Source organism: Chenopodium album, chromosome 20 (genome assembly GCF_948465745.1).
Source record: "Chenopodium album chromosome 20, dcCheAlbu1.1, whole genome shotgun sequence".
Lineage (NCBI taxonomy): Eukaryota > Viridiplantae > Streptophyta > Magnoliopsida > Caryophyllales > Amaranthaceae > Chenopodium > Chenopodium album.
The window spans coordinates 39,051,551-39,115,563 of NC_137853.1; the positions used below are offsets into that span (position 1 = coordinate 39,051,551).

Genomic DNA, 64,013 nt, shown 5'->3' on the forward strand with positions numbered 1-64,013 from the left:
CTAAAACTATATTAAGTCAAACGAGAAATAAACCAAACTATGGCAAGTCTGTTAGTCACTCTATATACTCTATATACCAAACATGTCTCTCTTCAATAGAATGTACTTATAATTTAGGTGGTAGATCGTTTTGCATAGAGCACCTCTTCCCCTTGTACCACTTCAACATTGGTGAGCTAGTGAACTTATCATATAACCAAAATGATCTTGTATGTTTAAATTTATTAGCCATGAACTTATTTTATCAACACTTATTAGTTATTACACATGAATACAATAAGTAGACATAATAGTATAAGGTACATAACATGGATTTCTGAGCATATTATTATATATTCTCTTCGCATTATCATTATAATTCATAAATCTTATTATTAAAAAAAAGGATTAGACCAGTCTAATTTTTCTTATTTACATTTGTTTATTATTTAAATTTGTATTTAATTTGTGATAATTAAGAAAAACATGCATTTAGATGAATCTAATGAGATCTCAATTGATAATGTTGTATATATTTCCCACTAAAGTTTAAGAAAATTACTTGAATATCACAATCACACTAGCTTATAGACTTATTACACATTAGAAAATTTATATCACAACACTTTATTTTAGGTGAAGACACCATCACACTAACTTATGAACTAATTAGACCTAAACAAAGTTTAGTTTGATTAGTTAAGTTGGATTTGCCCAAATAAATCAATTGAAATTACCATTTGAAGATACCATGAAAAATAGCCCATCAACCCATGTGATTTGGATTCGATATGGATATGAAATCTCCATGTAAAGTGCACTAAGCTACCATTGCATCTATAAAATCACATGGTTATCGGATGCATTTATGACAAATTCTAAATTTGGATGCATGACTAATAACGTAAATATTATCCAAGTTGATATCTTAATCATAATATGTTGCACATGATTGACTTTTTGTGCCTAATATTTATGGTCATTTTGGATTACTCGCTTGTTTAATCTGAGTAGATAGCTAAGTAAAATTAATGGTTAGCATGCTAGGTTTGTATAAGTTATTTGCTTGTTTCACTTGTTTATCATTACTAATTGTTGTGTATTAAGTATGTGTCTTGTTGTTTTCAAAAAAAAAAAAAAAAAGTATGTGTCTTGTTAACTTTGTTACATGTAGACTTTATGTCTCCTACATACTTCGATACAACTTTTTAACTATAAATGTATGAAACTCGTTATAAGTACAAAAACATTTTAATGTGTGCATCATATGGATTTGAAATATGATATAGTAAGTAAGGAAAAAAAAATCTAGGAAGTAAAATGTTGTGTTAGTGCATGTTTGACAAATCCAAGAAAAATTACATTGCATAAGAAGTTTTACTTTCCATAATATAGAGGAAATTACTTGCTTGAGTTCCTTAAATATCCGGCCAAACAATATTTTTCACCTTTCAAAGAATTTATATTCATGGAAAAACTTCTTTGTAAAAATTTCAATTCACACATAGAACCAAACCTATATATTTTGATCAAATATTTTAATTAGTAAGATCCAATCAATTCTAGTTATAAGTTTTTAGCCACATTTCTAATAAGTTAACTATCTCAAATATACTATATTGACCCAATCAAACCTATATATTTTGATCCAATAATTTCCAACAGTTTGTTATTCAACAAAGAGGTCTAATAAAGTCTATTAAGCTCCCATCACGTACAATAGCTCAAATTAGTTAACCTGCAGTATAATTTTTTTGAGAGGAATCCGGAGTACAATTAAGTTAATTATCCACGCATCGTAACACGATTAAACACTAATCCAAAGGGTAGATGAGTACATTACATTTGTCCCTAACTCTTTAATTAAAAGGGGCATCAGAATCTAAATAACTCCCGAATATCCACTATCTCATCTCAAACGTACCACCAACTGCACAACAACACATGGAATCAAATCAAATCAAATAATGGACACCTTCCTATAAAAACAACCAACATCAACCTTCTTCCTTCATTTGCGTGCTAGAGTTACCAACAACACCATTTCCTTCATCTTCATCGTCAACGAGCAATGGCTTCCTCTTCGTCCGCCATTGTTGTTCTCTCTCTTCTTCTCTTCATCGCATTCGTAGCTGCTTCTTCCGCAAGCTTCGTCGATGTCGATACCAGCCTCCTAAGCAATCAGAGAGAGTTCGATTACTTCAAGCTAGCTCTTCAATGGCCGGGTACCTACTGCCGTAACACTCATAAGTGTTGCCAAAAGAATGGATGTTGCCGAAAGTAATTATCCTTTTTTTTCCTATTATTTCATTTTTGTACATTTTTTGTTATTGATTATTTGTTGATTGTGTTGGTATTTTGGTGAAATTATTGAATTAATTACGAGTATTGGATTGACTAGAAGTATTGTTAATCTTATATACGCAACCTCAAGGCTAATTGTAAAAATTAATTATGTTTCACACAAATACTAGTGCTATTAATTTAGGAATTTATTTCTTCAATTTTTTATTTTAATTTTTTATTTAGGAATTTATTACCAAATTACGCTTAATTGTAGGCTATCTCCTAATGAGTGCAATAAGTTTTATTTAGGTTCAATAAGTGCGGATGAGTTTAGCAAATTTCAGGTTAGTTTGCAATTTAGATGAATTGTCCACTCAAGACAATGAATTTTATGGATGGTTAAACTGCATTCTATTTAATCATGTAATAATTGTTGATAGAGCTTGTGATTGTAGTTGATATACAACGAGAAATGTACTAAGAGTTATCTTTATTTTGGAGAATAATCTATAATACGACTACGAGCTACAAGCATAGATTAGAGTATAGTTTATATTTTGTTTGCAAATTGAAGGAATTAGGGCTAGTATAGGATTAGCTTGAATCTTGAAGATGACGGTAATCTCCCTTGGCACGTATATTAATGTAGCACTTTACAATGCAATAGGTTATTTGTTGTAGACTTGTAGCCTTAAGTGATGGATGAAGTGGGTGTATCAAGTTTAATACATGAAACAATGCCTGGGATTTTTAGGTTTTTATGAGCTGTTAAATTGGTTTCAAAATGTTTAATGATTCCATTTTGTGAAGTTTATAAACTGACACATTGTTTTTGTATTTCTTTTCTTTCAGTTCCGGTGCTCCCAAGCACTTCACAATCCGTAAGTTTACTGCAATACCATAAAATCTTCATTAATTCTAATTATATACCCTGTATATTATACTCAAATCTGTGCAACCTGCAGACGGCCTTTGGCCTGACTACAATGATGGAAGCTGGCCTTCTTGCTGCACCAAGTCTGAGTTTGACGAGAATGAGGTATATCATCTTCAGATGTGATCATTATAGTTGTTCTTCTTATGAGTTTCGAAAACCTTATGACAACATGTATTTGAAGTGCATCTTGTTCTAGACTCTTTATGTTACTTACCGAATTGATTGTTGTCATGAAGTGTCTTTCTTCCTCTATGTATCTACTTCTCACCTAAGTTGTATGCGAAGGAAGTAGCCAAGTTACAGGTGACAATGTGACATGTGGTATTGCAATTCACAGTTGTTTCTAACATAGCTGGAATCTACTTTCAATTGAATTATAGGAAAAACCCTTCAGAAAAGAAAGTAACAGATATAACTCATATAAGTTGCAACTTACTCATGTGTACTCAAGTATGTATACATTGTGCTGTGGTGGTATTGCTGTAGGTATTTTTACCATCATAATTTCTAAGATGGATGCATGCACAGCTTAGATTGCCGCCTTCTTTTTTGGTGCATGATTCTGGCAAGCCTGGCATGCATTATTTACATGGTGTTAAAAATTATTAATATGCGTTCTATGTTTCTAACATGAAATGGACAAAGATATTTTCTTACATGACTCTTTCCTATCTTTTCTGGGTTTTAGATATCAACATTGCGCAAAGCATTGGACGAGTATTGGCCAACTCTAAGCTGTGGCTCACCATCAGCATGTTATGGACATAAAGGCTCCTTTTGGGGACATGAGGTGGTTATTACGAATTAATTACTAAAATCATGAACTTGCTTGTATTTATATATTTTCTACTATGTTTTTAACTGTGTCTCTCTTTTGTATCCTTGTGGTGCCTATTTGGAATGATCAACGTGTCAGTGGGGTAAGCATCTCTGCCTTCTCATTATTTCTTACTCCAATTTGTGTAAGAGATTTTACATTTTTTGGACTAATAACTAGTAAGTTGGAGTTATGCTGAATAGAGAGAGATTTATTAGTTTTGCCTTGTGAAGAGTCCAAAAAGTTTCTTGGGTTCAAGGTAGACATGTAAGTTATCCGTCTTTCTTGTGTATTAGAAGTAATGCAATCATCAAATGTGGTGAATTTGACAACTACTTGATGCTCATCCTTAAAATCTCTGATTTTGCTGCAATTACCTCAACAAGCAAGAGTCTTAATAGAGAGAATCGATTTTAATGCTGACATGGGTTTAGTCAGAATATCCACTTGGGTTCTAAATGTGTACTGGATCAAGTATAGAAAAAAAAAACCTAACAAAATCATGTTCTGCTCTTTGGACTACAATGGATTATAGCAATTATTTTGTGAAAAGGTTTTTTACTTGTTATCATGAAGATCCAGTAATCCCTTTCCACCCAAGGTTTTATTAAAAAAACTCACTTTGTAAATAGGCATAGTTTTATATAATTCCCCTTAATCCATAGGCAAGCCTTGTCGGAGGCTGGAGAAGCACATGGGTAATGGTCTAGTATGGTTAAAACTATGACCAGGTAGTGAGGTAACTTTGTGTCAAGTCTGGCAACAGATTTAAATCATGAGGACATGTAATTAATGTCTTAGTTTGTAATCTTGAAATTTAAATTCACTTGTTAACCTAACATTTTTCTCCTTTATTTGTTGTGGTATGTATCTCAGAAAAGCATGGGACTTGCTCTTCTCCAGTTGTACGAGATGAGTATAATTATTTCCTGACAGGACTCAACGTCTACTTCAAATATAATGTCACGGTGAGTGCTTTGGAATATAAATTTTAAGTATTGAGAGATTTCTGACTTTTTTTATTGCGTATGCTGACATGCTGTACTGAAAATCCATTCAAAATTTCCTTATTCTAAATGGTATTTCTTTTTTTTTTTTTTTTTTTTTTTTTTTGACAAGATAAATGGTACTTCGTATATCTTTTCAGCTAATTCAAGTTTTTAGCCTATTAATTTACTCACTAATAGATTTTGATGCACAATTGCAGCAAGTTCTGTTTGAAGCTGGATATGTGCCTTCAAATACCGAAAAATATCCGCTTGGCGGCATAATTTCTGCTATTGAAAATGCTTTCCACTTATCACCTTCAGTAGCTTGCTCAGGTGATGCTATAAAGGAACTTTATTTGTGTTTCTATAAGGATTTCAAGGTTAGTTTTGATTATTGTATTCCTACTTTTAACCTCTTTAGCTGTCTCATATCAATCTGCTTCATGTGAAAAGTTGTGTTCATGCACAATTCCTGGACTTTTGATTCTAAAATTTTATTTTCCCTTTTATACTGTGGTGAAGGAAACAATATCGCTATAGTTCTTAGAAGATTGGTAGAGAAATTTTACTAGAGTGCCTATGTAATTGAAGTTTCCAATAATTTTCTGCCTTCTCAAGTTATTGTCTGAAAATCTCTCAAGGCCCTTTGGGAACCCATGGAAGGCTATAAATACACGAAATCGTAGCAATGTAGGAGGTGTCGGGACCAGAACACTATGGGATGCATCCCGGGGTGATATTATATTGTTTCGACCCATATATGACCATTATTTGGCTATATAAACTATAAAGGCTCCGTGAAAGCTTATAGCCAATACAAGAGGCGTGTACGAAAACGGGTAAATTGGATGCTTAAAGGCAAATTGGATGGTTCCACCCACCCAATTGGACTCCCGGATGGTATTAGGGTCCATGATAAACATCTCGGCAATTTTTATTTCCGGGCAAAAAAAAGTCAAAAAATCCCAAAATTGAAAGCTATTATCCACAATCCACACTTTTTGAGCAATTTTGGAGGTTTCGGGACCTAGTGTAGGAAAGTCTTGAGATACTAAGGGATACATCTCGGAGTCATATAATGTCGTTTGGAACCATATATAATCATTATATGTTGTCATAAATGTCCGTGGTAGGCTTGACTTTATGAAATTGGTGCAAGTTGTAAACCGGTAAATTGACTGTTTAAAGGCATATTGGATGGTGTTACCTACCCAAATAGACTCTCGGGGTGTATTAGGGGTCCATGGTAAGCATCTCGGCAATTTTTGTTTCCGGGTCAAAAAAAGTAAAAAATTGTCCAAAATTGAAGGCTAATACACGATTTTCTGGTCAATTTTTGACAATTTTTTCAAAAAATGAACTGAATGCGTGAAGTTACTCTTGGGGTCATAAAAGGTGGTTTGAAACTATAAGACACCTATAAAGATGTTTATAAAGTACCAAGAATGAGTTTTGACTCTATTTTTAAAATGATGTCTTATAAGTATATTGATGTGATGTGACTTGACTATAATGATGTTATAAAGAATGAGTTTTGACTCTATTTTAAAAATGATGTCATATAAGTATAATGATGTGATGTGACTTGACTATAATGATGTTATAAAAGTATAATGAAGTGATGTGGCTCACGCGACAAATATTAATATAATTATGTTATCTAACTACAAGGTTTTGAACTTTTGATGACATACAGCCTCGAGATTGTGCAACTGACATTAGAATTAAACAAAAGGTGGATTATTCAAAACACTCATGTCCAAAGTATGTCAGCTTGCCAACTTATGATTCTTCAGGTAAGCTCTTCATATGTATTGTTGTATATTATGTGGCATGTGGACTAACTGAACTCTCTCATTAAACTACAATTGCTTGTTAAGTAGCTTAGTTTGATGCCTTTTAATATAAGATTACGTAGAAATTGCCTCTACTGGGGGTAACATAGCACAATATGGCTCATGAACTTACCTCAATCTTGGCGGGGGCCACTTACAAATAAGACGTGGTAGGTTTTAGTACGACTTTGTGTTTTGCATTTTACTCCTCCTCTTTCCTACCCATATAAGCTGTAAATGCTTATCATCTGTCATTGTTAATCAATATTGAACTTAAAAATGTAGTACTCTGACCTTTGACTCCTGTGGATTGATTATTTTCCCTTCATGGTAATTCACTTTTAAATAGATCTCCCTCTATTCCATTATTAATCTTTTGAATGATATTCTTTAGATTACAGACTTTAAGCAAATCAGTCCATATTTCTGGAACATTGGCCTATCATTGATTCATTGGTGGTCTGAATCTCACTCTAAAATATAAATCAGCTATCTAATGAACAAGGCTCCTATAGTCCTCTGTAACTGGTGGAGGAATAAAACTATTGAATATTTTATTGGATAGAATTGTTGAATTAATTAGAAAGAAAGGACAGATGAAAGATAAGAAGATGGAAAGGGGTGAGGGTAGGATGGCCCATATACTCAATCTTCTGGGTTTTTTCATCTGATTCTTATGGAAAATACAGTACCTCTTTGATTATATTCCCTTGAATGTTGTATGGACCAACAATGAATCTATTTCTGTGTTCAAATTTTTTCCCTAAAAAATGTTCTCGTTTAAGTGAAGGGCTTCTATTTACTTGTATTTGAGAGTGCTTTTACTTTGATCTTTTGCTCATTTATTTTATGCAGATGCATGATATATCGCATGCTGAATTGAATAATCCAATATTGTTTAAGTTAAGCAAGCAGCTCTATTTCTGTAGCTGTGTCGCTGAAACTATAATCATTATTGCTGAGCTTATTTTGTGTACATGTACTGGGATAATCTAATGTGACAGGTTTATCTCCTCCCCCCTCCCCACCAGTTGTAAGTTGAATCTGTGTACCAATCAAATATTAACATAATTTAGACAAGTGTATATTTTGACAAGAGTTGAATCTTCTTGCCTACTAGTAAACTGATGGAGTATAGCTGTGAGCCTGTGAAGTGGATGTGAAGGAACAAAACATAGTCATGACTCATGAGCTCGTAACCAATCATTAACAGTTCTACAATTTAATGCTAGATTAGCATCTTAGATTGACAGACAATGTTAAGGATTCCTCATTATGAATTTCTGTTAGTTGATTCATTCATATGTTTTTGCATTTGCCAACTCACTTCCTCAAACAAAGTTTTATATCAATAAACTCGCTTGTATCATGCATGTGCAGTTGTTCCAAGCTCCATGCTAACATCAGAGTGTTTTGAATATCAAAAATCTTCTTCTAGACTTCATTACTGACAACTTAGTCCGTGATGTTTGCATATACTGCAGGCCAAGTAATTACGATGGAAAGCAGATGTTGGATCCTTGTTTTGATATTCATCATAATCAGCTTATAGTAGATATGTATCTCCATGATTTCTATAGTCGTCTGCTATGTCAGATCACTGAAGTAGCATCTCATTTTTTGTCTAGACAGATATAGGGCATTTGAAATTTTGAACAGAAGTTTTTGAAATTGGAAGATCTGGCTGTTGATGACTATTATATCAATCAATTTTATGGTTTTAACTTATGGTGTTGTTCCGTGTTGGGTTCTATGTACAACATGACATTGATACCTTTACTTAGTTTTTAGTTGATTGCGATTTGACTTTGGATTTCTGCTAAAAAGCTTCTTCTGTCATTGAACAGGGCTAGGAAATGTTGGAGCTTATAAGTCAATTGCAATTTGATACGGAAAGGCTCTGCCAGATGCAGTTGGGTAATCACTGAAGTGCTGGGACTGACCCCTCTAGCATCCAAATTTATCAACCGAGTCCTGCAATTTATCATCCATCAGATATCATACTACTCCGCATAACAGAAGTTCTCACACGGGACGAGATTTATCCTTATTGTCCTTTGCCAGTTATCAGAGTCATGCTGCAGACTGCTAACACATTCAGTACTTTGCATACGATAGCTAGTCTTCCATACAGATATGTTGTCTGTGTGACCTGAAATGATGTTACTGGCTCTTGTTGTAACACATTTATTTAGTCTATTTTTACTCGTAAAAGAAAACGCTGTACAAAAATAATGACGCAAAGCTCTTTTCCTCTTACTCCTCACTTCTCTGTTTTCTCTCCTCTATTCTTCCCTTTCCTTTTACAAGTACTTTCAATTTTCTGTTTCTCTAATATTTTTCCTATAATCAAACAAGAGAAAATTCAAGAAAACCCTTTTCACAATCATTTTTCCATTGAATATTGTTATCTTTTGAAAAATGATTACAACGGAAAATGCTTACAATCAAAACAAACGAAGCCTTAGATTACTTTAATTACATTCAACTACTAATTAACGATTTTGTATCTAAAATTCCGAATGAAACTTATTTATCTAAACTACTATTATCGAGTAGCATATTTACCTAGTAAAGTCGGTACCTTGAATATAAGTAACAATTTTACGTCATATTTGATTATTCGTATCAAACATCGTAAACTCATAACAGCGCGATAAAAGATCGTTATAAATTGACGGCCCAAATCTTGATTTAAAAATGGTATGTGCCAATAAGCCAGCAACACAGCCAGGACTCAAAATCACACTCATATCTCCCCTCCACTGACCACTGCGCCCTGTGCTCCTGTCTTCCAAAACCTTCCATTCATTCCCAAAATTAATTACTTAAACCCTTAAACCCTAACTCAAAAATAAAAATAAATTGAAAACAAGATTTGGTGGCATAATCAAACTTTCCCAGAAATTGAACTCAATTATTCGCAGGTAATTAATCGTTTTCGATTTATTTTTGGTTGATTTTTACATTAGCAAGCAAGCTCAATTAAACTTTCGAATTTAGGGCTTTAATTCTAGTTGTTGATTTAATTGTTTCATGTGATATTTGCGCTAATTTTGTATTGAATTGTATTTGGTACATGTGCAGGAGCCATCAATTTCTTTAATTGGGGTTTTCTTCAATTGAGTTCACATGAAAATGTACATTTTCTCACTCTTAATTAGTCATTCATTTATTCTAAATCTTAAATTTGGTTTATTATATGCTTATGAAATGTCAAATCGTTGCAAATAATTTGAAACCGCGGTAGTGATTATCATTAGTACTTGGTATGGAATTGTTGCAGCTTAAAGATCAATGCTGGTATTCTTACTAATTTCGAAGTGCTCGATTTATTACGTACGAGAGGGGCTGCCAAGGATCCTACCCGGGCCATGTCTTCGTTAAATTTGTCTGAATCCAAGGTTGATACTTTAGCTATGATCGTTTCCAATATTTATAAGCTGAGTGCCGTGTTTTCGATTGCATTATATGGAGACAATTATACCTACAATTGCTGTTTTTTACAATTTGTGATTTAGGTTTATAATTATTTGGTTGAGAGTGCTGCTTGTGATCAGACTAGAGAAAGTATCAATGATTTTATAGAGAAATTCAAAGAGTATCAGCTAGCTAAAGCTGAGTTGATCAACATCATTAACAATCGCCCCTCTTCTGCGGTCGAATTGGCTCCGGTACTATTCTGTTGAACATCCTTTTCTCAATTTTGTCTTTTAAATTTTCTACATTCTAAGATTGTGATTGTTTTTGCATAATTCTTCCATGTCCTTTGCTCGGCTAGTACTCTGTAAATGAGTGTTTGCAATTGGTATTGTTGGTGATTTTTAGTTGATGTTTTCTACTTGATAAAGTTGCATGTGCTCATAACGTTTTTTATACTGCAATGGCCTCTTCATGTTAGGTTTTGTTTGATCAATAGTATAATCTAATAAATGCTTAGAGTTAGGATAAAATCATTAGCAAGTATTAGCTGCCTGAGCAGCCGTCCCTGGAACCACAGGGCGTCTCGCTGGAAGAAATTCTTCTGGTAGTATAAGCATTCCCTAAATTTCACTTTCTGAGATATTGAAAAGTAAGCTCAAGTGCTCAACCTAGGTGGAACTTCTTAGTCATCTTATGATAGACCTCAAACAAAGTGATGTTTTGTTTTCCTATAGTTTACTGCTAAATATTCACGTATACTGCAAACCCTGACTCGTTGCCAGTCAAATGAACTGTTGATGAATTGAAGGAAGAGGTAAAATGGTCACTAATGGAAGATATTTATATTTCACTGAATGTGCTCAGAACAATAATTTCTCTTTTCAAATTTAACTTTGAAAAATTACTGAATGTGTCCGGAACAGTAATATTTCATTTGTATTTCCTTTGTGGCCTGGTCCCGATTCTCTCTAGAGTCTATGATGTATGCTTCACAGAGACCCCTTTAGCTGTAATTTTGACGAGGTAAAGAATTACAGATAAGTTAGCTCTCAATTCAAGTTTTGACATATCTTTTTTTCGCTGGGATAAACACCTCATCAAATCAAATCTAAATTTTTATTTCTTTATTCTCTCCGACCACCAACTGCAGTTGAAATTACTTCCATTTTCCATTAGTTCAGTTGTGGAGCCTATAGTTTCTTTGAGGCTCCATATGAGCTGGATTTCAATTTTTCATGTTTATCATGGCGAGGGTGAACTGTATGAAGACTGATTTTTAATTATTTTTTTCAGTCCTCCACATTCCTTCCCACTGAGCTTGTTCAACAAATTCTCATCTTCATCCCAGAATCCCACACCTCACAAGATAATGATCTTGGACTTGAGCTCGTGAAATTTATTCTGGCACCCCTCAATACAACATTAGGCAAATTATGGCTTGTCTTAATTCAGAAATCTTAATGTAATTGGCTTGGTTTTGAGGTACCTCCTGGTTAATATGATATTCTCATTGACATAATCATAGCGAGCCTTTGCTCTAACTGCAAAACTTTTTTTAGTATTTATTTTTGGTAGATAAATCATAAATGGTGGACAATTTAGTGGTGACGCCAGTCACAGGTTTAGAAGTTGGTTTAGTCTATGCTTATGGCCCTAGGACATGTGGGTGGAGCGGGGGAGGAGAAAACCTTGCATATATGTTTCTGGTGAGATTTGAGTTTAAGGTGGTTTTGAAGTCTACTCCTCCAACCAGATTCCCTTGCTAGCTGTGCTGGCAGAGCTTATGAACAAAACAATTAAAGTGGAAATTTCATTTCCCTTTTGAATTGGTAGAATCTGACTTATCTGAGCAAGATAGTTATCAAGAAACTGGAATAGAATCTTTAATATCCTTTTTATTTATTAATGATCAATTTTGTGATGTTTAATGCATATGCCTCTAGTTTGTTGTACTTCGTATTATGTAACTATGGCTTTACCCTGAAAGCCTTTTTTCAAAATTTTCTTCTTTTATTTGTTGTCCTTTTGATCCAGGCAGTGCTTGTGTTGTTTCTTTGATGCATTTCTGAGTTGCATTCTTATTATAGTTTCCCTCCCTCTATCTACAGATTATTGAGGCATTGGAACAGCGCAATTGGAATGATGATACGTTGGATGAGATGGCAGAGCTGATAGTTCAAGTGTTGCCACCTCGTCCGGACCAGAAAAATTTGGACGAGGGAACTGCTGAGGATAATGGTGCACAAGCAACTGATGAGAATAATACTGCACAGGTGGTTGCCGAGGATAAAAAACAGGTGTCTGATGGTGATAACAGAGAAGAGATGGACGACAGCTGACCTTTCCTAGATGCTTGGAAGAATTTGTGCAGATATTTTTGAATTGTTAGTTAGCCACTTTCTAGGATAAGATTGGATCAGAATGCTATATAAAGATTTTGCTTATATCTCATTGACACAACAGTCTTTAAGCCAATTTCCTGTGTCATTACTGAAGTGCCAATGTCTTTTCTTGTTTGCCCTTTGGTTACAAACTTACCAGTGCTTCTGTCCTTGTCTACTACAGTTTCAATGAATGTATTAATGCCATTGGCTATGTTCATAGAGTCACACATAGATTTCATCAAGTAAAGGGAATAGAATGGCATCTAAACATCCCTTTTTGTGGTCAATCCCGAGTATTATTTTGAGTAGCCATTTATCTCAAAATTTGATCTTTAACACTAAATAATACTTAGATCTAACAATGAAAATGTTGAGAAAAAAAATGTGAGCTCAAATGGCCTACTTTCAGCCTAACAAGTTTTCATTACATAACCTCTTTTACCACTCTCTTGGCAAAAATATTCACTGGTTAAATGGCATATATATAGCTTTTACAACTTCAAACAGCCATACTTTTACAATGCCGCAGTCCACAGCGGTCAAAAACACAAAATCTATATATATGTTTTGTGTTTGGCATCATTTTTGGTTTTCAGTTTTGTGTTTTTTTGAAAACCAAAAACAGGAAACAAGAAAAAGGTGTTTCCACTTTTCTGTTGTCAGTTTTCAAAATTATCATGATTTTAATAAGTCTATATATTTTTTGATTCATTATGTGACATATATAATACACTTTTAAAAAACAAAAAACCAAAAAACTTAAAACCACAGTGATGCCAAACGAGCCCTTAAGCTACACAATTTTGAACATCGGTATAACCATCCCTAGCCCGTGCTATCAACATCACAGATTAAATGATCAAACTTCTTTTGAGCAACATGAGTACAGATCACGGAAAGTTAACTCGGCCAAAACTTCATTCACAAGGACAACACAGCATCGTAGTATCTCACCAGTTGTTAGAATTCAGTAGGATCTTGGTGAATGATACCTGAGAAAGTGAGAAGAAACCACAACAAAAGAGTGAGCAGCATTCAACAATAAAAAAAGACTAGATAAACGAGGAGAGAAATGATGAAGAAAGGGGAGAAAGAGAAAAAAAGAGTTCTCTGAGAATATTACAGAAGTAGCTAGATCTAAAAAGATGTGAACTCACATTAAAGATCATCCACTAATTAATGCATTCAGGTGTCTGCTTATTGAACTGTTCTTCCTGCATCCCGCGTACAAATTTCAGCAACACACAAGTACGATGACACTTAGATGGTGATGGACCCTGTAGAGCCACACCATCATTATCCAAACCCATAATTTTTTTTTGTGAATTTCACAAATTTGTAAGGAACAAAGATTTGCAGAAACAAATTAGGTGGTATCACTCCAATCATCAAAAGTCTGCTTCATCCATTCTCTCAAACAATGCATTGACAAATGTTCTGGTATATCAGCCTGAAAAACCACCAGATCGATAAAGTTATCATGCTTGATAAATCAAAATTACCATAAATCAATAATAGACCAACAAAAAAGAATATAAATCATACCAAGCTCCAAGAAGTTGAATAGCCATCAGTAGAAAGCAACCAGCTTCTAGAACTAGACTGGATACTGAATTTATCATTTGAATCGTCAAGGTCAAGCAAATCCTCATCACTTAATATATCAAAATCTCGGTTCCTTCTCCTTTTCTTTCTTTTCTTTTGCCTCCTCCTACGTTTAGCATTAGATGTTGATTCATCACCAATGTCCAGTTCATTCTCGTCTGAAATTCCATCACGTTCCATGCCATATATACCAGATTTGCGAAAGCCAATGCTATTACTGACAAACAGTGCTTTCCAGGATTCAGAAGTATAACCTTCCTTAGACAACCTGTAAAGAAGGCTCCATGAAAGAAGGCCAAGCCATTTCATCACTTCTATAGTCTTTGAGTTTAATTGCCCCTTGGAAATCAGGGCCAAACTCTTGGCTTCACTTGTATTTGTACATATCTTTAAAGCTAGATCACCAATTCTATCCATCTCCTCCTCAGTCCCTTCATTATGCACCAACCGTAAAAGTAGCTTTCCTTTATTAAACAATGCATTCAACAGAAATAACTGGTCGATAGATACTTGGTCACCACACTTACAAATCACAATCTCCAGCCAATAAGATGTGTTATCAAAATTCAGTGGTCTCTTTCTTCTAGTAAGAAGATCATGAAGCATCAGCAATAATGAAGATAGGTCCCGCTCATCAAGAATGATTAAAAGATGTTTACAAAGATAAGAAAAAGATTCATCCATAAAAAACTGACCAACAACTTCCCAAACTTCTTTCAGATTATCTTCATACATTAAATCAAGGAAGTAATCTATAAAGAACTTAGTATCAACTGATAATATTTCACCATCTTTTAAAGACTCTGAAAATTCCTCTGATGACCAGAACTCAGGTACGTTCTCTATGAAATTTTCCACTGTGCGTTGAACATCCAAATCAAGAAAATAGTGAGGTTTTGTTGCAACAACTGCTGGTGACTGACCATGTTTTCCTTTCCATTCAAGCTCTTCCCAACATATGTCCCTGTTCACAAAGGCAAACTGTGCCAGTGACTTTGCACCCTTACCATGTGCTGAATCACCCACAATAGAAAAAGTCGAAAACCATTGCAAGATTCGTTTTGGATGTCCTGCATTGATCAAATATCATGCCAGAATCAGATACTTCTGTAGAGTTAAATAGGAAAGACTTCCGGAAACAGCTCAATTTGCCTCATTTATAATTTTTTTTTTTAAAAAAATAGCATTGATAAAAACAATAAATTGTGACATTAGTCCTATGGAAATCAGATGACTGAGCTATAATAAGTAGGTAACTACAACACAGTAACAGTAGAATCATATCACAGAAATAACTGAAATCAAGTACTGTAAGGTAAGCAATAACATAAAGTATAAGCAACAAAACTAACTTGCCTTCAAAGAACTTTTCAAGCCTGTGACATTTCTTCGCCAAAATTATCCCAGCTTTCTGTGGTCTCCTGTCAAAGAGCATTTGAAAGACTTGAGAAGCAATATCCCACTTACGAGGCTTGGATTTCAACAACCTCATAAATAGGTCACGCTGTTCGGGTGGGGTGATTGAACTTAAGTTAGAAATAGCCTCACAAAGCCACAATCTAGCCTCTGACCGGCCTTCAGAGGTAATTAGTCCCCATATGATCTTTTCCAACTCATTGTAAAGGGGCATTCTAATGTCAGCGGAATCAGAATTTTTGTCATCACCCCAAATAGGTTTCGATAAAAAGAGTTCAATCATCATGCACAATACAGCTGCCAATAACTTTTTGTGAATGCAACTCTTTTATCATCTGCAACAAGAATGCACACAATCACTCATATGGCGTAGGAATCTCGGCAATGACAACTATCAAATTGTACCCAGACGCATTAAGTTATTAGCTTGATTATGGGATAAACTAAATTTTAAAGCAATTTTCTTCCAAATATTACCGGTGGGAAGTTTCTTGACAGAAATAATATACTGAAACATCATACACAAATTTAAGTCACACTTTAAAGGCTTCTAAATTCTTCCCTCAAATATTAAAACAAACATACACATAATTTGCACGTAAAAGACATTAAATCAACATAGAATTAATACAACAATGGTAGCAAATTAGCAATGCTTTAAGTTGTCAGCTTGGACTAAGGATTTAATTCTGCAATGTGGATGGATCAATAACATCTGGTCTGTTCTTCGGAGGAAATGACCTAAACTATAATGGTGAAGAAAATATTCGTTTCGCACGGAATTAATAGCCGCATATACTATTTTGGATTGTTCGGAAATTTGTTACATTTTCCAAAACCTGTGACAGAGTAAAATTGAAAGTTCCAAGAAGCCCAGACTTAAAACAACAATGGAGGACAGTGTATATCAACCTAACTATAAGATACTAAGTATAAATGTATAATCTATTGCATACCAAATGATTCAAATCCAAAAATCGAATATTTAAAGTTGAACAAAATCAACAAATACAAAAATTTCGTATTATAGAAGGAGAATATAAAGACAGTATAATCATGAGTATGAATAGAATCCAATATCTATTAAAATTCAAACAAAAACTCAAAAATAAATCAGAAATTTGATTTGAGCAATGTAAGCTAGTGTAAAAATTGACCAAAAATAAAATTCGAAGGAAATACTAAGATAAAGATTAATACCTAGCGAGTAATTGATTACGATTTCTGGAACAGTTTGAATATGCCCTAAATCATTTCCTCTCAATTTGGTCTTCAATTTCTAAATTTGGGGAAAATAGTGGGAAAAGAAGAAGGATGCTCTTTCGCTCTTTCTTGTTTAGTTGTTTGGCTTGTGTTCTAATGGTTAACACTTCTTTTCTTTTCTTTTCTTGTTTTGGTGAAATAACTGAGTACTGTAATTATTTTTGAGGGCCAGGTTTAATCAAAATTAGCCCGGCCGCTCCTTCATGAAGTATCATACATTCATACCCGAACTTATAAAAATGTGTCGGGTTTGTTGGATCAAAACGGTTTTTTCTTTCAGGTCGAATTCAAATTTTTAATCAAAATATGTTTTTAGGTTTATCTAAATACTAGTTTAAATCCGTGCATGCACGAATATTACTAAGATCTTTTTTTACAATTAATTCAAAAAAAAAAAAAAAACACAAAAACAATTGACGTATGATAAAGTTTACATTTTGTGCATGAACAAAAAATAAGATTAATTGAAATTGAATAAGTTATTTTATACCCATAATAAAATTTATTTACCAAAATGATACTTGAAACTTGATTAGGTTGTACGTAATTTTGATTCGATGATTAACACTTTTTATAAATTTTTATTTGTTGGAAATTATTTTACCATAACTGTAGATTTGTATTAGTATAATTGAGTTCCTTATTATTATTGATAAATTAGACATGGACATGTTTTCTTTTATTTACCAAAATAAAAGATATTATTAGGTTCATCAACAAAAATGGTAATTTAGATATGTTTAGATTTAATAACAATTAAAATAAAAAGATAAAATTGGAGGGAAAAGTTTTTACCATAGAATGACACGTGTCATTTAAGGTTTTGCTAGTATAGGTTTATAGATGCACTTAGGCCTTGTTTAGTTCATCTTATTTTTACTTTTTTCAGCAAAAATAAGTTCAGATCAGATCATCGTTTTATGTGCAATTTTTTTATCGCTAAATACATTTAATTTCGTAATGAAAAAAATTATGAAAATTACATAATAATGAAATACACGTTATTACATATCTAACAAGACGATATATTTTTTCCGTATAGATTACCGTATAGATCAGACCAGATAAGTTCAGATGAGGTGAACCAAACAAGGCTTTAGTTGCTCAGATCAGATTAAGTTAGCAGAATGGGTCATTGATGATCACCTCTAGGACCATGGTTGCCAAATGACCCAATTCATAGCTAAGTTTCCAATTGAGAGGAGGGGTCAACATTTTTTAGGGTTTTTTTTTTTTTTTTTTTTTTTTTACAATCTTTTTAGTTTTGTTAATTATCAAAGTACTCATATTTGTTGTGTAATAGAAAATCTAAGTCAATGTCCGTAGTAAATTAGTGATATTGGAATATGTTAAACACTTAAACCACATGTTTATCCTTTCAAAATTGATTACAAGACTAGGCTACCAATGCAATAAGGATTGAATTTCTTGGTACAGGTAGTAGGCCAATAGCAGGTTTTTGTAAACATCTCGTTCAAAAACTTATGACCATTCAATTTTGAAGCTTGTGTATTAGTTCAAGAGCATATAATCATTTACTCCAGAATAGCTAATTTAGCGCAAACAGACGAAGAAAATAGAAGGCTTAGAACTATAGTTGTAGCACTTAAAATTGATCCAGCTACAGTTGAACGTTTGGCATATCAAAACCATACATCAAAACACAATTGTAAGAAAAATATTTCACAACCTGTAAAAGCATGTCACTAACAAAATTGAATTTCTTCAAGATGTAACAAAATCTAGATGTCTATGACCAAGTTGTCCTCACTCGTCATCTGAATCCTCGTCATCATCAGCTCCAGCTGCCGAGTTCAAAGCATTCAACCTCTGTATCAAACTAGCCTTCCTCTGCTCGTAAGTCAATTTCTTCAGGTTGTACCTGTTCAAGACAACACAATTAAACAAAATTAGCTCCAGTAGAACATCATATTTTGCAATTATCTGAAACTTACCAACGTAAAAGAACTACAAACGTTCAAGTTCTTACCTCTTGTGTGATTTAGGAGCCTCCTTCTGAGACTTCTTTGCTGAAGGGTCAGCTCTAATAGCAGAATGAACCTTCTTGTACAATGCCTCAAGACCATCTGCGTCAATTCCTGTCTTGACATATTCACTGAAGTGTGTCTGGTACTTCTCAGGCTCATCTTCCATCAATGTCTGCGAAAAGATATGGTGCAAAAAGTTACCAACTTGAATAAGAAAATTTTGAAGCACTCATGATATCTACTTCACATAGTACAGAGTAATAATGTCTATCATACTACTCTAAATTTACAATACCACTTTGTTTTGAGTTTTCAACACTCTCCCCAAGAGGAAAGCCATGCTGACCATTAGAGTAATCAAAAATTGCCCTCAAAAACTTCTTTTTTTATTTAAAATTTTTTGGGCACAATTATTCATCAAGGGACAAGAGTTGGAACAAAACAACAAAAGTTTTAAGAGGAATCATGAAAAACATTAATGAGTGGTCCGTGGTATAACAAACAAGCTACAAACTGCAGACTTACCTTCATGTAACCAGCAACGTGCCCACCGTAGATATACTTGCGGTGAACGTCAGCATCAAGTTGCTTGCCATCCTTGCTGAATCCAGCAAATCGCTTGTCACTGTGAGGAATATCAATTCCTCCATCCAGAGCTCCCTGGCAACAAGACCGAACTAAAATGAGAAAAATTGAAGAGCATACTTCTAATCACTTTAAACAACTTGAACAAATTTATTTTTAAATAAGTATAATTGCTTTGCTAATGGATTTAATTTGGGCATCATAAACAAATTTGACACAATCATTTGGTACATAACAATAGGAAACTCCTATGCGAAATCATTATCTGGAAAATATATGAAATTACTCATTAGTGTGCAAAGAGAGCTAAAAACGAACACAGTACCTTCAGTGCCCCAAAAACACGGTTTCCAGTAGTAGTTCTAATAAGACCTACATCCAGGAGAGCACGGAAAGGCCTCCTAGTCTCTGCTGGTTCAACAGAGAAGTCTTCCCCGGTTGCCTGCAAAGAATCATTGGTATTAGATATATGTTTATAAAACACATAAATAGAGTTGTTGCAGATGTCCCAAAATTATAATATTAACATAACATTCTGGATAAGTGTTTCAGAATAAGATTTCTTCCAAACATTTCTGCAACTAAACATAATGATGAAAGCATTAACATGTCAATCAATCAATCAATCAATCAAAGCCTTAATCCCAAAAGTGGGGTCGGCTAACATGAACCAAATTTGATTATTCCGTGTAGTCATCAACATAAATCTTTCTCCTCCATCCCTTACGATCCCAAACTTCATCCTCACGTAAATCCATGCACTTCATATCCTTCCTCACTCCTTCCAACCAAGTCATCTTTGGTCTCCCTCTTCCTCGTTTAATCCCTCCATGGTCCCACTCTTCCACTCTTCGCACCGGTGCACCCTCGGGTCTCCGTCTTACATGTCCAAACCAACGCAGACGATTTTCCCTTAATTTATCTACAATGCCCGCCACACCTACTTTCTTGCGAATAACCTCATTTCTGATTCTATCTCTTAAAGTGTTTCCACACATCCACCTTAACATGCGCATTTCCGTAACCTCCATCTTTTTAATATGCTCTTTCTTAGAAGCCCAACATTCTGTACCATAGAGCAACACTGGTCTTATGGCAGTCCTGTAGAATTTTCCCTTCAACTTTAAGGGAATGCTGCGGTCGCATAACACTCCCGTGGCCGCTCTCCATTTAAGCCACCCTGACTTAATCCTGTGGGTCACGTCTTGATCAATGTCACCATTCTTCTGGATGATCGACCCTAGGTACTTAAAACATTCACTCATGGTCAAATCCTTTCCATCCAAACTCACCACTTCATTGCTTGTCCCCCTCTGAGTGCCAAAACGACATACCAAATATTCAGTCTTACTCCGACTTAGCTTAAACCCTCTAGATTCCAACCTTTGCCTCCATTGCTCCAACTTGACATTAACCCCATCCTTAGTCTCATCCACCAAAACGATATCATCTGCGAACAGCATACACCATGGAACCTCTTCTTGAATTGGTCTAGTTAATTCATCTAGTTAACATGCATCAAATAAAAATCCAAAAACCCAACCTATATTAATATAAAAGAAAGAACTATACCTCAACATTTCCTTCATACTCTTGATCCATTTCAAGCTGCTTCAAGACCCTTCGAGCCAAAAGAAGGCCAGTGCAGTATGCTAAAGTCATGAAAGGGGAGGTTAAAAACTTATCCTACTTAGTAGTTAACAGCAATAAACAATGAATAAATAAATGGATAAGCTAACCTGCAGCATAGTTTGTGAGACCAACTTTGAGTCCATACTTAGGAAGCTCGTGGGCATACGCCGAAGCAAGAACTGAGTCACCAGTGATGCTAGCGGAAATGATTTGTGCAATTATATCTTTGTTTGTCTAATAATAGAATTAAGGATCTTCAAATATATTAACAAAGTAACAGTAAAGTAGAGCTAAACATGCACCCAATAAAAACTCACTGTAAGGTAAAAAATCGACAGTCAAGCCTTAGAGCAAAGTTGATAACTAATGAAAAATTTCATCCTAAGATCAAACATTTAACTCCTAGCATTTCACCAATCAATAATCATACTCCGAGAATACAAAATAACCATTACATATGGATCTTATAGAAAGCCTCACCCCTTTAACTTTGATTAATCAAGGATTTTCCACAAAAAAGGTTAAGCAAAGACTAAAGATCGTAATCCAATAAATCATAAAAAAAAAAAAACATCGACGGATAATCATGGCCAACGTGATAAATCAATAAAGGCGACTAATGTTTAAGCCCATGACTCGTTGAGACTTGAGAGTGCATGCAACATTAAAAGGTCATACATTAGGAATAAACTATAGTCAAGATTAGATGGAAGCACATTAGCAACAAACTAAATCAGGCAAACTGGATTTAAAACTCGAAAGATAAGGATACAAATCGCACAACGAAACGATACTTGGGAGTATTGTACTTGTTCTTGTCCTGATTAATCAGACGATTCCTGGCCCTATAATCAGTCTTACCCTCTGCAAAACACACATAACACAACTCAAAAACCAAAGGCACAACCTACGAAACAAAATGCTCGAAACAATCATCAAACAAACAACGTACCACGCCTTCTCTTGAATTTAACTTGAAATCGCTTAAAGTAAGCTCTTGTCTTTTGAGCTTTCACGAACGCCTGTATAAATTAATTACTATCAGCCCAACTTATTTCATTGTAAGACCATCTAAATTCCCTATTACTTCAGCAATTACATTGTTATAACCCAGCAAATTTAGCTCATAAATTAACCAGTTACAATCATGAAGCAATTTCATCTTGCATCTCTTCACTATAAATCGATAATTACAATTTTTACATCAAATTCAATGACCAGATTTCTCAAAAGCAAAAATGCGCATCAATCTAATTTAAGAAATGCAGGGTCTTTTTTTATTTTTTAAAAGGGTTCATGAAATCACACAATTTAAGACCAACAAAAAAAAAAAAAAATACCATTATCATACAAAGTGTACATTGAAAGTTCTGACTTCAATTCAGAAATAATTATTAACAACATAAAGTTTTAATCTTCATATAAATAGTAGAGTGGATATCATAAAATGCAACTTAGAATTAATCAAACAAGATTACAAGATTTCAAAACTAACATTAACATGAAATACAGACTAATCCAGAAAAAGAATTTGACATGGAATACGGATAGAGGAAGAGGAGGGTTTACCATTGTTGAGCGCTGGAAAAATGAGACAGACGAAAGAGAGAAAGGGAATGAAGCAGAAAACGGAGGTGGTGATATACCTACCCACTTTAAACCCTAAACTTCATTTTTTGGGCTTAAACCCAATCCATTCAGTTAGTAAGCCCACCTTGAAATTAAGTGGATCGATGGGCTGGTTTATTATAGGGCCATTGTATGTCCAAAAAAATTAATGGGAGTATACATTATTACTGTATAATTTATCCGGCTTTTTAAGTTGACACGTTTCTGACTTTCTGTAGTTACATCTTACATGAGTCAATATACGATTTCAAGTTGTAATCCATTACACAAGAGAGGCACGAATTTCTTGAACAAATTGCACCCTTAATAGGAAAAATTAAGTTCAAATCAGATTGAATAAGGGCCTGTTCACATTTACTTAATTTCAGTTCAGTTCAGCTCCAATCAGTTCAGTTCAGCTCTAATTAGTTCAGTTCAGCTCCTAATTTCCCTTTCTCATAAAATATTCATTTCAGCTCAATTCAGTTCAGTTCAATTTAGCTCTAATCAGTTCAGTTCAGTTCAGTTCAGCTCAGTTCAGTAAATGTGAACAGGCCCTAAGTTTTGACATATTTTATCGTATTAGATTTTTTTTTTTTGGAGAAATATCTTTAATTTCGTGATTAAATAATTATGGAAATTATATATAAATAAAACACACATTATTATAAATTTAACAAGAGCGAATTTATATTATTTTTAATAATGATCTTTGTAACACCCCCAAATCTCCTTCTACGGAAATACTAATATAATACGTATAATTATACCGTAGAGATAGACTTGGGCGTGTTACCGCCGCGTGATTACGCAAGGCTACTCAGACTTACTAACTAAAACCAATACTTTGCAGCGGAAACTCAACTTTCTTTTATTAATACTTATGAAAATACTAACATTGTTATGAGTACTCAAAATAAACACAAGACCAACATTCCTAAACTAGGTGAAACAAATCCCGGGACTCCCATATGCTCATTCATGACTCCACCTGAAAATAGTCAACACTGCTTACCATTACGATAAACAGGGCGAACCAAAACAAATAGGAAATACGGATTGGCAAAATATGCTATGTACGATAAGTGCAAGATAATGTAAACTCAATTTATTCGCAAACATGCTTTAAAACCAATTTCCAATAAATAATCCAATAATTCCAAAACTCAAGATTCAAAACCAATTCCAATGATTCAACATTCAAAATAATTGATAAACCAATTCCTTTAAAATTCAATTCCTTTTTGAACCAATTTCTTTAAATTCAATTCCTCACCCAAGTGTGCACACCCCCCAAGCTAGTCTCCTTATATTACAAGGCTATTCTTGAGGAAAGACTAGGTCATACAAAGTCCATAGTCTTATCAATAAACCAAATCCGCATAGTGGGATTACCAACATGCTTATAAAGCATTAATAATAATATTTCAATGGTTCAATAAATCCAATATAATTCAAACTCCTTTTTAATAATTCCACATACTTTCAAAATCAAAACTTCTTAAATAAATACTCGAGAATAAAATCTCATATTAATAAATTTCAAAATCAATAACACTTCCTTGAAAAACTTTTTGTTTAATTCAATAAACTTTTCAAATCAATTCCTTTGAACATGATAAGTAATTCGATCAAACCATTCAAAACATGATTTAAAAATCAATCATTCAAAATACTTTTATCAATACCTCCAAACATAATTTATTTCAAAATCATAATTCAAATTAATTTAATTTCATCACCAATCAAATAATATAAAACATGTTATTCAATCCAATCACTTTCAAAGGTATCTAGCCACCTAACGTACCTTGATCCTTGCTTAGCAAACACACCAAAAGAACCTCAAGAATCTTGATAGAACACACCCTACAAATAAATATAACCTTAATCAATATAAGGTTAACAAATAATTAAAAACCCCCAACTATATGTACATGAACCTATTAATTAATTTCTCATAAACATCATTAAAATATGATTTTATATAATTAAAAATACTCATAATAATTTTATATTAATCTCCCATAATAATAATAACAATAATTGAATAAAATAAGAGAAGAAGAAAAGATAAGAAATCAAGGAAAAGAGAAGAATTGGAATTTCGTAGGAAATAATAGGCAGAACTTGCAGAGGCTATAACTCCTTCGATATAACTCCGAATTGGGTGATTCTTGAGCCTAACCTCAAGGATTTTTCGAGAGGAACAATCTTCTGTGAAACGTCAATACCCCAAAAACTGACCAGAAGTGCCCGAAAATTGGCTTCAAAGATAAACGGGATGATTTGTGTAAAATTGAGAAGAAGAAAAGAAGAGAATTGGTGTGAAGAATGTGAGAGGTATGAAGGGGTATTTATAGGCTAGTATGAGCATAAATTATGGTAGGAAAATGTAGGAAGAATTATGGTAATTAGGGTTTAAGAGATAACTAGGAGAAGTGAATAAAGAATTAAGGAAAGTTTGGATATTAAGGTGATTGTGTATACTTGAATATGGAAGATATGTATGTCATGAAAAATAATAAGGAAATTAGAATTACTTGGGGAATAATCAAGAGGAACAAAAGGCAAGAGAATATGATGATTGGATACTAAAAAGATGGAGAATTAGAATTAAGGAAAATAGGAGATTCCCTTACTAGTATTTAGGAAGATTTTGCTCGGTTTAAGGAATAAAAATAATTGTGTAAATAATATAGAATAATTAAATAATTAATTAATTGATTAAAATACCAATTATTCACCAATAATTAACTAAGAAAATCATATTTTCTATACATAGAAAATCCAAATTTCCTAGTTAAATAAATGGGAATTTTCGGCCATAATAATTAATTTATAAAATATTATTTTTCTTAAATTAAAATATCCGAAATATGTAAATAATCCGGTTATTAAAATAAGATAAATGGATAATAAATCTTATCCAAAATAATGATTTGTTTTCAAAATGCTTTTGGCGCCAAAATTCAAATATTATTTTGGCTCCAAATAATAAATTTACTAAAATACCTTTTTTATAAAATAATCCTTAATTAATTAGGAAAATACGTATGAAAATACGGGGTATTACAATCTTATATGATCAAAGTTTGGTCTCATTAATTTAATTGATCAAATAAATTCAGATTAGATCAGATAAGTAAAAACAATCTATCTATAACTTTATACTAAAGGCAAAACCAGAAATGACACATGTCATTTCATGGTTAAAAATTTTCCCTCCAAAAGTTTTCTTTTTTTATTTTTTTATCTTTTTGGCCAAAGCTTCTTAGAAAAGTTTTTAATACAAACTATACAATAATAATACACTTCCTATTTGATAAGTATATCTTATTTATTTATTTATATATGTAATAATAGGTTTTCAATCTATAACTTTGTAATGTAATTCATAGTTATTTTTATTAGTCGTGCATATATTTTTCTCTCTGTTTTCTTTAGTGTGATAATTTTTTTTTTTTTTTTTTTTTTTTTTTGTAACTACCGAACTTTCATCATATTTTGCAATTAGGTATAATTTTTTTTTTTATAATTAAATAGTAGTCTTAAACTAATGATAAGTATTAAAAATTACCGTGTATGGCACGGGACTTAACCTAGCGTGAACTAAAGTACTAAACCATCCCTTAGTCTTTTGGATCACATAAATATTCCCTCCTCTACTCCTCCTGTCCGGTGGTAGCAAAAGGCAAATAAACAGCCTCCTTACATTCTTTCTTCTTCACCTGCAGGCTGCAGTACAGGCTTACATCACTCCTTGACTCACGACATTTTATCTGGTATTTCCTAATCACTGCTATATAAAGATGCAATCTTTTCAATTTCAATTTAATCATGCTGATTTCATGTATTCATATGCTTCAATTTCAGTTCTCTTGCACATTTTAGTATAGACTTTAAAGAATTTGCGAGTCATTTTGATGGGGTTGTTCTGAAGTTGCATTTTGAGAGATTTTTGTTGTAAGATAACTCCCTAATAATATCTTGATTTTCAGCTTTTAATTTATTTTGGGAACTCTCAATTTGATCATCTGTGTTCAATTTTGTGTCACGTTCTACAAAAAAAAAAAAAATGCTTAATTTAATTGTGATTTTTGGGACTGAATTTTGATAAATTTTATAGCTTTTTCTCTTACTAGAGTTGATTTTGGCCTTATTCTGATTGATTGTAATCCGAATTGTATGATTTATTGTAGGTTATTGAAGATGCAACCTTTCTGATTTTATTGATTGGTTGCAACAATTTTGGGGTTCAATTGAACTTGTTTGAAGTTAAGTGTAATGGAGGATTTTGAGAGTGATAGTTTGACATTGAATATGGATCTCCCTGATGATTGTGTTAGTGTGAAGTATAATAATATAATTGATGATTCTCAAAGTGATAATTCCACTACGATAATGGATCTTCCTGATGACTGCCTTGTTTTCATCTTCAAACGGCTTAGTGACAAACGTGACCGAGAAGTGTTTGGACTAACCTGTACTAGGTGGCTAGACATTCAAAATCGAAATCGAAATCGAAATCGAAAGTCCTTACAGTTTGATTGCTCACTTACCTACACTAGGGAGCTCTTTAGAAACCCGCGTAGGATTGATACACATGACCTTCATAGGGCATTGTCTCGTTTCCAATACCTACGTTCACTATCCTTATCTGGGTGTACTGAGCTACCAGATTCTGGTCTTAAGCTTTTGCAAAGCTTTGGTTCAAGTTTACGAGCCCTCCATTTGGATTGTTGTTTTGAGATCACAGATAATGGTCTTCCATTCATAGCAAGTGGGTGCCCCTTGCTGATATATATTAGTCTCTATCGTTGCAATATCACTGACGTGGGTTTGGAAATTTTGGCTAAGTCTTGTTTGGGTTTGGAAGATGTTAATCTTATGTATTGCTTGGGAATTACTGATTATGGCATCAACGCTCTTGTTCAGAATTGTGCTCACCTTTATGGCATCAGAATCAGCAACTGTAGGGGCATAAAGGGTGTTGGATTTCATGGGTGCTCCCAAACATTGGCTTATTTGGAAGCTGAATCTTGTAAGCTTGAGCCAGAAGGAATAGCAAGTATGGTGAGCGGGGGTGGTCTTGAGTATCTAAACATCTCAAATCTTAGCTGGTTGATTCATGGAGATGGGTTATCAGCAATTGGAGGAGGGTTTGCAAAAGTGCTTCGAGTTTTGAATATGAGATTATGTAGGATGATAAGGGATGAGGGTGTTGCACTGATTGCAAAGGGCTGTCCATCACTGGTGGAGTGGAATTTAGCATTGTGCCATGAGATTAGAGTTGCTGGGTGGGAGTCAATTGCCTTGAATTGTCACAATTTGGAAAGACTGCATGTAAATCGATGTCGAAATCTATGTGATCGTGGATTAGAGGCTTTGAAGAATGGTTGCAAGAAACTCACTGTTTTGTATATGAATGGGTGTCCTCAAATTAGTACACTTGCAATTGAATTATTTAGGCTGTCAAGAGGTGATTCTATCAAAGAAGAAGAAATATTAACAATTGGCCCGAAATGGCAATTTTGGTGGCACCAAAGAATTTTCATGGAGTAATTTTATGTAACCCTGGTAACTGTATGCAATCCTGGCTTCAAACTTCGAAGAATTTGTATCAGTTTTAGCTATTGCTATACACTTATACGATACGTCTTATTGCTATACACTTATACGATACGTCTATACCTTCACACTTTGAAGAATTTGTATCAGTTTTGGCTATTGTTATACACTTATATGATACGTCTATACCTTCAAACTTTGAAGACTTTGTATCAGTTTTGGCTATTGTTATACACTTATACGATACGTCTATACATACATAGTTACAAACATACTTTCATTCATTCATTAATTTTCCATGACTTGATCATTTTGAGGTCATGTAAATTACTAATAGTTGGAACAATGTCTCTTACAGTCTGACTACATCTCAATTCTCAATATTTCATTATTACACGTTCACATTTGGCCTTGGCAACAAGCATGTACATTGTGTAAATGTCAAATTGTCAACTAGCTTGGTTAGTGAAGTCATGTGGTGGTATTATCCATGACCAAGTATCAAATCTCGTCCCTATCACCTCCCTTATGGATCCTTTACACCCGAATGAAAACATTTAAAGATTTTCTTGCTTTATCCCGAATAATTATTTTTCAAACAAAAATGAAAACAGAGTAAGCCAAATCGTACGCAAAATAATAAAATACTTATATTGATAATTTACTGATTGAAACAAATTTAACCATCAGAACAAATTCTGGTCAATATACATGTGAAAGTATAAACTCCGATAAGGGAAACTGGGGGCTGAGCATTATCAACAGACAAAAGGTTGAGCTCGAGTAAACACGAAATTCCCTCCACCTCCAACTGCACGACCCAGGAGCATGTTGTTATCCAAGTAGGAAAGGTAATATAATCCCCCTACTGATCGCCTGAAATCCCAACAAATCAAATGTCAAAGTGAATTTTCAATCAAGATGAGAAAACCAACACATCCTTATGTACTATTAACTTATTAAGTACCTCTGAGGGCTTGTGCTTGTTACAGGAATCTGAGCTTTGAAGGAACGGAAAAACTGCAGAATCTGCAAACAGCCATTACCATGACATTCAGCATACATGTATGCTTTGAATGAAGCTCAGGATATTATCATAGCAGCTGGTACTTAAATGTGACAACATTAGTACATTACAAATAACTGAGATAGGTGAAAATTTTGTTGGAAGGTTGACTCAAGAAATTAACAACTAGTTTTAAGAGCAAAGTAAAAAAAAAAGGTGTCACTATAATAGACTAGCAGAGCTGGATTTTTGACACTGCAGATGGATTGTTTTTTGAGAGGCGAGGTGGGATTAGGTCAAAGAAAAGCTGAAAGCAATCAGAAGCTATAAATATGATCAACTATAAGATGACTGTAAGACATCAAGCATTTTAGACAGCGTAAAATATAACTAATCTGAAACACTAATAGCAATATTCTAAATGGACAATGAGGCTGAAAGCTGAAACAAATGAAAACTGTAGTCAATTTACTGATTTTGTGGTTTATGAAGAAGGAATGGGGGATTTACTAGAACATTATTACTGGCAATCCAATAGAGCAGCTATTGGGTGGCTTCTTGGTTAACATGGTTGCTGAAAAAGTTAGCAACGACTGAAATCCAAGGACTTTTGTCAGGATAGGCACAATTATAAACATCTTTGAAGAGAGCCCAGCCACATTTAGTTAGCATGTAATTAGTTTGTCTTTTGTGACTCGGCCATCATTTGTTAATTTGTCTTTTGTAACTCGACCATCATTTGCACGCGCACACACACACACACGCACACACAGCTTCTAAACTTGAGTTCTATGATTAACACATTGATGGAAAACCGATAGTATGGGTGTTAAGGTTGAATACCTGTAAGCTTAAAAATGTTCTTGGTAAGAGTGCTGGAGCTATAACAGCTTGTACCTGCTCACTTATGGAAATATCTTGAAGAGTGATCTGCCAAAAAGATATTCATTTTCAGACATCAGAATATGGAAGTTCAATAAATACAGTGAAAAATAAACAATAACTGAATTGGAAGAGATGAGAGGCACTAAGATACATCATTTCACATAAAGAGGTCAACTACTAACCTCTTCAAACTGAAGGTATATATTGCGACGTGAAACCAATGAGAACTTGGCAGAAACGATCAGGGTAGCACCTTCATTTTCCTAGCAATTAAAAATTGATATATTACTTATGTGATGTTTGAACAAGTACGGTTATGCAACCTGCTCTCTCAAAATACAACAATAATAAGAAGATAAATGCAGTGCATATGTTAATTAGGGATTGTAAAAGAACTTCAGCTGATATGATTCATTACAAAGTTTAGCATAAGCAGTACAGAGCATAAGTATCAATATCAGCCTAAGATCCATCTTATATTATATGAGTCATTGCGGTGATTTGAGGTATATTCAAAGGTTGGGTTCCTCACTGGAGATTCCGCGATGACAGAAAACTCTAATTACAGTCCTTCCAAAGATTGTCCAGGTACGGTAAGAATTAACTTAGCTTGGACAGAATAAATAGATGTGTGGAGATTTAGGTAAGTAGATGTAGCTTGATTGATTAATCTATGGAGGATACTTACAAGCTTTTGAGTGGCTCACTTTTCCTCAAAATGTAAAGCAGACTAAATAAACTCTCAAGATTACTCTGCATGTTTTTCCATTCTCTAATTTGCCCTATACATAGTGCTTTTTTTTCTCCTCTCAATAACTACTTATCTTATACTTCAAGCCACTATAAATTGAATTATAATGCTTACTACCTAAAGGCCCTTTCCCTTATATTGATGCTTAACAAGGTAATCCAAAAGTGCATAGTATAGCTGCAATAAACAAATGTCAATGATGTAAACAAGAAGCAAGTGAAATTCACCTCGAGTAGGTTCTGAATGCTCCACCTGATTATATTGCGGACAACACCACCATCAGATTGATTACGGCATTCAAATTTCTGGTAAATCTGACCCACCTATCATCACACCAACAGACAACCACCACTGAAAAACAAGAATATGTAAGACACAAATGTCAATTGTATACAATAATTTCCATAAGGGATTTCAATTTTTTGAAATAGTCTTGCGAGATAATGGACATGATGCATTGATGCATTGATGCCTTCACAATCACAAGCATTAAAAAAAGGCAGTAGCCCAAAGGTTGGGTGTTGTGTCAGTACCTGTAGAATCGGAAGTCTACTAGCAGCTTCAAAAAGGACGACAACATCAGGAGCAGAAGTATACTGAAGACGCCATGTACCATCCAGTTTTGCCAAATCAATTGGCTCACCAGCATCATATTTCTCTACAGTCACCTGAATTTATATAAGAAACTGTCAAGTTACTATTATTATACCAATTTTGCCAAACCAATCTCTTCAATATAAACCATGCATGTAAGGAATTGATGTTAGAATAAGCCCAAGTAATAATGGATATACATACTAGTGCCTCCTCAATGGAAGACCGTTGTTCAGGCGTTGTTTTGAGCCCCCTTTCTGTCTCTTGAATTGCTCTCAGCAAATCATGTTTTCTAGTCTCTACCTCATATGACTGAAATACCAAAAATTTAAAACTGAATTTTAGTCCATGTGGTAAACAATGTGAACAAAAAGCTATCATTTACTATTATAAGTTGGTAAACAGTATATTCACCAAGGAAGTATCAGTAGCAGTAGCCGAGCATTGCCATAGTGATTTGTTACGGAGATTTCTTGCAGCACTAGGAATTTTTAATTGCGAAGTTCTCCCGTCATGAACTATTTTGTAAGCTGGAGCATATGTTAAAGGTGCCATGACAAATGCCATACTGTCCCTAAAGGAACAAAATATCATGAGACACCTATATACAGGACTGAACAACCTAAATCACTAAATCAGTAATCGAGAACAAAAAAGTTTTCCACTAATTAGTTGATTAACTTAAAACAGCCTTGGAACTCTTAAGGCATATATGGACCGACCTACATAGCTCATGTGTCGTATAAGCAAGCACATCCCATTTTCTTGTAAAGTTAGCTAACATTAGGCTATTTGAATAGGGGGGAATTATAATATCTTCACTTTTGCACTCCCAAATTAGAGATTGAATTTCGATAATTTAGAATTTCGACTAACTATTAATTTGCATCCGCATTCTAAAGGCTCTAGATCAATTTTCTAGCTATATCTACATACTATATGAGTAATATGACTGTATAAAAGTGTATTACCATAGTTTTTGTGTCAACAAAAATTTGCAGCATACTATAAACTATCAAGTGATACTATCAAGTGATGAGTGAAATTGGGCTGGTAAATAATTGTTTCATTCTAAAATTAGTCAAGAAATTACAAATTGGCCAACATATAAAACTTTGAAGAAATAATTAATCAATGAGGAAATCTAAACAATCTAAAATAACCCATGTAATTAATTTATGTTCATCCATCATCTAGATTGAGTACTTTAAATGGGATGTCTTGATTGATCTGCATAGTTAAGCGCTCATAACCAGAATCCAGATTATTTAGATCAAAAGACTTCATTTTTATGTATATATATATATAAAAAAAAAATTATGCAAGACAAACGAATTTGGCAATTACACTTGCACATTCAATAAATTCCTAAAATGTCAAATAATTAAAGTTTGAAATTGAAACAAAACCCAACAAAAATGGAAGGACCGAAAAAATTACCTAGTTTGAAGGCTGAGTTCAGACTTCAGACTGTAAAGTGGCCAACAATGCAGCAGATGAGAAATTGAGTGGATAAATAAAAGCAATTGAGTCACTAGATTTTGAGCACAGCAACGAAGGTTTTGGTTTTTAATTTTTTATTATTTCTGTATCGGTTTTCTCTAACATGCGCCCATGCGTCCGTGGGCACATGTTAAGTTATATAAATGAGTCAAGCTCAAACAAAATTTAGAACTCGTACTAATAAATGAACTTGAACACAAACATAGGTATACTCATTCAAATAAGTTCATGAATAGTTTATATATGATTGTGAACAACTCAACCTACCCTCATCGAATCTAAATCTTCACGAATTTTTTGTTCCACTTTATAAAGGGCGGATCGAATTGCATTTTGTAGGTCAGACATTTTGAGAGTGAAGGGAAGGGTAAGGGTAAGGGATCCTCACCGTCAAAGTGCCTCTAATGTAGATTGAACCTCAATCTCAAGATTGAAAGGTGCAATCTTTCTCACCATACCTACCTTAACTTAATGTTTATATGATATCTCATTGATACAAAGTACTTATATGTTAAAGTTTTGATACTGAGTATAAATTGATAATATAATCACGTGGTATGTTATTGGTCGTCTGACTCGTCTCATTGATTTGTACTTCCTCCGTTTCTTTATATTTGCAACACTTCCTTAAAATAAAAATGTCACAATAGTTGAAACATACCATAAAAGAAGTTTTTATGGTGAAAATTGTATTATTATCTTTAATTAAAGCAGATGATTCACTTGATTATACTCTAACAACCTTTTAACCTTAATATAAGTATCGTGATAAAAGTGTGTGTTACAAAGACATATTTGGAGGATCAAAAAATAAAATAAATAAAAAAAAAAAAAAAAAAAAAAAAAAAACATATTTGAAGGATTTAAGCAAACAAAAACAAAAAGTGAAGGAGTATTCAAATGGGATGTTTGAGGGAAGGTTATGACGCGCACACCTCTCTGTGTATCTTCTCAATTGAAATCTCCATTAAAGAGTGAGCTTTTGCACGCAGCCACTGAGGTAATTATGTTTTTCTTAATCATCAAATATCAATTCACGATCTATTGTTCATCAATTTAATTCAATTTAGCGTTTCTCTTTTTCTTAGGTTGATTGATAATTGAACTATTGCTTATAATTAGATTACTGAAATACTTGAATTGTGCTATTCATTTTCGATTTTAATTTGATAATTGATTCAAATGTGGTTGATAATGTGTTGCAAAATCCTTGAATGTTAAGACGGAACTATAAAAATTGAATTTTTCTCCCTGATTATTAGCTAATTTAGGAAATGTTGTATATTAGATGGGTTTTGTATTGCAAACCCTAACATTAGAAATCTTTGATGATATTGTTATTTGGGTTTTAGGGATTTAGGGAAGCTTTTTAAAGATTTGCCAATTATCTGAAAATCTGAGAGTCATCTCTTGCAATATGGAAGATCATAATGCTGCCTCAAACCCAACCTCAATGTGTGACCAATCTGTTGATCCCGCGCTTCAGAAGAAGCGTCAAGCAATGATTGATCGCCTCTCTAACCGCCACCAAGCTCGTGTTCGGAGCAAAGAGTCGGATTCTTCTCCATCATTTGAGTCCACTGATACATTTCTTGCTCAGTTTTCTGACCTCCAGCAATCAATTGTGTCTGAGATTGACAAAATTGAACAAGCCCCTGAGTCTTTTGCCAAAGGGGATCTTGATAATGTCTCTGCTTTAATCAATGATCTTGAGAAGTTGCTTGCAGAAAATACATACCATTTGCCTTCCTATGACGTTCGTGCCTCTCTCAAGACTATCTCTGACTTGAGAGAGTCCCTTGATAAGGTGGCAGTAAAACTGGTTCCGAAAAAGAAATTTTCTTTCAAAACCAAAGCTGCAAAGCAGAATCAAAAGGCCATTGTTGAGGAACAACCCGAAGTGGTGGCTTCTGGTGACAAATCTTGTATTGTGTTTGATACTCCAGGGTTTAAAAACAGGGAAAGAGAGGTTCTGGTGGAGAATTTGAAGGGGAAGAACATGGGGGAGTTTACATTGTCAGACCTTGATTCTTGTGAGGTGAGGTTGATAGGTAGGCCAAGAGCAATATTCATCCATCGGTTAAGGAATTGCAAGGTTTATGCAGGGCCTGCTCTGGGTTCGGTACTGATAGATGATGTTGAAGGGTGTGTTTTCGTGTTGGCATCGCATCAAATAAGGATTCATAATGCAAGGAAATGTGACTTTTACTTGAGGGTCCGGAGTCATCCCATTATTGAGGATAGTAGTGAAGTGAGATTCGCTCCCTATTGTTTGCAATATGATGGGATTGAGGAAGATTTAAGGGAGTCAAGACTTGATGAAGAGACTGGGAGTTGGGCAAATGTTGATGATTTTAAGTGGTTGCGTGCTGTGCAGTCCCCTAATTGGTCCATCCTTCCAGAAGATGAACGAATTACCTCATATCATGTATCAATTTCCGATAGCTGATGTGTACTGTGCAGAATGGTACAGTTGTTTACTTCAAGTATGTTCAATACTTTGATTTTGTAGCATTAATGTTATTTTTAAACCAAAATATTGTATGGCTTATCATCATGTTATAAAATTTGCTTAACATGCTTCCATGATGTCTACTTTTGGTCATCCATGTGTCACTTAACTTGTTTGCATATTGTGGCTACTTCTTTTATTCATGTATTGTTAATGCAACCTGGCTACCGATAATGAGGGCTTTATAACTGTTACTTGTTAATGAGCTTGTACGCCTTGAAGTAGTCATTTCTAGAAGTGGTGAAATATTGTGCTTCATTTTTCTGGCTTTTTTGCTCTGAATTTAGCCCACATTTTTCCCCAGTAGATGCTGATGGCATCAAGAGCTTGCTTAGGCTTTCGTCAATACGGGACTTGTTCAGGCTTAGCTGTGTGTGTCATTGTCTGATTGTCATTGAGATAGTTATATTGCCTTAAGTGGAAAATATAAAATCTTAAGAGGAATGTTGATCTTGTTCAATTTCTATAGCCCCATAGAATGGAAATATTGGAGTCAAGGATGTGTAAAGTCGCAGTAAAGATAATTGGCAGTTGTGTAACAGAAAGAACCATAATCTTATGACCAGAAACATATGTGAAAAGCATACAATACATTCATGAAAGAAATGAATGGTGAATTTTGATCTATGTTAAACAAACACTGTAATAAAAAACTTCCTATCTTATCACACTCATCAAAAATAAGTATATCTAGAATTTGTCCTGCAACTTCTAGTTCCAACCCATACACCATTATCTTTGTCTCCATAATCTGATTTCTAGGACAATAGCCACAATAACCATAAGTGCAAGAATCACTGCATAGGTACCATACCAACTAGAGCCCTCCATACCCAAACGGATACCATAAAATATGTTTGAGATAGCTAAGATAACCAAGATCCTTCCTGAGTTATGATGGTACCAATTCCAGTATTTCCGTGGTTTTGTACCTTTCTTTGGTCTAATCAACAGAGCCATTACCTGCACAAAGTTGAACAATTTAATATCTTGAATCTTTATTGTCCCATATTTAAAATTTTATTGTCCAGGGAAGATGTAAATGTATATGAATCTTACCTGAAGGCAGGCAAGTATGAGAATAAGGATACCGATGTTCTTGTGGTGTGTTACATCTGCTTTTATAAAATCCTTCACCACAAATCCTAATATGAAGCCAACTAGTCCAAATAGGAAACCGAAAATCTGGATTGCAATGTGAGAGTAAAACCAGATTGGATCCCATTGCCTGAAGTACCTTGCAACTATTGCTCCGATTGGCATCAAAATTCCCCATCCTATCATGTTTAAAGCACCATGGGTCCTTTTTATTCCTGTGTACGGGCTGCTCTGTGCCTGACTTTTCCCTGATACATATATAATAGAACCAGAATGATTTGTCAAAAAAAAAAAAAAAAAAATGCAATTAACTTATTGTTTATTTTTTGAAGATATGTTGTAATTCATGATTTCTGATTTCTACCCAAAAGTTATTTCATGATTGACACATTGTCATTTGAAGTTGAGGTTCAAAATATGTCGTTTCTAACCTTTCAACTGAAGCATATTAGTCATGCAGAAGCTCAAAATAGATTGTTATTTCATATCTCATTTTTCATTATTGCTATATGGGGAAGAATGGGAAATTTATACAGGATGAGTCTTATGCATGTTAAACTATGATAAAGGCAATTTGGTTTATGCTCTATTGGAGTTCAGGATGATTAGGTTGGAGAAGATCTTTGGAGGTGGACTGGGAGAAGGTACTTCTTCAGTTGCTCTAGCGAGAATGACACTCATTTTTTTTGATTTCCGAGAGCACTTATCTCATAGGATAGTATATCTGTATCTAAGGTAGTATTCAAATGAGAAATAAGACAGGATACGAAATGGGACTGGAAGTCTCTACGAGTCTACAGCACATGCTTTGTTCAGTTTGAAGATGCTTGTATTAGGTTTCATGTAATTGGTCTTCCCTTGGCCAATTTCTACATGGAGAGCATGTTGTCATTAAAGAACTAGCCGTTGACATTTTCTATAGGAGCTGATGGCTGATACTTTGATGGCGTCAGTAGATTTGCTAGTAAAGGTTGATAGGGATATTGTTCTATATTCATAATGCAAGTAGAAGTTGATGGGAGAATATTCTGTGTGCTATGAACGTGGCCTCTACTAAGTACTAACCAACTGTACTTTCTCTCCTTCTTTTTCTGTTTGTCTGCATTTGTTCCTTTTTTTTCCCTAATGAATTTTTGTTGCTGTTTCTTTTGTTTCAATGTCGACTCATCTATATCGTTCTGTATCTAAATTCATTTCTGTGCGGGCATTGATCATGAGCAATTTGTTACATGAAGGAATTGCTCTTTGACGAAGTAACCAAATAACCAATAATAAATCTGTTCTGATCTCATATAAATGATTAACATGTCTGAGCTTTACCTGTAGTATAGTCCAATGAGGCTCCGCTCATTTCTCGGTGCTCCATCAACTTTAAGCCGTTAGGCAGCTGTCCGTAGGGCCCCAGAGCATAGAGCAGTTCTTTTCGTGGCTCAACTGTATTTATCTGGAAAGCCAAGTGTATGCGATTTGCATCAATAAACACGGTTGATGAGTTATCCACCACAGTGAGGTCACCTGCATCAGGCAGCACCTTATCAGGTTCTTTTCCCTGCAAGTCATACTGCTTGACAACGCCTGTCCCATTTTGGTACATCCAGCCTACCATCGCACTGGACCCAACCATCTGCCCATCGGTAGAGAAACCAATCCCAAGCCACGTCTTTGTGTCTGGTGCTGAGAGAAGGAAGCTCCACAACTGTGGTCCTGCTTGTACATACTGAAGCAAGAAAAGGAGTAAATTTGAGACCTTGGCACAAAAATAGATTTACGACCGATCTAGCAGGGAAAATGTATCAGCAATGCAGAATTATGACCTGAAACTTGTATGAATTGAATCTAAGTGACACCAAAAGGGTTCAAAGCTGGTATAAAATAGGCTTGACCTGAAAATTGACCTAAGAATATGGATTTTTAAACTGTGAACTTGTGAATCTGCAACTGAAATCAGTTGATCTGAAACGGGTTACTTAAACAGGTCTAGCTACAGCCTACAAAGGTGAGCCAATGAGGGTGTATGCAAGAAGTTGAAATTGCCTTTTTAGGTTTGATAGTTTGGTTGCTTTCCTAAGGAGGTTCTTTATGCTTCCACATTAGCATATTGAAATGTTATTGGATTCTGGCTAGCTGATTGGTAAACATTATTATGGATGACGGGGTTTCAAAAATTGGGAAACTTACCCGAAGAACGATGTCTGTGTTGGACTTCCAGACAGCCTGGCAGAACATGGCAGTGGTATCAAAGTTGACAGCTTCATTGTAGTCGACAACGTTGTTGCAGGGTTCTGCATTCTGTGACAGCACCAGCAATAACGACTTCAGGAAGACGGCGGTGAAATAGATGAAAGCCACCTGTTTCATCTCTCTCTCCCTCTCTCTGTTTGTTTCCCCTTGTTATTTTGGAGGATTATCTGTTATATGGTATTTTGGTTACTTTGAATGAAGGCAATGTGGTAGGTAACCTTCTCCACTACATAGACTTGTTAGCCAGTTGACCATGTTTGTTGTCACCCAGTTTGTGGTTTTGATGTCTGTGTTATAAAATATACTTAGTATTTAGTATAATATATAGTTGTATGCATAATGATGGAGAGGTGGTTTGATATAGTATTCACGCTCAACACTTGGAGATAGTATTCTTTTTTTTAAGAAATCATATTCTAATTAGCCGTCTTTATCTGAATGTTACGCAACACGTATCTTTGTTTTTGTTTAACCCTACTAGCCTTTTCTGTTTTGCTGAAAAGTTTAGACTCATTCTTGATCCATGATTGTGTTGGTTCTTTCAACTGCAGGATTCAGTTTACAGCCACTGAAGATCGGAATCGTAGCGTTCGAGTCATGCTTCAATATAAAATCAGTGTATTGTTGTTACCTTTATTTACTTTGGTATTGCTTAGTCGGTGATCTGGGGTTAAGTGGTGTTCATTTATGTACATGTCTTTTGTGGCTCTCTAGAGATCCAATACAGAGTAAATTTTACTTGAATATTGTAGAGATCATATACTCTCGGAACTTTGTCCATTGTAGATGTATGTATGATTGCTATCATATAAACAGCTATACAACTAAATTGTCATAATATTTTTTTTCCTCGATCTAAAAGCTAAGCAATATTTTATTGTTATATTAGACTTTGAATCATCTAAAATTAATCGAACAATTACGCGAGTATTAGATGATAATGCTGAGAGACAAATCATCTTAGTATTGACTAAATAACTTGGATGTTGGATGACACTGATTAGAGGCAAAGTCAATCCTGGCAATGAGTGCTTTGCTGTTGTAACTATGATGTCTATGAATAAAAAATAAGTGGCATATATTGTCCATGTATAATGGTGGTTAGGTAACAAGGAATTTTGAACTTAGAGTAACAAAACATAACAACAATCTACAGCACGCACGTCATACATAGACCTAGAAAACTTGTTACAATAGTAACAATACAAAACTCCTTGAGAAAATGAAAAGAAAAATACACGAAACTCAACGTTACGTAATTTTCAATTTTAACTACTTATGAAGTATTACACAAAATCCTTCTTACATCACAACCTCAAATGTATTGCAATGCTGACATTGAATGTACAGCGCGGTTAGATCAAATACAGTCTCGATACAGAACTCGGGTTTTAATCGGCAGCCTCTATCAAGATGTTCTTCAACAGCTTCTGCTAGTCGATCTTTCAACAAGCTCAAATTAACCTATCAGGCAGAAGGAAATGATAAATGGATAATTAGGTAAGTTTTTGACCAAATAATCACATTTAAGCAGAAAGCACCAAGACTATAACAGTCTTAACAGAGCTGGTACGTAATCTTAGTCCTAAAAGGAACATTGTATGTTAACCTGAGCATGATAAAATATGTAGGATAAGATAACTAAAAGCAAAAATATTAAAGTGAAATAAACATTAATTACACTGATCAAAAAACATGTGATTTGACATGCATTCCCAAATTAATACCATTTTAAGAAGTACTTTAAATTATTATCTTATGCCCCGGGGGTGTTAGTTAGCAAGGATCAAAAGAAGGGTCCGAGAGGGTCTGGATTGGGTCCTGGTCTATTGTCATTCCTACTCCCTATGAAGTGAGATACTATTTCTTTATACCAGAAATAACCAGAAAAACAAGGTCCCCAGGTTCATCAACAATAAAACCACCAACTAAGGCCCTGTTCTTTTGAGCTTCTGAGCAAAGCAATGACCAACTGACCATAAGCTTGATCAATATGCAACATGATCTACTTGGTTCTGATATAGATAAATCAAGGAAAGACTCTCACTAACATTAACAACTCCTATAGGTCACGCTACAAAGCCTTGATCTATATGCAACATGCTCTGTTGATGTGCTTGTGAAACATAAGACAGAATAAAGAGTGAAGCCAGAATGATTATTGCAGTACCTCATCTCCTTTGTTAAGATTTAACTGGCAAACTTTGCAATATATAAGATGGTGATTCTCTTGTAACTCTCCTTTCTTGCAGATTGGGCACCAGACGTGTTCCTTCCATACAAATCAAAGAACAATAAGGCAAAATAAGAACGAATTCCAGAACCCTGTCAGGGGGGAAAAAAGATCTTTGCAGAAAATAATGTAAATGTGAACTTTGACAATTGCCTCATTACCTTAATGTAAAAGTGAACTTTGACAATTGGCTCATATGAAATGTCCAACTAAATAAAGATTCCAAAATATAAAAGGTGAAAGACACTTATTGCATAATAAGGGCGCTGGAGAAAATTACTGCAGATGTAGATTTTAAGGAAAGAACACAGTTAAACAATTTCTGAATTTCCCATGACATAAGTGGTATTTTCTTCATACGGATACATAATGTTGCAAATCTGTATAATTGCACAAAAACCAAAGGCTTGATGGATACAAGTAGGTGACAGTCATTGATTTTGGTAGGGCATCAAAGCACTATACAACATACATGATCCTCGATTACTGTCAAGATGCACACAATCAAATTATTACATCTAAATGCTTTGAGCCTTTGACCAAATCAATTCTAAAATGCAAAACTATATATGTGCTGACCTAGGAGAAGCAACTCTTTTTCCATGTTCTCATGTCACAAGTACCTGACCTTAAGAGATTCATACTTATTTGACAAATTTTAATACAACACGGATTGAGATAATGGGGAATTGGGATCCCTTTTGCTGCATAGCCTGCATTATGTCAATAATGTGGGCAATGAAAGGAGCATGATTGAATTGGGATCTTGCCTCTTGAGGACTTTGCACCATTATACCTTTTTATCTCCACATAATAAATCCCTTATGGTCCATGAAATCTCAAAAGTAGCTTTGAGCATTTTGTTTAAGCAATCTGATAGATTTAGATGTTGGTAAGTCCTTACTAGATTGCCTAAAAACATGGAATAAGTCATCTACAAGAAAAGCTTTCAATGGATCTAAACAAAGTCAATTAAAAAAATTGAAGGTAAATTCCATGGATAAGGCAGCAGCAGTTCTTGATCATCAGGGTATCACATTATCGCTCCTAAAATCAGACGATCCACAAGTACCAAAAACCAGACAAAAAAAAAATAAAAAAAGATTGGCAACAACATCGCTCCTAAAATCAGACGATCCACAAGTACCAAAAACCAGACAAAAAAAAAATAAAAAAAGATTGGCAACAACCAAATGAAAATATTTCCAACATAATGGCACTCAATCAAAGACACCGCAACTAAAACTGCCATAAGTAATTGTTTTAATCACTCTACTTATCATTGACATACCTTCCCATCATTTAACTGCATATATTGATCGAGTGCCAAAGCCAAATACTCGTCCTCTTCATCCTCCAAAACGATGGATTTCTCTGCTTCTGGGAAAGGCTAAAGCCAATGTCAGAATCAAAACACTTTGTGGACTATCACACCCAGATTCTAATTTTTATTCCTTCTAATAAGTTAATTTTAGGGGGGAGGGTGAACAGATAAACAGTATTTTACCAACGTCAAAAGTGTTCCAGGAAAGCCAACATTAACTTGTTCCTCTTCCTTTTAAAAAGGGATGCGGCTTACCTTTTTGACTCAACTCCAACTTCATATCCTCATAGAAGATCCTTTGCATTTCTAGCAATATCTCTTCACATTCACTTTTATCAGCTGTATGGGGACCATCATATTCCCATAAAACATCATCTTCTCTGGACAATGAACTTGGGAGTTCTGAAGCATCAGAATGTTGATTCTTTAATTTTTTTAGTTCATCAGAGAATATATCCTTGAAAGCGGAGTGGATGAATTCCTGCAAACAATTCATTACGCAAAAATGAGTGAAGGCATCTTCTAATGTTACTTAGTTCAATAAACCTTCTGATATATTTGAAGAGATTATAGTTTTGGATAAAAAGAAATTAAACAAAAATGTTGCACAAAAAAGTAACATTCTATCAAGGATCAAGTATAAGCACACAGAAGGGCATGCAAGAGGGTTGAAATCAGCTTTCTTCTTCTTCGAATTGAATTTTGATCCATAAAGTACACCAAACCCCATAATTTAACCATAATGTCACTCAAAGTACAGATTTTTAATACATAATACGCGAGACCCAAGAAGCAAGACAAGAGCATCTATGTACAAGCTAAGATACAGACTTTTGTAAACAAAATTATAATTAATAAAAGGATTTTGAAAATACATCAAAAGACTTCAAACACAGACTACAGACTTATAAGTGTAAGGAATGATTGATTTTGACATTTCATAGCTTACTACATCCACCAATAGCATGAATGAACCAATATAAACTTTTTTATAGCAGTAACACATCCCACAACACAGTTTGCACTTGGTAGCTTTAAGATGGCCACGAGGAAAGGTTCTACCACGCCCAAACAAAATCGTTTAAGTTAATCAGTGTCAGTCTATATCCTATAAACCTCACCTTTGCAATCAAGCAACAAAGTGATGTCAGATGCAATCACAAAGAGCATAGCCTAACAATATAATCAACACCCTTCATCTTCAGGCAGCTTCCAAACATCCTCTATCCTATTTAGATAAAGAAATGCTGTGGTCAAACAGCCAACACCGTACCCTTGAAATTTCAGAAATACCCAGCACAACGCATTCATTGGGAAACAGGCAACTATTGTAAGGCACAAACGACATGCAAGAGTGCAAGACAGAAAGATGAAGTCGAGAAAAACTCCCACTTTATTCAACTTTCTTCATAATATTTTTGTAACATTCTTGACTGCAGTCTCTCTACTATCCTCTACCACCTTTTCCCTCGCTGAAGGTGAGTTGGGACCGCAAAGAGCATAGGTAGCAATAAAATATACCACTCCCTTTGCTCCATTATTTTTCCTTTAATTCCCTTACTTCTCCAAGGAACCCTCTTTGGAGACCACTGTGAGTCTGTGACACTATTTCGTTAAGCCCCTCACCACACACCTAACCCAGTACCTCATGCTTGATTCTTAGCCACCTATGTTAGCAAAACTTTCATTTTTCTCAAGCACCTCAAAATCCAGGTGATTCCTATTAGTAGCTCTAAATAGAAAATGTTCTATGTGTGATCATCAGTTTTATCACATTCTATAAACATACACACTGCAAACTTTGAGCTCATTCAGACATTAAAAAATACATGTAACTCAGACTCAAGCTAGAAGTGTTGGCTATCTTATCAAAATTTTGCCTAATTTCAGCACAAAATGAAGTGATTAAGTGTCAAACCAATGTCAAGTGACGAGTATCAGACACGGGTACTTGAGGTGAAATAAAAATTCGGATGAACATACACTGCATATAAAGTATAAACCCATACTAGTACACAACAACCCATTTTGAATAAATCATATGACCATGTAGAAGAACAAACCTTTTGATCAGATTGAAGAAGAGGTGATCTAGAATTCCAGAGAAGCCGGGTTCTATCCTCCTTTACTCTCCGATAACAGCTCTCCTTCAACTATTCTTCCATCCAAACAATAAAACCCAGATTATCAAAATCAAATTATTTCCAGGAAAAAAAAAATTATAATTGAAGGAAATTTAACAGAAATTGAAGAACACCCATCAAAATTAAACGAAACCCAGTTAATAATTAAGCATAAACTTGAAGGATTTTTACCTTTTCTTTCCAAGTTATATGATTAAGGGTTTTGAGGGGTTGTCTTTCTGGCTTCAATTGCTTCTTTTTTCCCTCCATTTTCGACCGAATTTCCCGCTTTTTATTTCCTCAAGAAAGTAATTAATTTTACAATTCTGCAATAGGGATCAAAACCCTTAATTTAGAAGGAAAAAAAAATTGAATTTTGATTTTTTGAGGTTTCTCTGGAAAAAATTTCAGTGAGTTGGCGCCCCAAAAGGAGGTTGAAGATTATTCAGGCTTCAGCGCGGTAGTGTGTAAGTGAGTCCCTTGTTGCGACGTCGTTTTACTCACTCTACTCTGATTCATTGTATAAAAACTGAGTAGTATTTGTGGGATTTGTTAGATTCATTTCAATACATATACTGGTACTTTTAAAAGTTTGACTTTTTTTAATGTGACAATGTGTTTTGTCAAGAGTAGAATTTCAATACTCCGTATTACAATTAACATAAACGGACAAAGTACTACTCCGTTTGCTGAGTATATTAGTCCAACGTAACACTACATTATCAACACTCTTTTCGTGCAAGTTTGCTGAAAATCACAACTTTACTCTCACAAAATTATTTTCGATCTCATCATTTTTCTTTATCATCAATTTTACTCAACACAGAGTAAAACTTAAAACGATATAGTCAAGTAAAATGTGGCGATGCTATGAGGCAAATAATAAGGGACTTAAGGGAGTACTATCCTGCATAATCAACCACCTTTTCAGCTTTTGGCTGATTGCTTGTACAGTCATAGTGATCCAAAATGGTTAATCTTGAGCAATGAATCAAGTTGTAAACAAAGCGTAAACAATAATCTTTTGCACTTGGTATATTATTATTAACAAAGGGTTTTATACAAGAAGATAAATTATAAATTTGGATTAGATTGAATAACATTCATTGCTAAGCCAACTTATTGTTCCCACACTGGAATGATGCCTTGTGCAGCCAGTCGCTTCAAAACCCAGAACACCACATGTTTTGAGGTGATCTTCTTCTCGTCGATGAGAAATGGTTCCACAGTGCTCACTTCCGAGCCATACGAGGAAAGTGCAAATCCCTTTGCACCTGTTCAAAAAAGAGTTAAGCAAGAAATATAGCATTTTCTTCCTTTGTTACATAGCATCAAACCTATATATGTTGCACGCAAATGAATTTGGGATTATGAACGTATATGTATTACAAACAGGGAAATGAGGATTTTGAAACAATCGTGCAAAACATTTATGTAAAACAATAATTTCCATGAGAGTTTCCATGCATCAAAACGTTTATGTAAACCTGTGGAAATTTGAGCAACTCTACAAAGCTTATTGTAATAACTACAAATGTTTCATAAAAAAAAAGGAGAGAAAATGAGATCAAAGTAAGCTGAAGACAGTAGACTACCTGTTAGTGTTCCATCAGGAAAAAATGCCCAAAATGAGTAGGATATGCCATTTTGCTGAAATGAACCTTCTAACTGCTCATTTTACATCAAGAAATCAAAAAAAGGGTGATTTAGTTCTTTCTAATTTTGTAAGCTTTGCTATCAACTATGAAAGCAATCATGCATAGGATGCAGAAGACTAACTGTGGTATCCTTAAAGGCTAGCTCGAGATCTGTTATATCATCTTGAGCTTCGAGTGCTGATCTGAGATCAGGGATAACATCTTCCTCCATCAATTCAGGCAACTTTTTAGCAGGAGCTTTCGCTGCAGGTTTTGGCTTGGCAGCTGCTGGTTTCGCTTCTGCCTTTTCTTCCTTTGCCTCAGCAGAAACTACGGAAAATAAACATAATTTCTTGAACCAAAACGCCAAAAAAGGTTGGCCAATTGTGTAAAATTGAGGAGGAATGATTACCTGTAGGAGTGGATGATTCTTGAACAGCTGAACAGGCAATGTGTTTACGTGGAGCAGCTGATTTGAGAGCCACAAGCTAAAGCAGCTGTAATAGGTCAGTGATTTGCATATTTAAGAAAGGTGATCGCAACACAGAAAGATCAATTTCATGTTTAGATCATCCAAAAATCAAATGTTATAGTCCTGTTTATGGAGTGATTGATATAGAGAAAGAGTCTACATTCTAGAAACTCAAAAGAGATGATATTGACCTTGGAGCTAAGATGCTGGGTTTTTTTTTAAAATACAAGAACCGAGTATCATGACATAATAACAAGTTTTAGTAAGGTTCTGGTGCTGTTTTTACCCTTGCACTACAGAGATTCAGCAAAAACCAGTTCTAACAAATAAAAATCAGTCTTAATCGGAAAAATCAGGTGAAGATAACAAGACCTAAATCAGCTGGAAAAGAGACCTAAATCTAATATTCTTACAGATGAAACAATCTGTAGCATATTGAACTGGTAGGTAAGAACAAGAAAATTCACATAAGCAGTCGTCTTAAACTCCATAAAAGCGTAAAAAGAGGGCAAGAATACAAGTAAATTACTGCAATAAACAACAAGAGTCTACTGAAAAGGGCACGCGTACCCTGGTAGCATCAGCTGATGGAGGAGCTAAAGTGCAACCACTTGAAACCCAGTTACTTCCATTAATGTCCAAAGAAGCAGCTTTAAACAAAGATATCCTGCAATCTCATCATGTGTATAAATTAAACACTAGTATATCAAAGGAGAGCGAAAGGGAAATGAAGATTCAAAGTACCTTGAAACTCCAACAGGCGCTAATGCCATCTGCACTTCAATTTTCTCGTGTGCAGCTGTTTATTTAGTCCAAAATGTTGCTCTTATTAATAATCAGTCACATATAATTTTTCGGTATTAAGATAAAATTATTGAACTTTAAGCTTAGCCTGATCACCAAGAAAAGATGGGAAAAAAGAGTTTCTGTATCAACTGAATGCTGAATGTATGGAGGGGCAGAGCCGAAGGAGACAATATCCACAGAATTTTGGAAAATATATATGCCACTGAAATTTAAATTAGATTATTTTTTCTTTCTTTTTTTCTTTTTTTTTTGTCTGTTATAATCCCTCCTTTTAGGCTAGAATTAGACCCCACAATTCCACAAAGAGTTCCTAACCTGTGAAGGCCAAATTCTTAGGTCCATTTCTTTTTGTTCTGTTAGGCCTTTGCAAGTTTGCATACACCTGATTTCCACGTGCAAACTGCAGCAAAAAAAATTTGCCTCTAGCAGAAGGCGCTATTTTCTAGCTTAAGGTGCATTAATGAATGATTAAAAGTGTGTTGAAAAAATATACTCAGTACTCCATATCTCTGTTGTAAATCTTGAAATACATCTTCTGAGCGAAGAATAATATATTGACCTATTGCCAATACATAGATCTTGCCACAAAATTTACAAAAAAATCAGAAAATATTGATCCATGCCAGGAAAGGCATACTAGTATAATTTAGTCATCTTCTCTTTCTTGATTTTGTTTGTTTAGTATCTTGAGTTGCAGCAGTCAAGCTGTTTTCTTTGAATTGCTGAACCATGGTGTAAACCTGCAGCAGTGAAAGAAAAAGGTCATTCATAACTAGGTATCTAGTGTTGGTATGAAGAAAGTAAGACAACTGACTATTTAACCCGAGTTTCACCCACCAACTTATTTAATTAATCCCACCTTATATTTACAAACAATCCCAAACTTTAAAGTACTTTGGCAAGATGACTTGATGTGTTATATTTATACAACAGACCCAAATAGAACAAACGAAGACGAGGAAAAATCACACTTCAGACTATTTTAAGCCAGCAACAAGTTCACTCAGCAAAGAAGAAAAGCAATCTTTTTTTTTTTTTTTAGTACAGATACACTTTTCTAACTGCAGTTTTTTGAATATCTAAAACAAAGGAGATCAAGAACGAAGAGGGCTAAATAATACCTTCCTAACACCAGATGTCAGACCCATGCTTGAAAGTTCCTTGCTGTCAGCACATTTCCAGATCATATTTCCTTCATCCGGCACACTTTGCAAGAGTTTCAACCCACCTTCAATGACACAAAATCAAAATCTTTTGAAAAAAAAAATAGTCAAAGCAGTCAGGTGACGGGATAGTAAAGACTAAAGAGCAGGAAGAAAAAACGACTCATACCGTTTAGATGTATGACCAAGTATTCAACATACATCTTCAGCCGTATGTGAGAGAATATGTGGACGTATTCTCCAACTTCCTCTCTTAAAAGCACTTTGCAAGTTTTCTTTGCATCAAGATTGAATGATGTTTTTAAGAATTTATCAATTGCTTTTCTTCTAATCGCTTTTTCAGATTCCTGTCCCAGTAGCACGGATGGAAACTCCCAAAGGCCAGCTAGCAAGCCTCCATCAGGCCTCTTTACAAGAAGGCAGTGTCTAGATTTCTGGTTGTTTTCTAGCAAATTATGGGATTCTGTCACCTCCAAAACACAAACAGCAGAGAATTCATTTCTCTGCTTAGCCTTAACAACTTTCAGTGGATAATCGGTAACTGAACCACCCTGCCGAGATAGTGTTAATGCATGGCATTGAGCTGAAATGGGACATTCAGAACAACTTGGGCTTGTTGGTGTGCATATTGTAGCACCAAGCTCCATAAGTGCCTGGTTAAATTCTCCAGGTCTATGAGGATCTACTAGTTGGCCTGCTAAACTCCTGACAAAGACTTGTATCAGCAACTGAAGTAATACTAAGATCACAGAAGACCTTATAATACTCCCTTTATTTCAAATTTCCTAATCGGTAGTTATCAATTTTTTACATTTCACTTCAGCATCAACATCATCCCAATGCCCTAAAGAGGGTCCTGGACTCCTGCCCACTGCAGGGTAGGGAGTCAAGTGTACACAAGTTTACCCCTGCACTAACAAAAAGGAAGGTAGTAGAGTTCCTGCCTGAAAGGCTGAAACAACTCCCCAGTATCCTATTTTAGAAAAAGACGCATACTCAGTTCAATGAGCCATTTGTTTCAGTCCATTTCTTTTTAAGGAATTTTTTTTTAATAGTGAAAAAAACAAAAGGAAAAAAAAAAGGGGGTGAATCTTTAGGCCTCAGTGGTAATTAGTAAAGGGCAAATTTCAAGTCTGACACTAAATACTTAGGCCTCAGTGGTAACAACATTCAGTAACATACTTGCATAGTTGCATCAATGAGTAATGGTGGAAAACTAACATTTGATTATGGCCAAACTATCATAGGAATTTGCTTGTTTGAGCTGTAATCATCTCATATGCATATAATCATCACAAAACATCTTAAACAGTCCTGATTGGACAATAAATTCAAGTATGAGATACTCAACCTAGTGAGCTAGAAAATCAGGGTCCATTTGTCATGTAGTTCATCCTTAGATATGATAGAGCACAAACAATCATGATGAGAACTTTCAGTATACCTAAGTCACATATAACCAAATAGCAATGAACACAGTTGCAGAAATCTCTAATATTGCATGAGCACAGACAATATTCCACTCTGCATCACCACTTTCCAATTACCAGAAAATGATTCATTTGTCAAGAATAAGGGTTGCACATAAATACTCACCAAAATTTCTTTACAGTTACTGAGTCTTTTGGATTAGCAGATATAGCCTTCAGTCTAGCAAGCACCCTAACCACATTGCCATCTACGACAGGCACAACCTAAAAAAGTGAGCTCAGGTAGTCAGACATATTAGATTAATAAGAAAGCATAAACACTTAGTTATATGCAAGTCCCACCTCATTGAATGCAATGGAGCCAATGGCACCAGCTGTATATTCTCCAATGCCAGGGACTTTCTTTAGAGAAGAGACTGTTCTGGGAAAATTCCCACCTTCTTCGATAATCTTTTTTGCGCCCTATAAGCAAGTAAAAGGAGTCAGCTGCCTATCATGCAGGCACTCTTCTGTCATTCTAAGTAATTATACCAAAACCAATTAAATGAAATCCAATCAATATATTGAGGAACAACAAACCCACGGAGAAAAATATAAAGGAATACAAAAGGCAGTCCTAAATCAGTGTAAAGAAAGATTGAAAGCAGAGGTTATGTGCTTAGTGCTTAGTGCTTAGTGCTTACCTCTAACAAATACCTTGCTCGTCGGTAATATCCTAAACCTGCCCACATTTCATTCACCTCCTGCAAAGAAGTACTAATATGTAACTTCACCGATGAGGACATATACCAACCGTATGCAAACTTGTCAATCAACTGTTATGTTACTTGGATCAGAACAAGACCATTGATGGGCATTGATCAAAATCTCAAATTATATACAGCAATTTCACTAAAGTTTCGTCTGTCAAATTATGATGTAAACACACATTAATTTGCACCTTGAGTATTAAACATAGATGCCCATGCAATATTAAGATAGCTTGTAATTATAATGCTACAAAGACAACTACTTGTTCCTCTCTTACTAATAAATCGGAGCAACTCCGGTTTGCAAATTGCAACTCATTCAAATTAGTTCAACTGGCTTATAGAGTTATAGAGATAAATCACAACTCACAAGCAAACCCACTTCAACATAAATAGGGCAAATAGGTTACATAACATCAGCAAACAGCATGACATAGATTTAATCCCCAGTTCATCTTGGCATCCAAGACTCAAACTTTATTACTAGACATAGTACTATAGTAGACTGTAGACAATATGACCCCCATAAACTTCCATCTCTTCCAGAAAAATGCATCTACTTTCCTCATCACCCAATCTCCAAAACTCACTAAAGGCACCTCCTTTTGTCACAAAATAATTGTCACATTGTCTCAACTCTTCATAATAAAGATATAACAAGAATTTACTCTTAAACCCACTAAAATGATCAGGTCATTCTCACACTTTCTTGGTTACTCAATCTAAGTGACAAGAATCACATCATTCACATGACATTAAAATAATAAATCATAAAACATTACTATTTCAAAAAAGATTCAAACTTTTTCCGCACATCTTAAAAAATAGTACAGCATATATAAAACTAAAATTATAAAAACCACAAAATTAATAAGAAAAACAGAGGATTAAGATGAACAACCTCAAGAGAAGCAAGAGAAAGATGATAAAGGGTGGGCCATTTCAACATCCAACGATTAAAATAATCAATTACAGTAGCAACCCTAGTTTGTTGCAGCATCACTTCCGAAACCCAAACCCCATATGCCCTTCTCTCTCCTCCATCATCATCATCTTTCAATCTCCTCCAAGGCAAATCCCTCTTATTTTTATCATACCATTCCAACAAAGAAACCCTAATTTCTGCAATTTCTTCTTCATTGAACTTCAACAAATCCTCAATATCCTCAATTTCACTTTGCCCTTTATTGTTTGAAGTGTTCTTCGGCTTGACAACTCGTTTCCTCTTGATGGGGGTGATTTCAGAGGATTTTGTTGAGGAAATTGTGCCATTTTTTAGGGTTCTTCTGGTGGGATTTTTGGACATGGAAATGGGTTTTGAAAGAGTGAATTGAGGAAAGAATGAGATAGAAATTAGGGGAATAATTTTGAAGTTGAGGGGAGTTTCTTGGTTTCCCGCCCAAAAATGGTGGAGAAGGAAGCTATAATATTGGAGTTTTGGTGGAGAAAGAAAGTGGGAAGAGTAGAATGTACTTGTATTAATGAAATTTGATTTGCATAAATCATTTATCATAATTCATGATTTCGATTGGTAAGTAACTTTGTTAATGTAAATTAGGAGTGCCTTAAGTATATTGCATTGAAATTCAAAACTTTTTGGACCGAATCTCATCTACATCATTACCTTTGTGGCTCACTCTACGTCAAATAGAAATCACTCTGTATGTACTTACAATAATAAGCAAGTTTGAATTAACAACTCACCTTTTAACGCAGGTTAGTAAAGGCTACTCGTATACTTGTTTATTGGAAGCTACAAAGTATGTAACGTTTTTATGTTTTATGGAGTATAATGTTATATGATGATGAAATAGTTGGTTATATTAGCATAATTTTGCTTACAAATTAATGATTGATTTACTCAATTCTATTCAAATCAATGACGAATTGCAGAAAGTGTCACATTGCTAATACGAGTACCACATCAAGGTCCTCAACAGAGCACATACACTGTCCTTGAATAGATGCAAGAAAGATTATTCATTGCAAAAGACTTGCTAAACTAGAAAGCGCAGCAAAACAAAGTAAACTTAGGTATGCTCGAAATCAGGAACATAAACACCGTCGTTTTTGGCATAGAAAAAAATACAACAGTAATTGTATAAGATTAATGTACACAGTATCACCTAATACAAAGTTGCTATGGCTGTACGCATTAAGCAACATACTAATACATAATTCAAGTCATGATACTCGAAATAATTGGCTAGATGACATGGTTATACACTTAACAGTCTCAGTCTTACACGGACCTGTGTACCCTACTATCATCCAAGATCATGGAAAACAAAATTGCAGTAATACGTATACCAATATTGTTCTACATGTATTCCTACCGCCTATAAAACACATCAAAATGACCCCTTCATTTCCAAAGATCAAAGGTATTCACCAAGCCACATCTCAAAACTTGCAATGCACGAGGTTAAATTTTTTGCTACCCACTCCAACCAATGGTTTATACAGCTTTCTTTAATACGAGTACCAACCAGTGTTTTCTTATGTGCTACTTGGTTGAATCTCATTTCCTTCCTTATCCTTCTGGATAAGTCTTGCCATCTGAATTCTCGTTGCAGAACCCTCAGTGGATGTCTCGCCAGCTGTGGAGCCATTAACTGACCCTTTCAAACCTTTCTTCTTCTTTACCTTCTCACGCCATCCTAGGATACCAGCTTGTACATGTTCATCGAATATTGCCTTCTTAAAGTTGCTTCCCATCTTCATAATATTACAAAAGATACCATATAAAATTGTTTAATAGGTAAAACTATGAGAGTATGAAACAAATATTTGCAATATCATAATTCGTAAGTAGCAGATTTCAGAAGGAAGAACTTTATAAGACAAGCGGGAGCAAAATTTTGCACAAAATTAATATACCTGGGTAACAATTGCATAAAGAGGTAGAGTGCTGTAACTACACAGAACTTGGATGATAACGCTGCAAAGAATTGGAAAAGAAAATCACTATGAGGAACACAAGATGTCTAGGTTATGACAAGAATTTAAGCAGAAAGAAAAAAGTATTTACCCAATGATGAGCCTTGGTACAATATAGCGCACTTGTCCCATAATACAGGAGTCGAAACCATATTGCACCTGCCATTTTTGAGGGCAGAGGGGACAGCGAAAGAGGAAAATTTAATGTTAGTATATACACCTAAAACTCTAAAAGGCAGTTACTAATTTCAAGAACCCAGAAATACATAAAACAGCAGCTCACCCATATCCAGAAGAAATATGCTATCTCAAATGCATTTTGGAATAGTATGAAGTGGATAAGGAATAGGGTAATCTGAGGTCGACTGAACCAAAAATGTTCATCAGAAGGCTTAACCACCAGGTCTCCTTCTATGGCGACGTGTTTTTCAGCAACTTCATGAGCAAGCTCAGTTATAACATGCTCCAGTTTTGTACCCACGGCAAGGAGAAGCTGAAAACAGTTCAAAACCAGAGATAAGGACTATAAAGAAAAAGGCTGCATTTTATTTTAGCAGAAAGACCAAAACCACTTTGGTGACTTCAGACAAGGTTCCTAAGCAAGACTTTACAATATATCAATGCGCACAGTCAAAAACGATAAAAACTGAAAAGACAGTGCACTCAGATTCATAGGTTTGTCTACAGGCATGTAACTCAGATCCTAAAAAATAAGAGGTGAAAAGAGAAGGTCCTGTACAAAATGAACTGAAATTGTCAATGTAAACAAGAAAACATATCAAAAAAAAAAAAAAAAAGGGTGCCACTTTACAGCAAAAGAATAAAAAACTATCAGAATTTAGAAGGAAGATCAAAGCACATAAAAGATGTAGGAAGTTGTTTAAAAGACTAAGGAAAAAAAAAAAAAAGTGAAACTAGTAATTCCAGATGTATAAGGTTGAGATGTTCCCTAGGAGAGTAGGAGCGTGAAACTTACAATGAATGGAATAAATGCTATCCAGAAATATGTATGCCAACCTGCAAAGAAGTACATACATAAGATTAAAAAATAAACAAAAATCCGGAGAACAATAATTCAATACTACAGTTTAAATTATAAAATGGTGATTATGAGAACAAGGAGTGGGCTGGGGTTTCATGTATTCTTTTTCTTTGTTTTCTTTGAGTGAAATTAGAGTAGGCAACATAATTCAAAGCAAGCTTGATCAATAGTCAAAATTGTCAACTCTCAAGAAAATAAGAAACAAAGGTAGTAAGGTTTGTCAAAGTTTAAAATAATGATAATGGCTCTATGCACACCTACATCTCTACTAATCCAGAATAAACATACTGATAAAAGTACTACAGCGAAAATACATCTAAGGGTTGATAACCCAAAAATAAAAAATAAAAAAATATTGAACATGGTGAAATGTGATCACACCTAACAAATTGACTACAAGGCAGATAATAAACTCCAAAATGGTTGAACTAACAGAAAAACAGGGGTGGGGGTGCTATCTCGCACAAGAAGCAAGCAAATTAGCATGATTTCAGTTTAATGTACAGAAAATCCCACACAACACAATGATTTAAATTCCTCAGAAGCTAACATTTATAAGACTATTGTTGTCACTCAAAACACTAACAGCAAACATTTTAAATTGAACCTCTGTAATCTTAACTTGTCTGCCAATGCCAAAGATGGCAAACCTTAAAATATTTAACACCTGAGCTCCAATTATGTCAGCGATTACTTTGTGCGACTAACTTTCAACGAATTAATGAAAATTATGATAGAAAAAGAAAGCACAATCTAGTACATGAATAAGTGCCAAAGATAAACTGATTAGATGATAGATATTTTTTAGGGAAACCACTGGAAAAAGTAGCAAATATTATGAACAATAAGATGCTTAGGGTAGAGGACGAAAAAGTAAAAACCCATACCATTGACATTCAGCAACAAGAAGATGATCACAAATACCCAAAGATACCAGCTGCATCACATAAATCAGAGTCTCAGTCCATAATTCTAAAAAGCTGCCAAAAACTATGACATTCTACATGAGATATACCACTTGCCTTATACCAACAACCCGCTTAAAATCATCTTCCAGAGCACGAATCATGTACTTGTGAAAATTAAATTTGCGATTTCCTTTGCAGTGTGTCTGAAATAAAATCATTACTAATCTATTCAACACGTGATAGGTATATTGTGATCATAAATTACAAGCTAGAAACAAAACTGAAAAAATGCAATAAAACCTATATGAAAAGTGTACCATAATGAAACCCATGCGCAATGTCAGGTAATCTGCTTTTGTCACTGCTCCATAAAACTGCTTGATGAAAGAATGCTGAAAAAAAAAAAAAAAAACCAATACAATTCCAATCATTCTCTAGACAATAAAGTAGTAATTCTGAGTTGGTAAGACTTCAATTATACAAGAAAGTTTAACTCAAAATGGTATTCATAGATAGAATAGGTCAAGATCTTGCAACAACTGACAATAAAAGTTTACACAAGCAAGCAGAAACTGAAGTCTCAGCTTAGATTGATTGATGGCTTTCCAGAGATTAACATGCATCTAGTAAATAGCAAAAATCCATTGTCTCTCATTCAGAACGTCACGCAGTTTCACTTAAAATGCAGCTACATATATCTACAGCTAACAAATATTGTAGTCATAATATAGGGGTGATATTCCAAATATTTAATTTAAAATTTTAAAACCAAAAATCAAAGAACACATCCAACATGCCAAACAACCTCAAAAGATACTTCGTAACACTTAAATTACAGTGGAATAATATTGAGCTTTGCCTATACTTAACATTAAATTTGAACACCCATCATGCAATGAAAACAAAACTAGCTTACCATCCAACGCAAGATAGAAGATTTTTCACCAACACCCACAAAATGATCACGTATGAATGCATGGTCACGGACATGGGTGACAGCGGGTGTCAAAGCTGCACAAAAGAATGGTCAACAGTTCAGATCAATGAACTAGGTAGACAAATGCTTCAATACTTCCATACATTTTTTTTCTTCCTAAGGAAAAAAATCACAACATAACATTCACAAGAGCTACTACTGATACAGTTAACAAGCAACGTAACCACCCAATGCGCCTTCAACAGCTTAAAATTGCATTATTTCCTACAAAAGAGTGGCCCCTCATTTCTTTTCTCTTTCTGTTCAAAAGCCAAAGAAGGGAAGAGCGACACTAATGCCAAGTAAACAAGGAAACAGCAAGAAATATTATTCATGCTACTTCTTACCCTGGTCTGTATCATAGTTTTCCTTGGCAATAGCATCTTCCCAATGCTTCCATTGGCGTATCTGTCCCATAGAGTATACATCAGCAAAAATAAACCACCTTGACCGCATGAAAGAACATAACAATGACTGAACAGCAGTAAAAGAGCATAAATAAGACTGTATACATACTCTTGCTCCCCCAAACACGACGGTCAAGACAGAGAAAGTGACATGAACGACCGCCAAAACAAAGATGAAGATATGCAAATGATGAAGCCCTTCAACGGATAAAAAGGGGACTTTGTGCTGCAAACAAAGGTAACAAATGATAAGTAATACTCCCCAAGTGCAGAGACCCTCCAGGACACCAAACGCTTTTAGCAATAAGTTACAAGTAATTAGTGAAAAAACTGAAAAATATTCTAAATTGTCACAATGCAAAAAAAAATGATTTAGATTTCGGGTTCATGCATTAATGTATTAGTGTATGTCACATTGCATAATTTAGGTTTTGGATTCTCTTAGAAAAAAGTAGACTTTGAGGTCCTCCTTTACCAAAAACAACTGACCTCCGGACCAACATGAACTCGTAATTCATGTCAACCAATCTTAGTCATTTGCATTGATTGCAGAAAACTTATTATTCGTGGCTTTCCAACAAATTTGGAAAAAAAAATTAATTAATTAATTAATTAAAAAAAAATTAAGAAGAATGTTCAAATCCAACTCCAGGGGAAATTCACCCTAAAAGGCCTTGACACAATATAATGACAAATACAGGCAAACAGAAAAAAATCATTTGAAGGACACTTGCTTCTTAAAAATTAACAATTATATTAAATGCCAATAATTTTCAAAGAAGAACAATAAAATATGACCAAGCATCAACCACTATGTAGTATATAACCAATAAATAGGCATAAGTTTGACTCATATGAAGGATAATAGTCAACAAACATGGAATGTAAACCACAGATCATGGCATAAATTGTGGGTTCAGTAACAGACAATATAGAATCAATAATGCAAACAGAAACAATTAATATTAATATGCAAACCAAAGCTAAAGATTACATCTCAACAATGAACCCACAAACAAAAATCCAAGAAGACAGCGATACACTAGTGAAATGTAAAATGTGAAATGCAGCATTTAGAATTCAAATTACCTTGCTGGCACAATATGCAGATTGAGATACAGCCGCTTCAGACAGAAGCCGCCGGAGCCTGCCTAAGTGCTCAACCGCCGCCGGTGCCTCTTTGTCCTTAAGACTACAAGGAAGCATATTCCTAACATATTTCTCAGGAATACACATTTTAGAAATTGCCCCTTGCAATACTGTCAGCATTAGGGATATAAACCCCAAAAGCATCAATTCTGTCCACCACCATTGCACACAAACTCATCAATTTTACACCCAATTTTCAAAACCCACAAATTTAACAAAGAAAACATTTATTTTCCTAAAATGAATAAACATCAGTAACTAATTCTGGAAACACATGAATCAAAAAAGCAAAAAATACCTAAGTTACCAACATAAAGCTATGAATATTCTCCTATTCATATTCAAAAACCAAAAATTCGAACAATTGACATCAGTTACTAATCCTGAAAAGATATAAAGTTGAAAATGGCAAATAATGATAAGACAATAAGCCATTAACACAAAATTAAAATTAATTACAGTATCTATTTTCAAAAAACCCATTTAGAATCAAAACAAACCCATCAAAGAAAAAAACAAAATCACAATAATTCTTCAAATGTAAAACCCCACAAAACAAAAAGAACAACCTTAAAAGTTAATAACTTTAACCCCCAAAAAAAAAAAAAAAAAAAAAAATATCAAAATTTCTACCTTCTTTAAGTTTCTGCAATGCCTCAAAAAGGGGCTTCTGATTTTTCTTCTTCAACAACTGAAAATCAAACCCCACCACCACAAATTAAAAATCAATCAAATCATCAACACTATTAACCACAATCTGGGAATCCATAAAAATAACAAAAATTAAATCTTTTTTTGGGGGAAAATTACCTTTCCACCATAATGAATACATCGTTCAACAAGAAGAGAAATGGCGATAATAATGAAACAAACAACAGCAACAACCCAAGTAGGTGTAAACTCCAAACTCATTTCTTCACTTTCTTCTGCATTCGCCATTTTCGCTCACTCTTTCTTCACTTTCTCTCTCCTCAAAACTCTGTATTTGTAATACCCTGTTTGTATTTGGGTCTGAAAATCACAGGAGATTTGTTTCCGTTGTATGAAAGTATGTATTTTGGTGGGGTCAAATGAATCAACCAAACGCGGAATAAACATACAACTGGATTTTATATTTTGTTTTAAAAAGGCGGTGATTATGGAATTAACAAGTACTTATAATAATTAGAGAAAAATTACAGATTATATGAAGTAATTATTATAATTACAGTAATTATTATGGAGGCTTTTGAGTTAGAAGTGAAAAAAATGATGGGAATATGAACTGCCAAAAAGAAGAAAAACGGACAAAATGAAAAAGTGATTGGGACTAATGTTATATGGGCCTCAGAAGTTGTTGTCTGAATTGTATTGTTTCCGAAAGTGGTCCAATATTAATGAGGTTCATGTGTCTTAAATTGTTGTCCATTGCTCTGAATTTAGGGCTTGTTTAGTTCACCTTATTTATGCTGGGAGAGTCTACAGTACACGACATACATTGCTATGTATTATAAACGATATGTACTGCTATGCACTACTGTACTAAATTATAATCAAAACAAGTCAGATTCTTTGATCTCCTCGCATTCTAATTTCTCCCCATTTGCTTTCCTCTTTAATTATTCATGTATCTTGAAGCAAATTATAATCAGAAGGAATAAAATCACTCAATATCATTGAAGATTCAATTGAGGTAACTAATTTGATTTTTGTCAATTTTAAATCTCCTCACTTTCACCCTCATCTTCACTCAGCCATCACCACACCAGACCCTAACCCAAACCCCGACCACGGCGCGCCCAGGCCAGAACCATCTGACCTCGACCACCACGCACCCGTAACCCCACGACCTCGATTACCGCTCTGTTTTAGGCGGAGGCGTTTAGGTTAGCGATGAAGGGATAGGGGGGAGAGGAGAGAGAATATGGGAGAGAGAGGAAGAAGAGGAGGTTGAAGAAGTGTTGGTGAAGGAGAATCCAGTGAATTCCGCCATTGATGGGTTGCTCAAACTTTTCCAAAAAATAAAAAAATTGGAATAGAAAAAAATCGATCATGGTACCTTGAAGTGAAAATAGGAAACACTACTAACTTAGCTAGATTTGAAATTTGTTTAAAATTACAAAAATAAAATATTTAATAAATAAAATTAGTGGTACATAACGGTACATTATTTTAGTGGTACATAGCATTACATGTCATTTACTGTAGAATTTTCGATTTATGCTTATCGAATTTGATTTGATCTGCTCTGATGTGGTTTGATTTGTTCTGATTGTTTGATTTGACTAAATATTAACTGAGGATTGTGTTAGATTCGTATTAGTATGTAATTTGTACCTAATTTTTTCCATCACGTAATTAAAGATACTTATTTTTCCTGATTTGAACTTATTATTTCTGATTTGATCTGAATTTATTTTTTCTCATCTGATCTGATCTAAACTTATTTATTTCTGAAATAAGTAAAAAAATAAAAAAAATAAGTTGAACTAAACCCTTATGGCCTGTTCACATTTACTGAATTAAGCTGAACTGAACTGATTGGAACTGAACTAAACTGAATTGAGCTGAAATGAATATTTTATGAGAGAGGGAAATTAGGAGCTGAACCGAACTGAACTGATTGAAGCTGAACTGAAATGAACTGATTGGAGCTGAACTAAATAGAACTGAATTGAAATTAAGTAAATATGAATAGGCCCTTAATTGTCACCGTATTAGTTCTTTTGTCTCATAATAATGGCTAATCGCTAAATAACGCACGTAATTTTTATTTTAAGTGCCCTAAAAGTTGGGTGTATTGCTAATATTTATTTATATTTTGTTTTACATTTTTTTAACAAGATATTTTTGCTTTACATAATGTTCTCCTAATACACAATTTTTTTTACTACACATCTTAGATGGTTAGTAGTAGTATATGAATCACATAAATATTAATATATTATAAAAGTTTGATACCATAAAAATACTCATCAACGCGAATCAAATTAGGCTTCATTTGACTATATTTTTTCTTATGTATTCGAAAGAATTTAAAAATTCTTTAAAATATGAATAAAAACTAAATTTCAAGTGTATGTGAATAACATTTGAAACAAAGACTTGAAGGAATTGTGTCTTCGATAAGTGCAATTACTAGATATATCAAGGATCACTATTATGGAGATAATAAGTTCATTCTATTGGGGCGTCATCCTCTGTTGCTAGACTATGAGAGATGATCTTTGGGCTAGTCAAATAGCCCAAAGCCCTTTAGAATGGATCCTATATTGGTCACACACAAGGGTATTGGGTTAAGCAAGTTAGAGGCCCATTAATGGGCCTCATGAACAATCAATTAGTCATAAGCATGAGTGGACTAAGTATAGTTTGAGTGGGATTAGGAAGTGGGCTTGGATTTGGACTTGGGCTATTATTTAGAGATGTGATCTATAAATAATAGCCTTGCCTAGGGTTGAATATAGAAGTCACAATTGACAATACAGTGAATTGTGAATCAAGCAACCATCATCCAAAGGCCCTCATCCTCCCTCTCTCACACGCACGCCTCTCCTCCCCTCTCACCCACGGCCGGCCACCCCTAGTGGCCACGTGGTGTTGCGCGGTGGTTCTTGCCTGGTTGATCGTTCGTCCATCTCCGTAGAAGGTCGATAGAAGTGTTCTTTCGCGACTAACTAGCATTAGTGGAGGTCTTAATCTGTGCCCGTGGACCAAGTAGAGGAATCGCATTTGAGGTTCTTTATCTCCCCATTGTTCTTGCTCGATCATCGTGGAATCACGCTTCAAAGGTATAATTCTTACTTCTTTATGTGTTATGCATGAGATCCTTGGTTTGGTGCTATATGAATATGATTCATGTTAATTCCGCATTTAGTACCTATAATCTCCTACAGTGGTATCAGTTAGCCTCTTGCATTTACATATATTGAGTAATAATTCTTTGATAATCCACCATTTTAATTCAATTAGGAGGGAGAATATTTAATTATGGGTCAATTGTTATTTTAAATATGATTTAACAATATAGAATCATTAAAGGTGTTTAATTTGCTCCATATATATATTTTTTTTTTAAGAACCCTAAAGCCCCAAAATTTCGAATTTGGTGGTTATGAACCCTAATTTTCGATTTTAATTGTTAAATTTATATAATATAATCTATTTTTCATATTAAAAATTGTTTTGATATGATTAATTAATTCATGAAAAATTGGTTTTATATGAATTGGGGATTATTTTATATGAAAAGCCCTAAATTAATTAAAATGGAGATTTTGATTAATTTTTTTTTCTCTGAAATTATGCATAAAGGAGTTTGTGTTTAATTATAATTAGATCACCAAAATTAATTTTGCAAAAGTTGTGAAATTAATTTAACTCAAAATCAAAAAAAAAAAAAAAGGGATTAAAGCTTGAAGGAGCAGCCACGGCTGGGTGGCAGAACAGCCACGGTGGCTGCTCCGGTGGTCGGAAAGGGCGTAGGGGCAGCGCAGGTGGTCGGTGAGGGCAGGAGCAGAGCTGAACCTGCAACTGTTGCATGTTTTCAGCTCTGCTCGAGCTGATAGGGGAGCTGGGCAGCAGCCTGGTGCCCCGCTGTGGCTGGGCGGTAGCCTGGCTGCGGCGGGTAGCTGCTGCGGTGGCTGGGCTTTGGCCTGGCTGCTGCAGTGGCTGTGACGTGGCTGGGCAGCAGCTCAGTCACGCAGCTCTGTTTTTCAAAAAAAAAAAAAAATTATTTTTATTTTATTTTAAAAATAAAATCAGTTTTCAAATTTAAAAAAAAAATAAGAGGATAAGTTTAATTTTGAAAAGATAATTAACAAATTTAAAGTTGTTATTTTTGTTAAGTTTTGGATAATTATGGAGCAAAAGATTCTATAAGGATAATAATTGATTAAATAATATGATTATCTCATAATTATTTATGGATAATAATTGATTTAAAATATGTGATTGGCAAGTAATTAGGATAGAATTCCTAAATTATTTAGGATAATCATGGAAAATAAATATGATTTATATTCCATAATTTCAAATAAGATTTGATTCTATCTCATACCTAAATTGAAATATATGATATTTTATAATTGGTTATGATTAATATATGATATTATCTAATTACAGTAATTAATTAAAATATGAGATATTTATAGCCATGTTTCCTTCATTATGATCATCAGATGTTATAGTTTAGGAAAGCATGATGAGTGATTTATTATATGGCACTTTATAATATATGATATTGTTTATTGCTATATATAGACTAGTATGGCCCATAGATTATAAAATACGATCTGCGCATCGTGATGTATTTTTGTAATCTAAATACGGTCTGCGTACCGTTGAGTATTTTGTAATTTATTTTATTTTATTTAAGTAGTAGATAGAATAGAATAAAATTACAGGTTGCAGTTGATCCAAAAACCAATGAAGTGAAGGCCCAATGGAGCAAGATGGATGAAATCCATGAAGGTCTAAGTGGGAGCTTTTTACTTTATTAGTTTTCTTAGGATTAAGGGGCCATACTATGTCATGTTTTATTGCATTAGTAGATTATGCATGTTTAGGTTTATTTATGTTGCTTGATGATGCGCTAGAGTTCACTATACTATCACAACATAATAAATCTAGATCCCAGAAATATTGATGCAGCTTTTCCAATTAAAAACCCGATGAAAACCTTGATCGTTTGTGATGGGTCAGCTCTCAGCAGAGCATCATAATATATCTTGGGGAAGTGGGGGTAGAACTGCATAACTACACTTT

General features: G+C 34.5%; 10 protein-coding genes and 2 pseudogenes across 16 annotated transcripts; 4 read left to right on the forward strand and 8 right to left on the reverse strand.

The window, feature by feature from the left end:
- Window positions 1–1,915: 1,915 nt before the first annotated feature.
- LOC145597486 (ribonuclease 2-like) lies at window positions 1,916–9,109 on the forward strand. Its single transcript, XM_081653667.1, has 9 exons — window positions 1,916–2,259; window positions 3,118–3,146; window positions 3,231–3,304; window positions 3,891–3,992; window positions 4,119–4,122; window positions 4,896–4,987; window positions 5,227–5,388; window positions 6,705–6,804; window positions 8,691–9,109. The coding sequence occupies exons 1-9, from the start codon at window positions 2,051–2,053 to the stop codon at window positions 8,729–8,731; spliced, it is 813 nt and encodes a 270-aa protein (XP_081509793.1). The 5' UTR covers window positions 1,916–2,050; the 3' UTR covers window positions 8,732–9,109.
- A 470-nt stretch (window positions 9,110–9,579) lies between these two features.
- LOC145598891 (uncharacterized) lies at window positions 9,580–12,937 on the forward strand. The gene is made up of 5 exons (XM_081655292.1): window positions 9,580–9,770; window positions 9,931–9,983; window positions 10,130–10,247; window positions 10,365–10,517; window positions 12,375–12,937. Exons 2-5 carry the CDS (start codon window positions 9,976–9,978, stop codon window positions 12,603–12,605), a joined length of 510 nt encoding a protein of 169 aa, XP_081511418.1. The 5' UTR covers window positions 9,580–9,770; window positions 9,931–9,975; the 3' UTR covers window positions 12,606–12,937.
- A 116-nt stretch (window positions 12,938–13,053) lies between these two features.
- Window positions 13,054–17,044, reverse strand: LOC145598758 (uncharacterized). Its single transcript, XM_081655148.1, has 5 exons — window positions 16,872–17,044; window positions 15,612–16,006; window positions 14,196–15,325; window positions 13,808–14,100; window positions 13,054–13,642 (listed from the first exon to the last, which is right to left on the reverse strand). The coding sequence occupies exons 2-4, from the start codon at window positions 15,955–15,957 to the stop codon at window positions 14,017–14,019; spliced, it is 1,560 nt and encodes a 519-aa protein (XP_081511274.1). The 5' UTR covers window positions 15,958–16,006; window positions 16,872–17,044; the 3' UTR covers window positions 13,054–13,642; window positions 13,808–14,016.
- Window positions 17,045–18,504: 1,460 nt separating this feature from the next.
- On the reverse strand, window positions 18,505–22,778 carry LOC145596659 (large ribosomal subunit protein uL18-like). Its single transcript, XM_081652878.1, has 9 exons — window positions 22,709–22,778; window positions 22,092–22,161; window positions 21,912–22,003; window positions 21,247–21,373; window positions 21,080–21,159; window positions 19,833–19,949; window positions 19,448–19,582; window positions 18,925–19,094; window positions 18,505–18,816 (listed from the first exon to the last, which is right to left on the reverse strand). Exons 1-9 carry the CDS (start codon window positions 22,709–22,711, stop codon window positions 18,702–18,704), a joined length of 909 nt encoding a protein of 302 aa, XP_081509004.1. The 5' UTR covers window positions 22,712–22,778; the 3' UTR covers window positions 18,505–18,701.
- Window positions 22,779–26,441: 3,663 nt separating this feature from the next.
- LOC145598654 (F-box/LRR-repeat protein 12 pseudogene) lies at window positions 26,442–28,584 on the forward strand (annotated as a pseudogene).
- A 362-nt stretch (window positions 28,585–28,946) lies between these two features.
- On the reverse strand, window positions 28,947–33,146 carry LOC145598715 (putative plastid-lipid-associated protein 10, chloroplastic). 4 transcript variants are annotated; one of them, XM_081655101.1, is made up of 9 exons: window positions 32,995–33,146; window positions 31,969–32,122; window positions 31,759–31,866; window positions 31,494–31,628; window positions 31,188–31,283; window positions 30,392–30,472; window positions 30,168–30,254; window positions 29,286–29,347; window positions 28,947–29,194 (listed from the first exon to the last, which is right to left on the reverse strand). In XM_081655101.1, exons 2-9 carry the CDS (start codon window positions 32,119–32,121, stop codon window positions 29,077–29,079), a joined length of 840 nt encoding a protein of 279 aa, XP_081511227.1. In that variant the 5' UTR covers window position 32,122; window positions 32,995–33,146; the 3' UTR covers window positions 28,947–29,076. The 4 variants fall into 4 exon arrangements, with proteins under 4 accessions (XP_081511227.1, XP_081511226.1, XP_081511225.1 ...); XM_081655100.1 differs by having other exon boundaries at window positions 31,969–32,128; XM_081655099.1 differs by having other exon boundaries at window positions 31,969–32,155.
- Window positions 33,147–33,959: 813 nt separating this feature from the next.
- LOC145598799 (tubulin-folding cofactor C pseudogene) lies at window positions 33,960–39,642 on the forward strand (annotated as a pseudogene). Of its 3 annotated transcripts, none has more exons than XR_014103620.1 (3): window positions 33,960–34,057; window positions 34,410–35,543; window positions 39,460–39,642. The product of XR_014103620.1 is annotated as a tubulin-folding cofactor C pseudogene, transcript variant X2 (transcript). The 3 variants fall into 3 exon arrangements; XR_014103621.1 differs by having other exon boundaries at window positions 34,410–35,524; XR_014103619.1 differs by lacking the exon at window positions 39,460–39,642 and having other exon boundaries at window positions 34,410–35,658.
- Window positions 36,225–39,209, reverse strand: LOC145599272 (cytochrome b561 and DOMON domain-containing protein At3g07570-like). Its single transcript, XM_081655671.1, has 4 exons — window positions 38,846–39,209; window positions 37,988–38,384; window positions 36,629–36,915; window positions 36,225–36,532 (listed from the first exon to the last, which is right to left on the reverse strand). The coding sequence occupies exons 1-4, from the start codon at window positions 39,023–39,025 to the stop codon at window positions 36,302–36,304; spliced, it is 1,095 nt and encodes a 364-aa protein (XP_081511797.1). The 5' UTR covers window positions 39,026–39,209; the 3' UTR covers window positions 36,225–36,301.
- Window positions 39,643–40,059: 417 nt separating the features above from the next.
- On the reverse strand, window positions 40,060–45,029 carry LOC145598594 (uncharacterized). The gene is made up of 6 exons (XM_081654968.1): window positions 44,781–45,029; window positions 44,529–44,618; window positions 42,721–42,946; window positions 42,433–42,521; window positions 41,079–41,180; window positions 40,060–40,372 (listed from the first exon to the last, which is right to left on the reverse strand). Exons 1-6 carry the CDS (start codon window positions 44,856–44,858, stop codon window positions 40,211–40,213), a joined length of 747 nt encoding a protein of 248 aa, XP_081511094.1. The 5' UTR covers window positions 44,859–45,029; the 3' UTR covers window positions 40,060–40,210.
- A 569-nt stretch (window positions 45,030–45,598) lies between these two features.
- On the reverse strand, window positions 45,599–47,690 carry LOC145598866 (uncharacterized). The gene is made up of 6 exons (XM_081655264.1): window positions 47,442–47,690; window positions 47,268–47,364; window positions 46,638–46,713; window positions 46,368–46,555; window positions 46,184–46,256; window positions 45,599–45,862 (listed from the first exon to the last, which is right to left on the reverse strand). Exons 1-6 carry the CDS (start codon window positions 47,468–47,470, stop codon window positions 45,708–45,710), a joined length of 618 nt encoding a protein of 205 aa, XP_081511390.1. The 5' UTR covers window positions 47,471–47,690; the 3' UTR covers window positions 45,599–45,707.
- A 293-nt stretch (window positions 47,691–47,983) lies between these two features.
- Window positions 47,984–52,266, reverse strand: LOC145598867 (adenine DNA glycosylase-like). Its single transcript, XM_081655265.1, has 7 exons — window positions 51,748–52,266; window positions 50,781–50,840; window positions 50,440–50,559; window positions 50,264–50,361; window positions 48,837–49,372; window positions 48,626–48,732; window positions 47,984–48,244 (listed from the first exon to the last, which is right to left on the reverse strand). The coding sequence occupies exons 1-7, from the start codon at window positions 52,150–52,152 to the stop codon at window positions 48,155–48,157; spliced, it is 1,416 nt and encodes a 471-aa protein (XP_081511391.1). The 5' UTR covers window positions 52,153–52,266; the 3' UTR covers window positions 47,984–48,154.
- A 707-nt stretch (window positions 52,267–52,973) lies between these two features.
- Window positions 52,974–59,477, reverse strand: LOC145596578 (MLO-like protein 1). The gene is made up of 14 exons (XM_081652764.1): window positions 59,079–59,477; window positions 58,902–58,959; window positions 58,209–58,417; window positions 57,229–57,345; window positions 57,060–57,120; window positions 56,653–56,747; window positions 56,054–56,128; window positions 55,851–55,939; window positions 55,716–55,765; window positions 54,763–54,803; window positions 54,070–54,279; window positions 53,878–53,945; window positions 53,727–53,787; window positions 52,974–53,564 (listed from the first exon to the last, which is right to left on the reverse strand). Exons 1-14 carry the CDS (start codon window positions 59,205–59,207, stop codon window positions 53,346–53,348), a joined length of 1,482 nt encoding a protein of 493 aa, XP_081508890.1. The 5' UTR covers window positions 59,208–59,477; the 3' UTR covers window positions 52,974–53,345.
- Between the last annotated feature and the right edge of the window lie 4,536 nt (window positions 59,478–64,013).

Bases quoted from the DNA above. Each gene is read 5' to 3' on its own strand.
- LOC145598715 (XM_081655099.1), bottom strand. From the start codon at position 32,148: ATGATATTTTGTTCCTTTAGGGACAGTATGGCATTTGTCATGGCACCT. The intron at 29,348-30,167 runs GTATTCAACCTT...GGCTGTTTGCAG, and splicing joins GAACATTTTTAAGCTTACAG to ATTCTGCAGTTTTTCCGTTC. The intron at 29,195-29,285 runs GTACTTAATAAG...TTGGGATTTCAG, and splicing joins ACAAGCACAAGCCCTCAGAG to GCGATCAGTAGGGGGATTAT.
- LOC145599272 (XM_081655671.1), bottom strand. From the start codon at position 39,025: ATGAAACAGGTGGCTTTCATCTATTTCACCGCCGTCTTCCTGAAGTCG. The intron at 38,385-38,845 runs GTAAGTTTCCCA...TTCTTGCTTCAG, and splicing joins ACACAGACATCGTTCTTCGG to TATGTACAAGCAGGACCACA. The intron at 36,533-36,628 runs GTAAGATTCATA...AACTTTGTGCAG, and splicing joins TCATACTTGCCTGCCTTCAG to GTAATGGCTCTGTTGATTAG.
- LOC145598758 (XM_081655148.1), bottom strand. From the start codon at position 15,957: ATGATGATTGAACTCTTTTTATCGAAACCTATTTGGGGTGATGACAAA. The intron at 15,326-15,611 runs GCAAGTTAGTTT...TGATCAATGCAG, and splicing joins GCTTGAAAAGTTCTTTGAAG to GACATCCAAAACGAATCTTG. The intron at 14,101-14,195 runs GTATGATTTATA...GTGGTTTTTCAG, and splicing joins ATTCAACTTCTTGGAGCTTG to GCTGATATACCAGAACATTT.
- LOC145597486 (XM_081653667.1), top strand. From the start codon at position 2,051: ATGGCTTCCTCTTCGTCCGCCATTGTTGTTCTCTCTCTTCTTCTCTTC. The intron at 3,147-3,230 runs GTAAGTTTACTG...TGCAACCTGCAG, and splicing joins TCCCAAGCACTTCACAATCC to ACGGCCTTTGGCCTGACTAC. The intron at 5,389-6,704 runs GTTAGTTTTGAT...GATGACATACAG, and splicing joins GTTTCTATAAGGATTTCAAG to CCTCGAGATTGTGCAACTGA.
- LOC145598866 (XM_081655264.1), bottom strand. From the start codon at position 47,470: ATGGCATTAGCGCCTGTTGGAGTTTCAAG. The intron at 46,714-47,267 runs GTACGCGTGCCC...CAGCTGCTTTAG, and splicing joins CATCAGCTGATGCTACCAGG to CTTGTGGCTCTCAAATCAGC. The intron at 46,556-46,637 runs GTAATCATTCCT...TATTTTCCGTAG, and splicing joins AGAATCATCCACTCCTACAG to TTTCTGCTGAGGCAAAGGAA.
- LOC145598891 (XM_081655292.1), top strand. The intron at 10,248-10,364 runs GTTGATACTTTA...TTTGTGATTTAG, and splicing joins TAAATTTGTCTGAATCCAAG to GTTTATAATTATTTGGTTGA. The intron at 10,518-12,374 runs GTACTATTCTGT...CTCTATCTACAG, and splicing joins CTGCGGTCGAATTGGCTCCG to ATTATTGAGGCATTGGAACA.
- LOC145596578 (XM_081652764.1), bottom strand. From the start codon at position 59,207: ATGGCGAATGCAGAAGAAAGTGAAGAAATGAGTTTGGAGTTTACACCT. The intron at 58,960-59,078 runs GTAATTTTCCCC...TTTGATTTTCAG, and splicing joins GTATTCATTATGGTGGAAAG to TTGTTGAAGAAGAAAAATCA. The intron at 57,121-57,228 runs GTATGTATACAG...TCTATGGGACAG, and splicing joins TCGTGTTTGGGGGAGCAAGA to ATACGCCAATGGAAGCATTG.
- LOC145596659 (XM_081652878.1), bottom strand. The intron at 21,160-21,246 runs GTTAGCTTATCC...TCATGACTTTAG, and splicing joins TCTCACAAACTATGCTGCAG to CATACTGCACTGGCCTTCTT. The intron at 19,583-19,832 runs GTACTGTGTTCG...TCTTGTTGCCAG, and splicing joins GTGTTTTTGGGGCACTGAAG to GGAGCTCTGGATGGAGGAAT.
- LOC145598867 (XM_081655265.1), bottom strand. From the start codon at position 52,152: ATGTCCAAAAATCCCACCAGAAGAACCCTAAAAAATGGCACAATTTCC. The intron at 50,560-50,780 runs GTAAGCACTAAG...ACTTGCTTATAG, and splicing joins GAGCAAGGTATTTGTTAGAG to GGCGCAAAAAAGATTATCGA. The intron at 48,733-48,836 runs GTATGAGTCGTT...GTGTCATTGAAG, and splicing joins CTTGGTCATACATCTAAACG to GTGGGTTGAAACTCTTGCAA.
- LOC145598594 (XM_081654968.1), bottom strand. From the start codon at position 44,858: ATGGAGGGAAAAAAGAAGCAATTGAAGCCAGAAAGACAACCCCTCAAA. The intron at 44,619-44,780 runs GTAAAAATCCTT...ATGGAAGAATAG, and splicing joins ATATAACTTGGAAAGAAAAG to TTGAAGGAGAGCTGTTATCG. The intron at 42,522-42,720 runs GTAAGCCGCATC...AGCCTTTCCCAG, and splicing joins GTTGGAGTTGAGTCAAAAAG to AAGCAGAGAAATCCATCGTT.